The 72,089-nt window shown below is 41.2% G+C and overlaps 1 long non-coding RNA gene across 1 annotated transcript; it reads right to left on the reverse strand.

The window, feature by feature from the left end:
- Nucleotides 1-9,467: 9,467 nt before the first annotated feature.
- LOC132346047 (uncharacterized) lies at nucleotides 9,468-38,446 on the reverse strand. The gene is made up of 4 exons (XR_009495766.1): nucleotides 37,428-38,446; nucleotides 30,778-30,875; nucleotides 30,436-30,631; nucleotides 9,468-9,784 (listed from the first exon to the last, which is right to left on the reverse strand). It is a non-coding gene; the product is annotated as an uncharacterized lncRNA (long non-coding RNA).
- Between the last annotated feature and the right edge of the window lie 33,643 nt (nucleotides 38,447-72,089).

Raw genomic sequence — 72,089 nt, forward strand, 5'->3', positions numbered from 1 at the left:
GAGTCCCTTGGACTGCAAGGAGATCCAACCAGTCCATTCTGACGGAGATCAGTCCTGGGTGTTCATTGGAAGGACTGATGCTAAAGCTGAAACTCCAATATTTTGGCCACCTCATGAGAAGAGTTGACTCATTGGAAAAGACTCTGATGCTGGGAGGGATTGGGGGCAAGAGGAGAAGGGGACGACAGAGGATGAGATGGCTGGATGGCATCACTGACTCGATGGACGTGAGTCTGAGTGAACTCCGGGAGTTGGTGATGGACAGGGAGGCCTGGCATGCTGCGATTCATGGGGTCGCAAAGAGTCGGACACGACTGAGTGACTGATCTGATCTGAAGCTAAATAAGGGGCTTCTCAGGTGGCTCAGTGGGTAAAGCATACTCCTATGACACAAGAAAGAGGCGTTCCATCTCTGGGTTGGGAAGATCCTCTGGAGGAGGGCATGGCAACCCACTCCAGTATTCTTGCCTGGAGAATCCCATGGGCCTAGAAGTCTGGCTGGCTGCAGTCCATGGGGTCACAGAGAGTCTGACATGGCTGAAGCAACTTAGCATGCATGCATGCAAGCTAAATAAAAGTATTATGAAGAGGGAATTGCCTGGTGGCTTAGTGGCAAAGAATCAGCCCGCCAATGCAGGAGACAATGCAGTTCAATCCCTGGTCCAGGAAGATCCCACATACTGTGGAGCAATGAAGCCCTGTGGGCCACAACTACTGAGCCTGTGCTCCGGAGCCCATGAGGCACAACTACTGAAGCCTGTGTCCCCTAGAGCCTGTGCTCTGCAACTAAGAGAAGCCACCACAATGGGAAGACCGTGCACCAACTAGAGAAAAGCCCGCACAACCCACACTCATATATATATATATATATATATATATATATATATATATGACTGGAAGATAAGAGTGGGGCCAGGAATACATGGAGCCTTGTTTCCAGGAAGTATGGTAAACAAAGAGATCTGTGTGAACAATTAAGTGGTGGGTGGGTATTAAGGTTGAAGAAACATTCTTTGAAGGATGGGGGACTTGAGCTTGTCCAGAAGGGAAAGTGAGGGAGAGGGAGAAACTTTGGAATAAGAGGGACAGGAGAATAATCATCCCTTCCATTTGTAGAGAATTTTATAATTTTATTCAGTGCTTTGCATTTTAGAAACTCATATGGTACAGATAGAAACGGCATCGCAATCTACTTGACTCTCAGAAAGATCAAGGGACTTTAGTCAAGAGGAGAGAACAAGGGTTTGAGCTCAGGACACCTGAAAGTACTTTGACTTCTGTTTTTTTCTGCTTTTATTCTTGACTAGAAAGCAAATAATGAGGGGGAAATTATTTTAGAAGTACTAGTGAGTAACCAGGAAATTTTTTGTGGAGAAACACATTCATTACCTAATTTAACCACTGAGGTATGAGGTGGATCATTATCAGCGTTCTTCTCATTACATTGATGAGCATACTGAGGGTCAGACCAAGTGGCTTCCATAAGGCTACATAGCTAAAAAGTAGTCCAGAAGACCCTCAAACCCTTCTCTCCCGACTCCTTTTCCAGTGCTCTCTGTGCTGAGCCTTCTCATTGACAATACAATTTCCTCTTGCACTTGTGGATAAGAAAGCCTGCGTGAGATCAGCAGTGCTTCTCCCCATATTTCTGATTCTTCTGTCCTTGGGACACTGGAATAGTGTTCATCTTCATCCCCTTGAATAGCCATGACCATGTGACTTGTTTTAAACAGCGTGATGTGAATGAGTGTGTAGTTCTCTCTACATTGGCAACCTTGCAAAAGAGAGAATGGTAAGATGGAAGCTGCCTGAATGTGGCTAGACCTGTCTAGAGAATGTTCTAAAATTCTAGAATTGTCTAGAGAATTGCTTGAACCCAGAGCCAACACAGAGTGACTGAGAAATAAACTTAAGTGCCTGATATTTGGGGATTGTTTACAGCTGCATAGGGCTTCCCAGATGGTCCTAGTGATAAAGAACCTGCCTGCCAATGCAGGAGATGTAAAAAATGCGGGTTCAGTCCCTAGGTTGGGAAGATCCCCTGGAGGTGGGCATGGCGACCTACTCCAGTATTCTTGCCTAGAGAATCCCATGGACAGAGGAGCCTGGTGGGCTGCAGTCCATGGGGTCACCAATAGGCAAACTGAAGCGACTCGCTACTACTATCACCACCACAGCAGCATGATCTCGTCTACACAGATGAAGACCAACAAAATCTTCCCCATAGAGAAAGAATGCCCTGGTGTCTCATAGATAACCGTATCCCAAAGAGGCAAGCATCTTCCCAGGATAACTAGGAAATTAAATATCTCCCTCGTAGTTAAAATGCCATCAGAACTTTTATAAAAGAGGCTATATTGGATGGTGAGTTTTTATTAGGAGGTTCAGTTGTGGGCTTGAGGAGAAAATGTTTTTACAGATGTTCAGGGTGTGTTATGAGGAAATGGCCTTTTACAGGCGGTTTGGATTGATGGGTTCTCTAGGGATGTTCTCTGACTACATGCACAGAGGAAGTAGGGAGGGGTCTGCAGAGGCCTAGAAGGACACAATGGAGTTTGAAGAAGACCATGAAAGGGCGGCAGCTGAGTCCATGAGATAGAGCAAGATTTGGAGTCACATAGATTTGGGTTTGATTCTCGGCTCTGCTGCTCATTACTCAGATTTCTTACTCTGTCAGAATGGTGTTCTACAAGATGAGACGAATGATACCTCCGTCTTAGAGTTATAATGAAACTTGATATTGTCATAATTGTTATCATTACTTTTGTTGTTATTCTTGTTGTTACCTTACAATGGGGACCCAATGGTTCAGAAGTTTACTTTTTCTTCCTAAGCTTCACAGGCTCTGGGCAAAGGGTGGAGTTGGGAGAGAGGATTATACTTCCCATCAATTTTTTAAAATTCTTATTTTATGTTTTTTTAAGCTGTGCTGCGTCTTTGTTGCTACACTGGCTTTCCTCTGGTTGCTGCGATGGAGGGCTACTCTTCCCTTGCAGAGCTTGGGCTTCTCATTGCAGTGGCTTCTCTTGTTGGAGAGCACAGGCTCTAGGGAGGCAGACTTCATTAGTTGTGGCCCATGGGCTCTGGAGCACAGGCTCAGTGGTTGCTCCACATGGACTTTGCTGCTCTGCAGCATGTGGGATCTTCCTGGACCAGGGGTCAAATCCATGTAACTTGCATTGGCAGGTGGATTCCTCACCACTGGGCCAGCAGGGAAGTCCTCCTATTTTTATTTCTTCCTTTGTGACAACACTTTGGGGTGGTGCGATCCTGGGAACCAGAGGAACCAGAGATTAAATTGTCAACATACATTTGATCATCAAAAAAGCACATGCTAGTGAAGTGATGCCTAAAATTCTACAAGCCAGGCTTCAGCAATACCTGAACAGAAGTGAACTGTGAACTTCCAGATGTGAAAGTTGGTTTTAGAAAAGGCAGAGGAACCAGAGATCAAATTGCCAACATCCGCTGGATCATCAAAAAGGCAAGAGAGTTCCAGAAAAACATCTATTTCTGCTTTATTGACTATGCCAAAGCCTTTGACTGTGTGGATCACAGTCAAAGGAAACTGGAAAATTCTGAAAGAGATGGGAATACCAGACCACCTGACCTGCCTCTTGAGAAACCTGTATGCAGGCCAGGAAGCAGCAGTTAGAACTGGACATGGAACAACAGACTGGTTCCAAATAGGAAAAGGAGTATGTCAAGGCTATATATTGTCACCCTGCTCATTTAACTTATATGCAGAGTACATCATGAGAAACGCTGGGCTGGAGGAAGCACAAGCTGGAATCAAGACTGCTGGGAGAAATATCAATAACCTCAGATATGCAGATGACACCACCCGTATGGCAAAAAGTGAAGAAGAATTAAAGGGCCTCTTGATGAAAGTGAAAGAGGAGAGTGAAAAAGTGGGCTTAAACCTCAACATTCATAAAACTAAGATCATGGCATCTGGTCCCATCACTTCATGGGAAATAGATGGGGAAACAGTGTCAGACTTTATTTTTGGGGGCTCCAAAATCACTGCAGATGGTGATTGCAGCCATGAAATTAAAAGATGCTTACTCCTTGGAAGAAAAGTTATGACCAACCTAGATAGCATATTAAAAAGTAATATGACAAAGTAATACTTCGTCAACAAAGGTCCATCTAGTCAAGGCTATGGTTCTTCCAATAGTCATGTATGGATGTGAGAATTGGACTATAAAGAAAGCTGAGCGCCAAAGAATTGATGCTTTTGAACTGTGGTGTTGGAGAAGACTCTCGAGAGTCCCTTGGACTGCAAAGAGATCCAACCAGTCCATCCTAAAGGAGATCAGTCCTGGGTGTTCATTGAAAGGACTGATGTTGAAGCTGAAACTCCAGTACTTTGGCCACCTGATGCAAAGAACTGACTCATTTGAAAAGACCCTGATGCTGGGAAAGATTGAGGGCAGGAGGAGAAGGGGATGACAGAGGATAAGATAGTTGGATGGCATCACCAACTCAATGGACATGGGTTTGGGTGGATTCCAGGAGTTGGCGATGGACAGGGAGGCCTGGCATGCTGCAGTCCATGGGGTCACAGAGTCGGACACAACTGAGCGACTGAACTGAACTGAACTGACCTTGGGAGGTGCTTTTGGGGGCTGGAGATGCCTTCTATTTAGAAGTTGCATTTAAGTTTTAAAAGCTAGAGGAGCCGGGTGAGGCTGAGGGGAAAGAAGCAGAGTCCTGGTTGCTTAGAACTGGCTCCAGGCTAATGGTTCTAAGTGGGATGACAAAGAGGCCTTTCTACAGACTGACCTTCTGCATTGTCCAGCCTAGTTGGCCAGAGAACCCATCCAGGGTAGAATCCTTGTTAATACTAAATAGGACTGAATGGACTGAAAGTCTTAACTGTCTCTTATCTGTCTCATCTCTAGGGAACCTCAACCAACTGCTAGGTGGAGACATTAGATACAATCAAAGAGATAGGAAGGAAACCCCCAGTGCATTGGTAGGCCAAAATGAAGAGTAGTCAGGTGAGTCCACATCTGATCCCATGGTCATGTCAGTAATTTTTTTTTTCCTGTTTGAAAAGTTACTCAGTTTTGAGAGAGGACATTGGAATCTTTCCTTTCACTCAGATTTCCCAAACTTTATTTACCGACACAAATTTTCATGGTTGTGTGTATGTGTGTGTGATAACTATGCAATAGCTACCCAATTATTTACTTAATTCCTTACAGTTGACTTATTTTTTTTAAACACCCACTTTCATTTGATGCTGAATATCCATGGAATCACAGCTTTTGCAGGTTTTCTTTTCTAGCAGGTTTTCTTTTGTAGCATGTATGACAATAAATATGTGACTCAAATTTTTTCAAGAGTATTGGCTCAGGGTCTACCTGCAGTCATCTGGCAGACCCCTAGGAGTGCACAGGCCACGTTTTGGGGTTCCCACTCTGGAAGCCAAGGAAAGCCAGGTGGGGGGTCTTGCCTGTGGGGTTGGTGGGGAGCACCACCCAGAAGGGGGGCTCCATCTTGGTTCCTCTGCTGCCATCTGCTCCAAGCAAGCATCCTTTTGTGAAAAGCCCTGGATGGATCAGCCTGGCTGATTGGCTGGACCTGTGCCCAGAGTGCCCAGATGTACACGCGCCTGGAAGATGGGACACAGCTGGGGTTCACTGCCTCCCCTGAGGCCTAGCTTTGCTGGGGAGGCTCGACTGTGCCTCCCCCTCAACTGTGGGGCTTCCTGCAGGGTGGGCAGGCAGCGTGGCACAGACCCCCCTTGTGCTGAGGCTCCCGGGCCGCCTCTGCCTGCCGTGTGCTGCCCCTGGGGACCCTCGGGTGCTTCCATGGCAACAGAACCATGGATTGTGCTTCCAAAAAACGTCTCAATCTCCTGTGTGTGGAGCTGGGCTGGGTGTGTGGAGCACATGCCAGTCACCGAGGAGGGGCAAGAAGAGGAAAGGAAGGGTTTGCAGGGCTCCCCCTCCCCCCCGCCCCACTCCATTTTCCTGAATTCCAGGGACTTCATTGTTCTGGATGCATGTCAGAAGTCGTGGGGACTGGGCTCATCAAGAAGCGGTGTTTGGAAGGCGATCTCATTTGGAAGTTCTCAGGGGCTATGTGCCCTGCCCCCTTCCTATCTTGAGAGTGGAGTTGCCTTATGCTGCCCTTCAGAAGCGTAGCTGGTCAGAGAGAGAGATGAGAAAGAAACATCCAATGGGGAGAAAAATAGAAAGGTAGAGTTGCCACAATAGCTTGGGGATTCTTACCACTCTGAATTTTTACCACTCTGGCTTAGAGGAAGAAAGTGAGCAAAGAAGAAAAGGTATCAAGATATCAAAATCTTGAACCTGGGACTCCTCACATAAGTGTTGCACTGGGATCAAGATACAACATTTTTGTGTGCCCTGTGAACTTATGTTCCATCAGATGCTCCACCCAGTAAAATGGTCGTCCAAAAGAATGTTCTGGAATTGAAGCAATCTAGTCTATGACAGTCCATTCTCCTTCTTGGGAATGGACCGTCTTGCCTCCAGAGAGAAGAGAGTGTTCTTAACCAGCCTCCTCCTTTTCCCTGTAAGGAAGGGAAATGGAGAACTTCTCCCATAGAGTGGTCAGACTTCTTTCTAGTATGTCTCACTTTTTCCCTTTGAGGACAATGACTTTGGGTTTGCCTTGTGTATGTAAAAGTTAGTCATGGTGCATCTGGGTCTCTATGGGTACTAATAAAAGTAACTTCAGTTGACTAGTATGAGATTCCTGGAGTCTTGCTCATGGCTCTCACTCTGCATTTAGAAGAACAGACACACATCTGTGCTCTGTAGTTGGGTAGGTGTCTCAGACTACAGTCCTATGTCACCTCTTGTTGCTTCAGTCATGTCTGACTCTTTGCAACTCTATGGACCATAGCCCATCAGGCTCCTCTGTCCATGGGATTCTCCAGGCAAAAATACTGGAGTGAGTATGCCCTCCTCCAGGGGATCTTCCTGACCCAAGGATTGAACCCCCATCTCTTACATCTCCTGCCTTGGCAGCCAGGTTCTTTACCACTAGCGCTACCTTGGAAACCCTTGTCACCTCTTAAGAGACTGGAATCTGTTACCCTGTGGCAGGAGGCTGAGCTTTTAGCAGTGTGCCAGGCCTTGGGGTGTGCCTTGGGGTGCTTGGCCCAAAGCAAGCAAGCAAATAGTTGTTGAATGGCCAAATATTATTTTCCTTATTATTATATTCTAGGATTAGAATTCCTTTAGGAGTAAAAAGGATTCGGACAACAAGTTTACAGTGCTTAACTTTAGAATTTGGGATTATCACAATATCTTCAAAGAAAAGTCATGAGTGGCCTTTGTACCACCTGTCAGCTCTGGGCCACCCTTTCCCCTCATGACGCAATGATCCCCAGTGCTAAAAGTAAATAAGTAATAAACATAAAAACTAATTTCCTGAGGAAGTTTCCTCTCTGGTAAAGTGAGGATCATCCCAAAATCTGTTCCCACATGATGCTATGAGGACTAGATGGGATGCTATCATGGAGCTCCTAGACCCTGGCGCATAGTACTGCCTCCATCAGTGTTGGTCTTCCCCCTTCCTTTGGGGCAAGGAGCCCAGCTTTGACTTACTGAATCATAAGCAAGTCATTTTTAACCCTTGCTGCTGTGCTGTGCTTAGTTGCTCAGTTGTGTCCAACCCTTTGCGACCCCATGGACTATAGCCTGCCAGGCTCCTCTGTCCATGGGGATTCTCTAGGCAGGAATACTGGAGAGGGTAACTGTTCCCTTCTCCAGGGGATCTTCCCAACCCAGGGATCGAACCCAGGTCTCCCGCATTGCAGGCAGATTCTTTACTGTCTGAGCCACCAGAGAAGCCCTTATTAACCCTTATAAAAGAAAAATATGGTATTCCCTTACTCATTTTACTGCAGTTTTAAGGAAACTCAAAAGACCTGTGTTTGGTTCTACAACCTCTACGCCTTGAATTTCCTGTCTTTTTCAGAGCTGTGGTTCTTTCTACTGTTTTTGCTTCCTCCACGCCCCCCACCTCCCCAATACTGCACGGCATGCATTTACTTCCCAAGTGAACCACATTTCAATTCTGTTTCAAGAGTTTCAGTATCTCTCCGCACGTCTCTGGAGACCCATGGGATGGCTCCCAGCCCTAGACTTCAATGACTGCTGTGAAACATCAACCATCATTCAAGCCTGGATCCGCAGAGCTGCCCGCTTCCAGCACGTCTGTGCTCCCCATTGGCACTGCCTGCCTGGCACTCACCCAATCCGGTCTGACACTTGCTGCTGAGGATGGGGAGGGGACCCAGGCAGACTTCCAGTTCTTTCGTGAGCTGGGTGCTGCCTGTAGCCAGCAACCCTGCAGCACTGTTCTGCAGGCATCAGAGGTCCCCAGCATAGTGGACTGGGGCTCTGAGCCACGGAAGTGTATAAGCAGAGAGCACTGAGGAAAGTAAATTAGCTCCTGGCATTGAGTCCTGCTGATGGAAGTGCTTAATTTTTTTTTTTCACTCCTCAAGTACCACTTACCCCCCTGAGCCTGCTTCCTCACAAACAATGGAGCCGAATGTTCATTTGTTTGCTTGGAGCAGCTTGGGTTTTTCCCCCGTCTCAGTTCCAAAGGCTTGCTCAGCTGTCCTCTTTTCTGAAACCTGCCCCCCTTGGCTTTAGTGTCTTCTGTGTTTAATTGCAAATTATTGATTTGAAGGGAATTAATTTTTAGCTCTTGCCAGATTCAGTCGCTCCTGGGTTGGACTCTCCGGCAGGATACTCTAGGGATCCTGGCTGGGGCAGGGGGAGGACCGCTCAGGGCTCGGCTGGACTGTGCTGGGCTGGAGGCCACATGCCTCTTACAGGCTGATCAGATAGATGCTGGGGCTGATGTTGTCTAGCCCAGTGTTTGCTCTATTTTGCTAGAGAGGAAACTGAGGGCCAGTGAATGCCGCTGATAAGCAGAAGCACCTGGGAGTTTAAAAAATTACTAACGTTTGCATCCTGTCCCCAGAAATTCTGATTTATTTGTGGGGTGCCCTGGACAATGGGACTTTGAGAACCTTCCCAGATGTTTCGCCTGTTTAGCCTATCAATTTCATTAGGGAGCAACGAACTCCCTGAGCCTTCCTAAATTGTGTACAAATATGCATTCATTTGCATAGCTCTACCCTCATACATGGGGCTTCCCTGGTGGCTCAGTTGGAAAGAATCTGCCTGCCAAGCCAGGAAACTTGGGTTTGATCCCTGGGTCTGGAAGATCCCCTGGAGAAGGAAATGGCAACCTATTCTAGTATTCTTGCCTGGAGAATCCCACGGGCAGAGGAACCCAGTGGGCTATAGTCTATAGGTCATAAAGAGTCGGACACATCTGAGCAACTAAGCATATATACCCTGATACACACACACACACGTGTGTGCCTGATTTTCATATTGGTGATCTTAGAACCAAAGGAATCAAATAATTATTACAATAATATAATAATATTTTCCCTGAGCATCTACTCTGCACCTAGCATTTTACATGCATTATCTCACTTAATGTATCACAAAAACCCTGTAAGAAGATGATGCTTTAATGGCTAGGAAAGATCAGCTGATTCTAGTTACCATTCTTCTGTCGGGTTTGGCATAACCATGCCTACTCTATTAATGAAGTGTCTGAGACTTAAAGGTCATTATTCCTGTGTGTCATGTGAGGCCACCACCCACCCAGGTGAGGAGGTGCTGAGTTCCTTTTGTGATTCTCAAGGTGGGGCCTCCTTCTGGGGAGTGGTAGCAGCAGGAGCCGAAACATCAAGGACCAGAAGCAGCAGCTGTGGAAACAGAGAGCAGGAAAGTGTTAGGCAAGTTGTGCGCCGATTTCATTGAGCTGATTCATGGGTATGGATGTCACAGTTGTGCAAAAATGAACCTTTTTTTCTGTCATCATTTGGGCATCGTGTGTGCACATGTGTGTGTGGATACTGGTGTGCCTTGCTTCTGTGATGTGTCACATCCCCCCCACCCCCGACACACACACACACATACACACACAGGTCCCTGCAGAGGTCTCTGCATCATCTTTCTCTCACCTGTGAGGTTCTACAAGTCCCCCCAGCCTCTCAGAAGCAATTTGAGGAAGCATTTCCTGTGTATTGGATTCCATTATGAGCACTTTACTAATATGAACTTACTTAGTTCTCATAAAATCCTAAAAGGCAGGTATTATTATCATCCCCATTTTACTGATGAAGACTCTGAGACAAAGAGGGGTTAAGGTACTTGCTCAAACTCACACGGTAGGAGCCATGATTCAAAGTGTCACTTTGGCTCTGAAACTCACACTCTTATTGATATCATTAATTTGAGATCCTGAGTGTCCAGGAGTACAACTGTGCTGGTGAAGGGATTTGATTAATTGATTTCTTAATACTTTTCTTTTTAAAAAAATTTTGTTGGAGTATAGTTGCTTTCCAATATTGTGTTAGTTTCTGCTGTATAGCAAAGTGAATTAGTTATACATCAGATCAGATCAGATCAGTTGCTCAGTCGTGTCCAACTCTTTGCGACCCCATGAATCGCAGCACGCCAGGCCTCCCTGTCCATCACCAACTCCCGGAGTTTACTCAGACTCATGTCCGTCGAGTCAGTGATGCCATCCAGCCATCTCATCCTCTTTCGTCCCGTTCTCCTCCTGCCCCCAATCCCTCCCAGCATCAGAGTCTTTTCCAATGAGTCAACTCTTCGCATGAGGTGGCCAAAGTACTGGAGTTTCAGCTTTAGCATCATTCCTTCCAAAGAAATCCCAGGGCTGATCTCCTTCAGAATGGACTGGTTGGATCTCCTTGCAGTCCAAGGGACTCCATCTTTTTTGGATTTCCTTCCCATTTAGATCACCACAGAGCACTGAGTAGAGTTCCTTGTGCTATACAGTAGTTCTCACTAGTTACCTATTTTATACAGGTATCAATAGTTATCTATTAGTTCTCATCAGTTACCTGTTTTATACGTAGTGTCAATAGTGTTTCTGTGTCAGTCCCAATCTCCCAAATCATCTCATCCCTCCCTTTCCCCCATGGTGTCCACAGTTGTTCTCTAGATGATTCCTTAACACTTTTCAACCCCAACTATATCTCCTCCCATCATACTGACCAATAGCATTGTAAAGAAATCTTCCACTATCCGTGGTCTGTACTTCCTCCTTTCTTGGCCACCACTGGGGCCATGGATCTGTTCAGATCTGAGACACGTGGCTGATTTCTCCTTATTACATCTTTTATGAGCATACTGTATTCCCCTTTGTAGATATTAAATGCTTGACATATCATAGCTGCTCAGCTGGTTGTAAGAGACCTGAGTAACACTGAGGAATAGTAGCCCAAAGACTTGGAGAAGGCAATGGCAACCCACTCCAGTACTCTTGCCTGGGAAATCCCATGGATGGAGGAGCCTGGTAGGCTGCAGTCCATGGGGTCTCGAAGAGTCGGAGACGACTGAGCGACTTCACTTTCATTTTCACTTTCCTGCATTGAAGAAGGCAATGGCAACCCACTCCAGTGTTCCTGCCTGGAGAATCCCAGGGACCAGGGAGCCTGGTGGGCTGCCATCTATGGGGTCGCACAGAGTCGGACACAACTGAAGCGACGCAGCAGCAGCCCAAAGACTTCCCAGGTGGCCCTAGTTGTAAAGAACCTACCTGCCCAATCCAGGAGCTGCAGGAGACCATGGTTTGATCCCTGGGTTAAGAAGATCCCCTGGAGGAGTACATGGCAACCCAGTCCAGTATTCTTGCCTGGAGAATCCCATAGACAGAGAAGCCTGGTGGGCTACAGTCCATAGGGTTGAAAAGAGTTGGGCATGACTGAACGACTTGGCATGCACACACAGCCCAAAGACTAAGTTTTCTTGATGAAAGCAATGGGAGAAGGAGGACAAGTAGAAGGGAGGTGACAGGCTGCATGGAGGACAATTCCAGGGTCAAGTTCAGCGTTTTCCTTGCACTTGATTCATATTAACCTTCTGATCTGTAGTGCTTTGGAAGAAGTTTACTAGAAGAGTGTATTTAGAATTCTTCCATCATCACAACGGCTAGAGCTCTCTAAGCCAAGCTGCCACCGTGCACTCTGCCCCTTCTCTTTCAGTTTCCCAAAGCTGTAGAAGGAGCTCTGGACCCACCGCGTCCTGAGCCACAGAATGATTCATTTTACACGGGCTCTGTCTCCACAGCCCCTCCCTGCCACAATTAACACCTCAGGGAGGGAATCTAAAATCAAGTGCTCCTTTTTCAATTACCACTTAGAAAACTGTGTAATAAAACACCACGGCAAGACTGCTTGCTCTTTTGGAAAGTCTAATTAATTCATTTGCGGAGGTTGCGTCTTGCCTGGCACTGTGTCACTGGCTCATTTAGAAAGGTGCTAAGGCTTGGAATCTGTGGGTTACCACTTGAACAAATCCATTTTCATGTCCCGATTTTGGAGGCTGACAGAAGAGCAGTGGAGGCTGAGATAGCCTGGGGGTCAACACAAGTATCCTGTGATCCAACGAGAGAGGCTGCTTTTGGCTTGTCAAAGAATCCACCATCGGCCTCACTCTCTATCCTGGGAGGCAGGAGGCCTGGGTCTCAGCCTAGCTTGGCCACTGAATGGTCCTGTGACCTTTAGCAGTTACCACTCTTCCTTTTTCTTTAAAAAAATTAATTCATAATTGACGTATTATATTAGTTTCAGAAATATGACATAAAGTCTCAATAGTTGTATATATTGTGAAATGAACACCAACAGTAAGTCTAGGGGTCTTCACTGGCAGTCCAGTAGTTGGGACTCTGCCTTCCAATGCCGGGGACATGGGTTCAATCCTTGACTGGGGAGCTAAGATCCCACATGCCTTGCAGCCAAAAAAACCAAAAACATAAAACAAAAGCAATAGTGTAACAAATTCAATAGAGTCTTTAAAAATGGTCCACATTAAAAAAAAAAAAAAAAAACAACTTAAAAAACCCCAGTAAATCTAGTTGACATCCATCACTACACATAGTTAAAACTTTTTTTCTTGTAATGAGAAATTTTTGTTTTTGAGAACTTTTAAGATCTACTCACTTAGCAACTTTTTAAAAAAGTTTTTGTTGGAGTATAATTGATTTACAATGGTTCTTTGTTGTTGTTGTTTAGTTGATAAGTTCTGTCCAACACTTTGCGACCCTGTGGACTCTAGCCTGCCAGGCTCCTCTGTCCATGGGATTCTCCAGACAAGAATACTGGAGTAGGTTGCCATGACCTCCTCTAGGGGATCTTCCCGACCCAGGGATTGAACCTGGGTCTCTTATGTCTCCTGCATTGCCGGGCGTGTTCTTTACCACTAGCATCACCTGGGAAGCCTTTTCAAGGATTAAATGTGTATTATCAGCCACCACGCTTATCCTTTGGTTTTTTGAGCCTTCAACTTCTTGAATCATTCCCTCTAAACTCTAATATTATAAGTTAGACCTACCTCCAGCTATCACTTTGCTCACTGAATGTGCCTTTAGCTGATTAACCTAAAACCAACAGGAATCATTGCATTTCATTTATAATGTGCCTCCTTCACAGATTTTTGGTGAAATAATTTGTAGGGGGGACAAAAATGAAAAGAAGTCAGTTGGTTCATGAAATTTGGCATCTCCTTGCTTCCCCAAATAGTTTGTGTATATTCAGAGAATTCTAGCCTACAAGGTGTTATCTAGATGGGTTTTCTCTGGGGCTTTGATTTCTCTAACCTGGTCCTCATATTGCAATAAGAAACTAACCTGTGTATTGTTTAATTCCCTGTAATATCTTCTCATTAAAAAATTTCCCACATTGCCAATCAAGCTCTTCTAAGTATTTTTTATTCCTGATAAAGGGCACAGGATATTATAGCCATGTTCTGAGACTCACTGATCCTCCAGGAGATCTTTCCAACTCAGGGATCAAACCCACATCTCTTGCGTCTCCTGTGTTGGCAGGTGATTCTTTACCACTAGCACCACCTGGGAAGCCCTGTGTTTTCTAAGGGAAAAAACCCCATATCCTTAGTCTGAGTTGAGCTGCACTGGGGTGGATAAAAAGTTCACATTGTTTGATGGATGCAGAGTTTCAGTTTGAAGTGATGAGAAAGTTCTGGAGATGGATGAAAGTGATGGTTGTACAGCAGTGTGAATGTACTTAATGCCACTGAACTGTACACTTAAAAACAGTTAAAGTGGTAAATCTTATGTGGTGTGTATTTTACTGCAATAAAAAGTGCACATAAGTTTGGGAGTGTTACTCAAGGAAACTGTCAACCTTATTCAGCCTTATCCTGAATTCAATAGTTAGAGAACAATGAACCATCAATTGCTGAGAAAGTCAGATGGGCCAGATATGGATGCAGGACAAGAAGAGACCTCTCGGTTTCCCTGAGATTTGTCACTGTCCAGACATGGACTGTATCCGCCATATGTCTTGCTGGGAGTAGTGACCTCAGCTGGATGCAGTGAGTCTAGAGACTACCCAAGAAAGACCAGGTGGGATGAAGTTCATGCCCATGGATACTTGAGAAGAACAGAGGGAAGCTGTACAGATGAGCTCCTTCCTCTGAATGTCATGTGCACTTAGCCCATCTAGAGCTGGTCCCTAGAGAAGGGAAAGAGCAGACTCTTGAATGGGCTGACAAAATCCTGGCTTCACCAGGGCAATGCCATCCAATAGAAATACAAGGTGAGGCACATAAGGATTTTTACATTTTCTAATAGTCACATTAAATAGAGTAAAAAGAAACAGGTAAATTTTTTTTAGTAATATATTTCTCCAATATATCTAAAATATTTTCATTTCAACATGTCATCAATATTAAAAATGATTCAGATATTTTACATTCTTATTTGTACTGAGTCTAAAATCCAGTGTGTAATTTGTACTTCTGGCACATCTCAATTTGGACCAGCACATTTCAAGAGCTCCTTAGCCACATGTGATTAATGATGGATATATTGGATTGTGAAGGAGTAGAGGTTAAGCCAGAAACAGCCAAACAAACAAAAAAAAAGAAGTCATGAATATGACAAGATTTGCTTGGATGTGGTTACATTATGGTTTTTTTTTTTTTTTTGGCTACGCTGTATGGCATGTGGGATCTTAGTTCCCCAACCAGGGATCAAACCCAGGCCCACGGCAGTGAAAGCTCTGAGTCTTAATCACTGGACTGCCAGGGAATTCCTTCCATTATGTTCTTAATCAATGAAATAGAAATGGAAGTGATGTGTGTTTTGGCTAAGGGGAGAGGCATTTAGTTGCCAGTGGGTACACAGCTGTTCTCTACAGTCATTCATGTGGTGAGTGTGAAAGCATTGACCTCCGTCAGACTGAGTCCCTGACAGTGATTAAATGGCAGAGCCGAGCCACCTAACTACTCACACTGGACAGGTGATAAGAGAAAGCAGTTAAATTGTCCGAGATTCAGGAGATGTTTGTTACTGTAGCATACTTTAGTTTGTCCTGACCAATACCCGTGCTTTTGTACTGTTTTGACTAATTAAAATTCTAAATATAATAAGTATAACCTTGTAGTAAAAGGGCATGTCTTCTGTTTTAAATCTTTACAGCCTTTCTAGTTAAAAGATATAGGAAATATGCCACTTAAGAATACTGTGAACTCATTTACCTAGGTATATTAATGAAGAATTGTATGAAGGGAGATATTACACAAACAGGTAGAATATGTGTAATTGTTAAAGATGGCTCCCAAAGAGAATTTTATCTATCAGAGTTTGTTGGGGGATAAAAAGTTGGCTTAAAGCTCAACGTTCAGAAAATGAAGATCATGGCATCTGGTCCCATCACTTCATGGGAAATAGATGGCGAAACAGTGGAAACAGTGTCAGACTTTATTTTGGGGGGCTCCAAAATCACTGCAGATGGTGACTGCAGACATGAAATTAAAAGACGCTTCCTCCTTGGAAGGAAAGTTATGACCAATCTAGATAGCATATTGAAAAGCAGAGACATTACTTTGCCAACAAAAGTTCATCTAGTCAAGGCTATGGTTTTTCCTGTGGTCATGTATGGATGTGAGAGTTGGACTGTGAAGAAGGCTGAGCACCAAAGAATTGATGCTTTTGAACTGTGGTGTTGGAGAAGACTCTTGAGAGTCCCTTGGAGTGCAAGGAGATCCAACCAGTCCATTCTGAAGGAGATCAGCCCTGGGATTTCTTTGGAAGGAATGATACTAAAGCTGAAACTCCAGTACTTTGGCCACCTCACGCAAAGAGTTGACTCATTGGAAAAGACTCTGATGCTGGGAGGGATTGGAGGCAGGAGGAGAAGGGGATGACAGAGGATGAGATGGCTGGATGGCATCACTGACTCAATGGACGTGAGTCTGGGTGAACTCCAGGAGTTTGTGATGGACAGGGAGGCCTGGCGTGCTGCGATTCATGGGGTCGCAAAGAGTCGGACATGACTGAGCGACTGAACTGAACTGAACTGACAAGCAAACTAAAATTTTAATCCTGGAAGTACAAAAAATTACTTCTATTTCAAACGTTGTGATGTAGAAAAGAAAAAATACCTGGCATTGGTGAATGCTTTTCTCTAAAGAATTTGAAACATTTTCCATTTATTTAGAAACTGATGCTTTCAACACAAGAGATTGTAGCATCATGGACAATCTGAATGTTCCATCCATTCTTAAATAAATGGAAATAATAAAGTCCAGTTTTTACCACCTTTCTCAGCATTTGTACTTGTCAGCACTAGTCATTTATGGAACATATATGAGCTCATGTAAATTTATTTAAACTGCTTTGAAACTATATATAGAATTGTAACATTGTAAAGACAATTGGAATTTTTCATAATGAGTACTAAAAAAATGTAAAAACTCATTCCTAAGCCTTCCTTCCACAGGTCAGAATTTTAAATTGTCTATCTCATTTTCTCTGAAATTCCCTCTGCGTGAGTATGCTTCTTTTAGAACAGAGAATTACCTTTAATTATTTCTTTGTATTCAGATAGATACAAAGAAATTAGTGCATTTCTGAAAACTTTACTTTCTCTATACTGAGTGCCTTTTTGCTTTATTTTTTAAAATTAATTTTTATTGGCATATAGTTGCTTTACAATGTTGTGTTAGTTTCCATTGTACAGCAAAGTGAATCAGCTATACATATACATATATCCCCTCTTCTTTGGGATTTCCTTCCCATTTAGGTTAAACACATGGGAAGATGCTCAACATCACTAATTATTAGAGAAATGCAAATCAAAACTACAATGAGGTACTACCTCACACTCGTCAGAATGGCCATCATTAAAAAAATCTACAAACAATGAATGCTGGAGAGGGTCTGGAGAAAAAGAAACACTCTTGCACTGTTGGTGGGAGGATAAATTGTACAACTACTATGGAAAACAGTATGGAGTTTCCTTAAAAAACTAAAATTTTAACTATCATAATACCCAGAAATCCCACTTCTGGGCATATACCCAGAGAAAACTGTAATTCAAAAAGACACATGCACCCCAATGTTCACTGAGTACCTTTTTTTTCAGTTGACTTTGGAAATAAATTCCATTTTGTTGAGTCTTTTTCAAATACTTTGTTGTTGTTCAGTCACCCAGTTGTGTCCAACTGTTTGCAACCCCGTGGACTACAGCATGCCAGGCCTCCCTGTCCCTCACTGTCTCCAAGAACTTGCCCAAGTTCATGTTCATTGCATCCGGTGATACCAATCAGCCATCTCTTCCTCTGACGCCCTCTTGTGCTTGGGTGCTGTGAGGAAAAAATGGATGTAGAAGGTCTATTCTACCCCTGGTGTATTATCCTGATGCTGGAAAGATTTGAGGGCAGGAGGAGATGGGGGTGACAGAGGATGAGATGGTTAGATAGCATCACCGACTCACTGGACATGAGTTTGAGCAAACTCAGGGAGATAGTGAAGGACAGCAAAGCCTAGCATGCTGCAGTCCATGGGGTCGCAAAGAGTCAGACATGACTGAGCGTGCACACACATACACACACAAACACCACTGTGGGAGTGCCTTTGTAAATAGTAGCTCCTTAGAGAGGTGTGAGGAGAAGGAAATGGCAACCCACTCCGGTGTTCTTGCCTGCAGAATCCCAGGGATGGGGGAGCCTGGTGGGCTGCCGTCTATGGGCTCGCACAGAGTTGGACACGACTGAAGCGACTTAGCAGCAGCAGCAGCAGCAGAGAGGTGTGAAAACATTAGGGAGTTAATGCATTAGGGCCAGGACCACATCTCCTCATTGACTTCGATGAGACAGTGAAGAAAGAGGTAGTTCTAATAGAGGAAATTAACAACATTGAGCTTCAAAGAAACGTTAAGTCGGTGAATGTGATGTTTCAACAAGAGAGTTTTCTTAGGGAAATGAGCTAAACTGACAGAATGCCAGGTATAGCAACTTGATGAGTTGGTCCAGCAGGTTATTAATATGTAGCCAAACCAAGAAAGAAAGCTGAGCACCAAGAAATTGATGCTTTTGAACTGTGGTGTTGGAGAAGACTCTTGAGAATCCCTTGAACTGCAGGAAGATCAAACCTAAAGGAAATCAGTCCTGAATATTCATTAGAAGGACTGATGCTGAAGCTGAAACTCCAGTACTTTGGCCACCTAATGTGAAGAACTGACTCATTGGAAAAGACCCTGATGCTGGGAAAGACTGAAGGCAGGAGGAGAAGGAGATGACAGAGGATCAGATGGTTGGATGGCATCACCAACTGGATGGACATGAGTTTGAGCAAGCTCCAGGGGTTGGTGATGGACAGGGAGGCCTGGCGTGCTGCAGTCCATGGGGTCAAACATGACTGAGTGACTGAACTGAACTGAAACCAAGTCTCACGGTCAAGATCAAGTAATCTATAACACTAACCATAGAGGACAGACATGGATAGAACTACTCAGCTGCTACTATGCTCTCGTTTTCTCCAACACAGAGAAAGTAGAGTGGGGAATATCACAAGAGAAAAATAAAGACAGAGATGAAAACTAGCCAACTTCTTTTACATTTTAGATCTTTTATGTAGAAATAATTTTCAGTGGCTCTCAGAGGAAAAACCAAACCTGGAATCTTGTTCTCTGGATAGAAGGAAGAAAGAAAGGGAAAAAAAGAAGAGTGAATTGATATAGCATATACCAGGAACTGAGCAACTAGCACACACACATACCAGGACTAATACTAGATAGCTTCACATAGATTAGCTAACATTTGCATTTAAATTAGCTTTTGTCTTTTCCATGTTTAAGAAGAAAAAGGACATATATTGTTATGCTTAAAGTAAACCAGCTATAAAGTGACAAAAATGGAATTTGACATGTCTCTGTGACTTCAAGTCAGTATCAGTTCAGTTGCTTAGTCTTGTTGGACTCTTTGCGACCCCATGGACTGCAGCACGCCAGGCCTCCCTGTCCATTGCCAGCTCCCAGAGTTTACTCAAACTTTTGTCCATTGAATCGGTGATGCCATCCAACCATCTCATCCTCTGTTGTCCCCTTCTCCTCCTGCCTTCAATCTTGCCCAGCATCAGGGTCTTTTCCAATAAGTCAGCTCTTCGCATCAGATGGCCAAAGTATTGCAGTTTCAGCTTCAGCATCAGCCCTTCCAATGAATATTCGGGACTGATTTCCTTTAGGATGGACTGGTTGGATCACCTTGCAGTCCAAGGGACTCTCAAGAGTCTTCTCCAACACCACAGTTCAAAAGCATCAATTATTCAGCACTCAGCTTTCTTTATAGTTCAAGTCTCATATCCATACATGACTACTGGAAAAACCATAGCCTTGACTAGACGGGCCTTTGTTGGCAAAGTAATGTCTCTGGTTTTTAATATGCTATCTAGGTTGGTCATAACTTTTCTTCCAAGGAGCAAGCGTCTTTTAATTTGATGGCTGCAGTCACCATCTGCAGTGATTTTGGAGCCCCAAAACAGTCTGCCACTGTTTCCACTGTTTCCCCATCTATTTGCCATGAAGTGATGGGACCAGATGCCATGATCTTTATTTTCTGAATGTTGAGCTTTAAGCCAACTTTTTCACTCTTCTCTTTGACTTTCATCAAGAGGCTCTTTAGTTCTTCGTCACTTTCTGCCATAAGGGTGATATCATCTGCATATCTGAGGTTATTGATATTTCTCCCAGCAATCTTGATTCCAGCTTGTGCTTCATCCAGCCCAGCATTTCTCATGATGTACTCTGCATAGAAGTTAAATAAGCAGGGCTTTGACTGTGACTTCAAAACCTATGTTTATTCTGTCATTGTTGTTTAGTTGCTAAGTTGCGTCTGACTCTGTACAGACCCCATGGACTGTAGCCCACCAGGCTCCTCTGTCCATGGGATTTCCCAGGCAAGAATACTGGAGTGGGTTGCCATTTCCTCCTCCAGGAGATCTTCCAGGACTGGGGAATCAAACCCATGTCTCTTGCATTGGCAAGTGGATTCTTTACTGGAGAGACATCAGGGAAGCCCATGTTTATTCTACTTAATCGTAACATAGAGTTGTGAAACTGAATGTATGGCTGTGGACTAGCATGGGAAGGTTCATAAATGAATGGAATAAAGCTTCATGAATGAGGGAAGTTTTGACCTGAGTCTTCAAATTTTTTGGAATGATTAAGCTAAGCAAAAAAGAAATTCATCACAACTGGTGCTTCAGGAGAACTGTATAGCCTGACATAATTTCATTAGAAATAAAGATAGCTTTAAATTGATGACCTAAGTGTCTATCATCAGAAGTTGTATAAATGAACAATAGAGTGAACTCAAAGAAAGTAGAAAGTAATAATTAAGAGTAGAAATTAATGCAGTAAACATCAATAACAAAGGGTCAAAGATAATCAACAAAGCCAAAAGTTGACCCTTTGATACAAAAACACTAGACAAATCTTTGGAAAAGCTTTTCAAAAGAGTAAGAATACAAATAAATAATGTTACCAATTGCAAAAGAGTACATAACCAAATATATAGTAAAAATACTGTAAACAACTATGTAGTAACATTTTGAAACTTACCAAGACCATATGAAAAGCTTCTATACATCAATAAGACAAGCACAAACAATCTAGCATAAAAATGGGCAAAAGACACGGACAGGCATTTGAGAATAGGAAGCCCATGTAACCAATAAAAACTTGAAGATACGTTTAACACCATTAGTAATCTAGGGAATGTGAATTGAGGTCACAACACCTATTGAATTGGCTAAAAATGACAACACCATGTGCTATAGAGGATATGATTCCATAGGATTTCCTTTGCCTGGCTTGTTGGAGTAAAATGGCAAAACCCCTTTGGAAAACAATTTGTTTATTTCCTGAAGTCGAACATTCACGTATCTTATGACCAATAATTCTACTCTTTGGTACACACCAAAGAGAAACTCCTGCATGTTTACAATAGGAAATATGTATAAGGATGTTCACAGGTGCTTTCCTGGTGGTCTAGTGAATGAGAAGCTGCCTTCCATTGCAGGGGATGCAGGTTCAATCCCTGGTCAGGGAACGAAGATCCAACATGCTGTCGGTCAACTTAACTCACGTGCTGCAACTAGAGAAGCCCGCACCCAGCAAAGGACACCCAGTATAGCCAAAAACCGGGGAGGAAAAGAATGATCACAGGTGAACTAACCGTTCACAATAGCAAAAGCCTAGAGTGATCCAGAACACCCACCAACAGGAGAGTAAGTGAAAAACCTGCAGTATAGTCACCCCATGAACAGCATATTATATATCAGAAAAGCAAACTATTGCACCATCAACAGTATTATGCTTGATTTTAAAAGTCTTCCAAAATTATATTTAACATATTTTCTTAAAGTTAAAAACCAACAGAATTATGCACACGCACAAGAATGTGAATATATGAAAAGGAAATACATGAAGTTAATGAAAAGGAAAGTGAGGGTGTGAATCAACATAGGAACCACAACGGTAGTAATTTCAGGTGTGAGGAGACAGCAGAATGGTAGGTGGAGGAGGACACATGATCATATGTAAGTTATTTTCAAGGTCCTGACTCTAATTCTGAATTGTGGTTTCATGGATATTTATTACAGAATTAACAGAAACAAATAAATGTTGGACCATGCATAGATCAATGATGAAAACTGTTATGAAATAAGATTACAATTGATCCATTTAATCATAATTAGAGCAGAACAAGGAACACTGGAGGTCTCTGGAGCAGCTCAGTCCATAGAACTCTCTGAGAAGTTGGAAATGTTCTGTGTCTATATTGTTTAGTGGCTTCCCAGGTGGCTCAGTGGCAAAGAATTTGCCTGCCAATGCAGTAGACATGGGTTCGATTCCTGGGTTGGGAAGATCCCTGGGAGAAGGAAATGGGGATTTCCACTCCAGTATTCTTACTTGGAAAATTTCATGGACAGAGGAGCCTGGTGGGCTATATAGTCCATGGAGTCACCACGGTAGCCACTAGCCTATGTTGGGTACTTGAAACGTGACTGCATGTTTCAAAATAATGCAGCTGAGAAACTACATTTTCAGTATTAATTTGAATTAATTTATATTTAAATGTGTAAGTAGCCACACAGTATGATTTTCAGTGGTGGGAGAAAATAAGTAAAGTTTGAATGCCAATGAGGAAGTTGGTGTGACTTAACTAAAATGGTTCTTAATAGAAAGTGGCCCAGAATAAGGCTGGCCAAAGACTTAAGTTCCTTTCCTTGTGGAAAACCCAGTTCAACATCTCCAAAGTGTAGATAATGTACTTTTCCTTCCTCTTCTTGTCTTTCTGCTTTGAGGAGTATGAGAAGCCTTCTTTAATACCATAAAACTCAACTGCCTGTTACTGTATTCATTTTTCATGCATTCATTCATTCATCATTTAATTTTTATTTCTCGCTTCCCAAGCCTCTTATTTTGGTAAACAAACAAGTCTCCCGAAGACATAAGTTGGTTATTATTTGAGGAAAGTCTAAGGCTGTGTGTTTAAATGTATTTACCTCCTCCTTGTTAATGGCATCATTCAATCACAGTTTAGTAGCTTCCAAGTGAGAGGATTAGACGTGCCATGGGAATTGCTCACTCAAACCAGGAAACGTGGGGTTTTTAGTTCAAACAGTATCTGAAGGAAGCTGGTAAGCAACAGCTGAGAAGATGAAAGATCAAATCAACGCCTCCCTTTGAAGTAAAGACTACTCAGGCTGTGAGTATAACAATGTTCATTACTGCCAGAACTCCAAGTGGCTGTTCCTGATGCAAGCTTTAGAATGTATCATAAAATCTATAAAAATATCAACAAGATGCTTTCAAGTGACACAAAACAGCTAGAGTGCCCTATTTGCAGGGACACTGCTGTTTAAAGGCAATTTGCTGGATTGCTTTCCATCTGGGACCCACGCAAATGCCTTCCAATCTTTTTCTCCCCCACTCCCCCCATCCTTCTTCACTCCCTCCTCCTATCCCCAGTTAGAAACTAAGATTTTTTTTTTAATGTTTCATTTCTGCTTCCTTTGAGGGCCAGGAGGAGAAAATGAAGCTTTTCTTGGCTTGCGTCTCAACTCCTAAGAGATTTAGAGACAAAAAGATTGCTTTGGGAAAATAATAATGCCAAATGAGCATTAAAATAATAAATGGGTTTTCTGGAAATTAGGTTCTCAGAGGTCATGCAATTAAAAGTTAGGAGGAAAACACACCTCAGGCTTGATTGGAGGAGACAGCCAAGAGCCAGGGCAGGTACTTCCACCACACTTAAAGTTCCATTCAAAGTTTTAAGCATGGAGCTGGTTGATTAATCTATTTGCATACATCCAGGACTTGATAACAAGTCAGAGTGTAGTATAATTTCATAGGCACTGATTATTAATAATAATGAGGAGTGTGATTAGAGCCCTGAATATCGAGAGGTCACAGCAGGGCACATGGCAAACATGAGTCAGCAGCACAACATTATTTGAAAAACAACAAACAAAAGCTCTCAACTGCCTGAGGAGATGCACACGTGCCTGTCCTTTATGAATGTTGATATATTAGACTTTGTCATGGCATAATTAAAATCAAGGAGCTTATTTCTCATGTACTGTCCTCAGAAATGGAGAAAGGAAATGGCCACCCACTCCAGTATTCTTACCTGGGAAATCCCATGGGTGGATAAGCCTGGTCGGCTACAGTCCGTGGGGTCACAAAGAATCGGACACAACTGAGTGACTGAGCATGCATGCATCTCCTTCAGGGAATGAGTCCGGTCAGTTCTCCAAAATGTCTCTCACCTGTTCACTGAATGCCCTAGTCCTCACTGCTGTTAAACTATCTGTGGATGATTATACTTTTCCTGGAATTGGTAGTCTTGCTTCTCTTCCAATCCATTTTGAGCATTTCTTCACAAACACTGGATGTGTCTTTTCAGTATGTTGCCTTTTTTCCATCACAGCTGTCTCAAAATTCTTCAGTGGCCCCAGGATCAGGTTTCATGGATTAGTTTTGTGAATCTGTTGGGATGCTTTCAACTACAGGTAAAAATGCATTTATTTTTTTTTAGCTGCCTTGGGTCTTAGTTGTGGCACATGGAACCACCAGTATGGTGCATGGACTCTCTAGCTGTGGTGCTCAGGTTCAGTAGTTGCCATGCAGAGGCTTAGTTGCCTCGTGGCATGTGGGATCTTAGGCCCACCCCCCTCCTCCTGCCAGGGATCAAACTTGTGCCCTTTGCATTGCAAGGCGGATTATTAATCACTGGACCACCAGGGAAGTCCCTGCACTGGTTTAAATAAGGAAATCTGGAGTTCCGAAGTAGGATCCAGGGGGCTCAGGATATTAAGGATCTAGTTTGTTTCCATCTCTCCAGCGTTGGTTTCATGCTGAGCCTGGTCTCTCTCATGATTTAGGTTGGCTGGTGTGGCATCAGGGGTCACATGTACCCTCAGTAACTCTTAATAGGAGATTTACTCCTTGTGCCTTTTTTTGAGGATTCAGGAAAACTTTTCCAAGAGCATCCAGCAGATCTTTCTTTCATTTCCTTATCACATTAAATTTGCCATGGCTTACAACAGGGGTTTATTTCTTGCTCATTACACATGTCTGATATGGCTTGAGTGCAGTTCTGCGTCTTGTCATCCTCACTCTGGGATCCAGATTGAGGAACAGCCCTCATCTGGGATGTTGCCAGAACCACACCTGGGCTCATTTTTATTCATCAGAATGACCCTCAGGACCAAGCATGACATAGGTGGGGCCAGGGAATCAGTGGCGTCCACAAAGAAGGCAGCGAGTATTGTGAGTGATCATAGATCTACCACACGGGTTCAATCCCTGGGTCGGGAAGATCCCCTGGAGAAGTAAATGGCAACCCACTCCAGTATTCTTGCTTGGGAAATCTCATGTACAAAGGAGCTTGACAGGCTATAGTCCATGGCATCACAAAAGAGTTGGACACAACTTGCCAGGTAAACAACAACTGGAGAAAGGAAGTTTGGGACTTGCCATTATATATACATTTTTTTTTCAAGGCTTTAATCCATTTTGTCTTGATTTTTGTGTATAGTCTAAGACAGTGACTTCATTCTTTTGCATGTAGCTATCCAGTTTTCCCAACACCACTTATTGAAGAGATTATCCTTTCCCCATTGTATATTCTTGGCTCCTTTGTCTTAATTAATTTACATATATAACTCATTTTTTCTTGAGTTTATTCCTAAATGTTTTACATTTCTCTTACTAGTCTGGATAGAATCTCTTCTTTAAAGTAAAAAAAAAATTCTTTTTCTATTAATTAAAAAAGTCATACATATTCATCACAAAAAATACAAAACAGTGCTAAATTTAAAAAAAATAAAACATTCATAATCTCATCACTCAGAGATAATTCCTGAGAGTTACTGTATGTGTTTCTTTCCAGATAATTTCCTCTATGTGCATATTTATACATACTTTTATTCCCTATACAGTGGTTTTACGCTCTGTATAAATTTTTATAATTCTGTTGGTTTTACTTGCAATGTATAACCAGTATTTCTCCATGGGAAAACAATATTCACCTACAACATTCTTAAAAGACTGCATTTTGTTTAATCAACTTACAATTGCTCACATTTCTTCCTTTTACTATTAGAAACAATATTGTTATTAATATTCTTGTAACAAAAATCTTTGTACACATTTTAAAATAATTTCCTTAGGAAAGATTTCCAGAAATTGAATTGCTGATTATGGGGTATGTTTTGCATTTAAGATTTAATATATTCAGATTCAGATTCAGATTAGTTGCTCAGTCGTGTCCGACTCTTTGCGACCCCATGAATCGCAGCACGCCAGGCCTCCCTGTCCATCACCAACTCCCGGAGTTCACTCAGACTCACGTCCATCGAGTCAGTGATGCCATCCAGCCATCTCATCCTCTGTCATCCCCTTCTCCTCCTGCCTCCAATCCCTCCCAGCATCAGAGTCTTTTCCAATGAGTCAACTCTTCGCATCAGGTAGCCAAAGTATTGAGTTTCAGCTTTGGCATCAGTCCTTCCAAAGAAATCCCAGGGCTGATCTCCTTCAGAATGGACTGGTTGATCTCCTTGCACTCCAAGGGACTCTCAAGAGTCTTCTCCAACACCACAGTTCAAAAGCATCAATTCTTCAGTGCTCAGCCTTCTTCACAGTCCAACTCTCACATCCATACATGACCACAGGAAAAACCATAGCCTTGACTAGATGGACCTTTGTTGGCAAAGTAATGTCTCTGCTTTTGAATATGCTATCTAGGTTGGTCATAACTTTCCTTCCAAGGAGGAAGCGTCTTTTAATTTCATGGCTGCAGTCACCAGATTGCTAAATTACCCCAAAGAAAGTTGAACCAAATTTATATTTCCATGAGAATAGTCAGTTGCCTTCACCATTGTTAGTCATTAGGTATTGTTCTTAACGAAAATAAAATTAGCCACTTACAGAACAAAAGTATATAGGTTTAAAATTTTTTATTTATTTTTTGGACCTGCTCGGCATTTGGGATCTTAGTTTCCCAGCCAGGGATTGAACCTGCACCCCCTGCAGTGAAAGCACCAAGTCTTAATCACTGGACCATCAGGGAAGTCCCAAAAGTATATAGGTTTAATTAGAATTTATTAGTTACAAAAAAGCTCAACGATTTACAGTTATTTTGTTTACCATTTATATTCCTTTCTGTGAGCCACTTTTTCATGTCTTTTATTTTAAAATTAGGTTATCTTTTTTTCCCTCTTATTCATAGAAGTATTTTGTGCCTTAAGGACATTAATCTGCATCGACCAGGTATATTAGAAATATTTCTAGTATTTTTTATTTTGTTTGCCTTAATTTTGTCATTCAGAAATTTCACACTTTCTAGCTTTATCAAGATATCACTGACAAATAACATTGTGTATATCTAAGGTGTATAACATGATGATTTGACATATGTACATATTATGAAATGATTACCACCTTAAGCTTAGTTAACACATCCATCACCTTACATAGTTAGCTTTTGTTGTGTGTGTGTGTTGACACACACGTTTAAGATCCACCCTATACCTAACTGAGTACTCTAGCCTTTCTCACTGATTTGAAATACCACCACTGAACTTTTGATTAAACATGGCAAAATGAACACACAGTTCAATTTGTGTGTTCACACAAAGAAGTGAATACAGAGTTATCTCCCCATTCTCCTAAAAGCCCAATTAAAATGGAAATAAAAGACTATAGTCTTTTAAGCCTCTATAGAGGCTTAATGCCCCCAAAAATTGGAAGGGGAAATTTATAGGAGTTGAAAGATGTCAACCAGAAAAGCTCATAATTTACACATGCACATGGAGCTTCCAGTTAGCATTTCTGAAAAATCAGCTTCATTGAAGTATAATGTAAAGTGAAGTGTAATGTAACATACAATAAAATATACCCTTTTATTTTTTAAATATTTATTTATTTGGCTGTTTCAGGTCTTACTTGCAGCATGCCAACTCTTAGTTGTGGCATATGGGATTTAGTTCCCTGACCAGGGATTAAACCCAGGCCGTCTGGATTAGAAGCTCAGAGTCCTAGCCACTGGACCACTAGGGAAGTCCCAGTGATAGTTGTTACTTAATCTGATGGCTCTGCTTTCTTCTTGGGTGAAGATAAAAATAATACCTACCTCACAGCATTGTTACGTATGAGAAAAAATTAGTTAATGTATGTAATGCACTTACATACCTCGAAGCTTCGAAGAACTGACTCGTTGGAAAAGACCCTGATGCTTGGAAAGATTGAAGGCAGGAGAAGAAGGGGATGACAGAGGATGAGATGGTTGGATGGCATCACTGACTGGATGGACATGAGTTTAAGTAAACTCCAGGAGTTGGTGATGGACAGGGAGGCCTGGTGTGCTGCAGTCCAAGGGATCACAAAGAGTCGGACATGACTGAGCAACTGAACTGAACTGAATGCACTTAACAGTGTATGTAACAAAAGGAAGCAACTAATAAATGCTGGCTACTATTATCTTATTCCATAGGAGTGCCTTGGGTTTCACATAGTACAGCTTGTATTTACTTAATACAAGATGGACAAATTAGCTGTCATTATTCTTCTATTTTTTGTGCGAAATTTCATGAGTTTTTTTCTTCAAAATAAATTGAAGAATGATTTTATATTTCCCACAAGAAATATATTTGGTTTCTGAACTTATTTAAGCCTTTTGTCCAAGAGCAAAGACAAAGACTGTCTTTATCAAGGTTTGCACATTTCTTGTCCAGTTTAAGATCATGCCACTAAGATCAAGGCTTCCGGTCCCATCACTTCATGGCAAATAGATGGGGAAACAATGGAAACAGTGACAGACTTTATTTTCTTGGGCTCCAAAATCACTGCAGATGGTGACTGCAGCCATCAAATTAAAAGACACTTGCTCTTTGGAAGAAAAGCTATGACAAACCTAGACAGCATATAAAAAGCAGAAACATTACTTTGCCAACAAAGGTCTGTCTGGTCAAAGCTATGGTTTTTCCAGTAGTCATGAATGGATGTGAGAGTTGGACCATAAAGAAAACTGAGCACTGAAGAACTGACGTTTTTAAACTGTGGTGTTGGAGAAGACTCTTGAGAGTCCCTTGGACTGCAAGATGATCCAACCAGTCTATCCTAAAGGAAATCAGTCTTGAATATTCATTGGAAGGACTGATGCTGAAGCTGAAACTGCAATACTTTGGCCACCTGATGTGAAGAACTGACTCATTTGAAAAGACTCTGATGCTGGGCAAAATTGAAGGCAGGAGGAGAAGGGGATGACAGAGGATGAGATGGTTGGATGGCATCGTTGACTGGATGGATAGACATGAGTTTGAGCAAGCTCCGGGGATTGGTGATGGACAGGGAGGCCCAGTGTGCTGCAGTCCATGGGGTCACAAAGAGTCAAACATGACTGAACGACTGAACTGACTGAACAGTTTATTCCAAGACAGCATGAGTGAATCAGTAAATGTACATTTTTATTTCTAACTTTTATCCTTGCTCTAAATCTAGTTCTATTTTTTACACTGTGATATATGAGATCTTCTGTCTTTACATATTCTTTATATATCTTTGTATATAAAAACAATCTTTATTTTTGCCATCTTATTTTTTAACTTTTCTGAAATTTCTAGTCAGTTTTAATAATATCTTAGTTGATACTCTTGTGTGTTCCTATTGTACAATCATACTATTTGCAAATTATATTTTCTCCTCATTTCTAACATGAGATTAATTTATTTTTTATTTTTTCTTGTTTCACTTTCTGGTTTTAATTTATGGTATATAGTTATTTTGTATGGAAGTTGAACTTTTGTCTTATTGTTACTTTGATCTTGTTTTTGCATTATCTTCTTATTTTCTGTCTTTTCATTTATGATATCTTTTCTTTGTTTTTATTCTTTAACATTTTAAATGTGTTTGTGTCCCATTTTTATTTAAATAGCAATAACAATGGTAGCAATAACTCTATTATTGTCACGTGTGTACTCTCAGTTGCTAAATCATGTTCAACTCTTTGTGATACCATGGACCGTAGCCAGCCAGGCTCCTCTGTCCATGGGATTCTCCGGGCGAGAATACTGGAGTGGGTTGCCATTTCCTCCACTTTTATTGTCATAGTAGTGATTTATTAAAAACTTACATGCACCTAGCAATATTTGGTACTTTACAGACATTTCAATCATCCTAGTATTGCTGCTAACAACATAAACAACGGTTACAGTTGCTAACAATATTGAACTTTCTATGTGCTAAATATGTTTTTAGTACTATATTTATTCATTAACTCACTTAGTTCTGACAACGCTTTATGAAAAAAAATGGTAAAAATCCCATGAAGATTGTGTACAATCAGCTCCATTTTATAATGAGAAAACGTGGACGTGGTGCTCGGGTATGACACCAACACCTAACAATAATCCATGGTCTCTCATACTTATCTTTAAGAGTAGTATAAGATTAGTATCTTTAAGGTAAGTATCTCTCATAATTATCTTTAAGCATCAGAAATGCTTTTCTTTTTTTACCATTTTTTTTCTGAATCTTGTTGCTGCTTCTTCTTCTCCCTCTTCTTCCTCTCCCTCTTCTTCCTCTTTTTGTCCTCCTCCTCCTCTGTATTTTCTATCTGTAGTCACTTTCTCATCTTCTTTCCCCTCTATCACAGGCAGTTCCACTCAACATTTCCTTCTCCTTTTCCTTCTTCAAGGACCAGCAGTTCAACATCTATTTTAAAAAGAAAAGAAGGAAGAAGAGACAAGGGAAAAGAAAGGAAAGGAAAGGAAATGTTAGAGAAGAGAACCTTTTCAAGGCTGTGACTTCAGGTTATTCCCGGGAACAATCTTCCTTATTCCAAGATCAAGAATCCTCACCCTTGTAAAGGTTCTGCCCAGGCAGTGGAGATAGCACACACTCAGTACACAGTGTGTGATGGTTCCTACAGAGGGTGGATCCTTCTGGGTTCAGGTGCCTGAAAACAACCACAGATGGTGCAAGTCATTACTCACTACCCTAAGGCAGTGCAGCCCAACCCTCGCTGTTCACGGCTGTAACAAAGTACTGAGATCAAGCCGGTGACAAAGGCATTCTCTCTGAGCACTAATTAGCCTCTGAGTAATTTCTCTCTGACTCCAATTTCAACCATATGTACATACAGATGCACTGTACTTTGCACTTCTTGTCTACTTTTCCCCATCATTCTTAGATCCTCTTGCTATCCTCCTCCCCTTTCTGCATCTTTTTGATTCTGTTCATCACTTTTCCTCCATGAGATATTTAAACATTTAGTTTGGGACTTGAAGGCTGATGACTTTGGGGAACCTACATATTCTTCCATCAATTGTGAGGGGCTCTTAGGAACCAATTGCTAGAGAATTCCTTTTTTTCCAAAGTGGCAGTCTACAGGCATAGATGCAACTGAGGCAGGTGTTGTGTCTGCTGACTGTGACATTATTATTTATTTTCTTATATTTCATGTTCTTTATATTTTTTAATGTTTCCCTAAAGTTACCTATAAAAAGACCATTTTGTTATCTTTAGTTCTTTTATTTCATCACTGAAAACATGCCCAAGGTTCTTAGAGAGACCTTCCTCATTTGTTCCTTTTCTTTTAATATCAGAGACTTTCTTGGGTTATGAATTTCTTTAGATGGTTGCATGTATATTTATATCTGACGTTAGCTATGACTGTATTGTCACAACTTAACTTTGGGAACTTGCAGTTCTTTTTCTCTGTCCCATGGGTTGACTCCTTTATTTTTTCCTTTTTTATTTTCTGTTTTCAAAAATCTGCTTCTCCAAAGGCATGGCACATACTAACAATGCCTTTCACTGGCTTCCTGATTGGCATGGATTCCAAGAAGACAGTGGCATTCTGCTGCAGGTTCTCCTTGCTTCCATGTCCACTCCAAATTTGTCTTAACTAAGCTCAGTGTGGTTATTAACTCTGCCAGGAAGTTGCATGGACCTATGAAAAGGGATGGCTTTAGAAAGAGGTCAGCCTGTTAAAATCTTGGCTCTACACTTTCCTAGCCATGTGATGTTGAGAAAGTTTCTTAGCCTACCTAAACCTCAGTCTCCTGATGTTTAAAAATGAAGAGAACAACACCTACATTGTAATGTTGTTGTGAGCATTGAAGGTCATGTAAATTGCCTTGTGTGTAATAAGGATGCAATTAATGAAAATTACTTTCATTTTGAGTTAAATATGGGATTCAAATCCAAATTCTTCTACCTCTAGGACTTTTTAAAAGGAAATTTTTATGTATGCTGAGTCATTTCAGTCATGTCTGACTCTTTGCGACCCTATGGACGATAGCCCACCAAAGTCCTCTGTTTATGGGATTCTCCAAGCAAGAATATTGGAATAGATTGCCATGCCCTCCTCTAGGAGGTCTTTCCAACCCAGGGACTGAGCCGGCATCTCTTATGTCTCTTGCATTGGGAGACAGGTTCTTTACCATTAGCACCACTTGGGAAGCCCCAAAGGAAGTTTACTTAACTGGTTTTGAGCTCATCTGTAGGCTCAAATGAGAATAAAGGTCCCTAATTTTTAAGAGTCCTGGGAAGACTGCAGCATCAGACAAGGTATAAGACAGTTGCAGATGCTCTCAATGAACATTCATTCTCTTCCGTCTTCTGGACAAAGACATACTCTGATGGACTTGTCTGAACTTTACCTGGCGCATTGCTTTTTCACAGAACAAAACTTCTAATAGGTATTACCCTAGTGTGAAGGACTCATGTTTAGCTCAAAAGAATGCTTGTTTTGATCTCTTGGAAAAGTGGATCCATTTTCTCCTTCTGATCAATGGGAATGTTTTCATAAAAATAGTACTTTTGATTTTCTCTTTTTATAAGTAGGTACATCTTTTAACCCCAGAGCATCATGCAAATGAAACAGAAGGAACAAGAGAGAGAAGAACCACAATTTAGTGAAGGTGGTATGTTCAGATGGTATGTAAAGCAAAAGATTTGGGACTTCCCAGGTGGCTCAGTGGTTAAGAATCTGCCTGCTAAGCAGGAGACTCAAGTCCAATCCCTGGGTCGTGAAGATCCTCTGGAGATAGAAATGGCAACCCTCTCCAGTATTCCTGCCTGAAAAATCCCTTGGAGAGAGGAGCCTGGTGGGCCACAGTCACAGAGTCACAAAGAGTCGAACGCAACTTAGTGACTAAACAACAACGACAAGACAGGAGATTTAGAAAAAATCTCGTTGCAGTCAAGAGATATCCATGCATTGTGATGAATTCATTTTTCACTGGAAGATACATTTTTATTCATTTTTTCAAGGATTTGGAAAATGCTAAATAAAAGAGAACCAATAAATTGGAGGAAACATTGCTCTCTTTAGACTACACATAGAGATTCTTTGTTTCTCACAGGACTCTGAAAAAGAAATGCTCTTCAAATGCAAACTGCCTCCCATCTTTTGTAATCCCGAAGGAACACCTCTGTCTCCGATGAAATGGAGTGTGTGGGCTTTGAAATCTGACATTACCCTGATTTTAACCCAAGCTCTGCCACATACCATTGGCAATGCCTTTAACTTCCGCAAACCTCAGTTTCCTATGTTATTGTTGTTTAGTTGCTAAGTCATGTCTCTTTTGTGATCCTATGGACTGTAGCCTGCCAGGTTCCTCTGTCCCTGGGATTTCCCAGGCAAGAATACTGGAACGGGTTGCCATTCCCTTCTCCAGGCGATCTTCCCGACCCAGGGATCAAACCAGTGTCTTGGGATTGGCAGGTGGATTCTTTACCAATGAGCCATCAGAACCCTCTCAGTTTCCTTTAGGTGTAAATAATAAAATGGTCAGCTTAGTTCTTCCTTTGTATAGTTTTTAGTAGGAACATGTAACACAATTGACGTGTGCTGAAGCATGTAGCCCAATGCCTTGTACAGAGTAGAAAATAAATGTCAAAGCCCCTTCTGTTTTTCCTTTAGAGCTATCCAATAGTGTGAACTTGATGATCATAGATGATCAATACAAGTAAATAATGGAACCTGTTAGAAGAATATATCAGTGGAATTAATCTTATTTTTAATCACTGAGGAAGCATCTAGTCAAGAGAAGCAAAATTGACTGAATTGTTCTAGTACTTGGTGTAACTTGGTTTTAATTTTGATGAACAAAATAAGGATCCCACCTGTGTTATGATGATTAATTATATCATTATTTATAAAAATAAATGCTATCATTTGTCAACTTAGTGTGAATCAGGTGCTTATGCCTTAAGGAAGGTAAGATTCATCTTACAACTGAGAAGACAAAGGCTCAGAATTAAGAAACTGTTTCCTCAAGATTGGGGCTTCCCTGCTGGCTCAGATAGTAAAGTATCCACCTGCCATGCGGCAGACCTGGGTTCAATACCTGGGTCAGGAAGATCCCCTGGAGAAGTAAATGGCAACCTACTCTGATATACTTGCCTGGAGAATCCCATGGACATAGGAGCCTGGAGGGCTGCAGTCCATGGGGTCGCAAAGAATCGGACATGGCTGAGCGACTAACGCTTTCACTTTCCTCAAGGTTACAAAGCTAATAAGTAGAACCAGAACATATGAACCTCCACAAATGTTTAATGTTTTTGTATTGTATAATAACAGAAATAGACTATTTTCTGCAAATAGGCACTTTATTTGGTTCACACTATAATTGAATCCATGATCAGATCTTAAAATTTTTTATTTTCATTTATTCTCTGGAAGAAGCATCAAAAACCTAGGGGCATAATTTCATTTTTTCCACTTTTGGCATCTAATTCTATTTTATTAAGTTTATCTAAGTAAGCGATTACAATTTTCTACCATTAGATATAAGGTGTCATCTTACTGGCAAATGAGGCCAGCCCGTGGCTGAGGCATCAATACTACATATTTACTGACAAGTCAGGGAAGTAAGGTATGGTACTAGTGATAAAGAGCTTTCCTGCAAATGCAGGAGACACAAGACATACAGGTTTGAACAGGTTTGATCCCTGGGTTGGGAAGAACCCCTGGAGGAGGGCTTGGCATCCACTCCAGTATTCTTGCCTGGAGAATCCCATTGACAGAGGAGCCTGGCAGGCTACAGTCCATGGGTTACAAAGAGTCAGACATGACAGAAGCGACTTAGCAACCACGCACACAGGGAAGTGAGAGATTTATATGTATTTTTTCCCTTGGAGTTTTGATACTTTCAGAGTTTAGGGAAGTGAATTAACATTCAAAGTGTATTGTGGCTGGAAGTGTAGGTATAGACATTGTCTGTGTTTTTTCATTTAATACTCATAACAGTGGGTGAAAGAGACGTCATCAACGCCATCTTAGAGCTGGGGAGTGGAGGCTTTGTGAGCTTAAGTAACTTATGTAAAGTAGGAAGTATAACTAGGTTTTGAGCCCTGGAAAGCCCTCTTATATTGTGGATCTCATTTCATGATGACACTAGTAAATGAAGTGTTAGAATTCTCTGTTCTAATTTCCTGTTTACCTTGACAAGAAAGTATCCATTACTTTCCCCGATCGTGCCCTGCCTCATCCCAGGGTCAGGCTTTCTTTCAACTGAATAATGTACAATTGGAGAAGCACACATGACTGGACATATTCTGAAAACTCAGGGAGGTGGGGGGATATGGAGGAGAGATGATGGATGGGAATAAAGGAAACGATATAATGTTGTGGAAATTTAGATTTGGAAATGATTTTTAATCAAGTTCAGCCAGAAGAGCCTCTCTCTAGGTGTGACCTAGATGTAATCAATAACTGACATTCCCAGTCCTCTTGTCTCCCATGTGATTTTATTGAACACAGGTTTAATTGACCTCAGAAAGAACTTACTTGTTTGAAAAGCCATGTGCACTGCCAGCAAAATAAACTTTCCTCAGTTCTTGCCATGTGGGGAGCTTTGCTGGACTATTTCACATGGTCATTTCTGGGTAGAAAGCTGTCAGGTCATCAAGCTATAAATGCTTGGGAAACAAGTCTATGAGGCCACTTTGATAATGAAAGAAGCTATAAAATGTGGTAAGGATTTCCTTTCACTGGGTTTTCTCGTAGCAGCAATAGAATTGGATAGGTTATCATGGAAGGATTCCATTACATCCACTCTCAAGACAGGCAAGGTGGCACAGGACCAGATTCGTGCAGGAAAAAATCTTACCTCCCTTTTATTGTATAATCTATGAAGACCCTACCCTGAAGGAGTGAACTAGAAGTGACTGCTCAAGGGAAAATTTCATTTCTTTGTTGAATCAGACTATGCATTTTGTCTTGATGAACCCTAATTTCTGTGGCTCAGATGGTAAAAAAAATCTGCCTGAAATGCAGGAGACCCAGGTTTGATCCCTGGTCTGGAGAGATCCCCTGGAGGAGGGCTTAGAACCCATTCCAGTATTCTTGCCTGGAGAACTCCATAAACAGAGGAGCCTGGTAGACTACAGTCCATGGGGTTGCAAAAAGTCAGACATGACTGAGTGACTAACACTTTCACTTTTCAAGATAAAATAGATCCTTCCTTGTCAGAATGATACAAAGACTTCTGAACGTCAGCAGCCGAAGAAAGTTTAAGCTAAGCTTTCTATTGATGAAATTCTTCTCCTGTCCACTTAATATTTTGGTGGCCTGAAAAGTCTTTTCTGAGTTTCACATTACTTAGATGTACAATGAGAGGGTTGAGCTAGATTATCTGCAAAGTCCTTCCCTTCTGTAAAGCCAAATACCTCCATTTCCACTAATACCCTAAGAATAAGGGAGCCTTGTATTTACAAAATACCCTAGGCTCAAGAGAACTGCTTTAGAAGGCAGCCATGGTACAAAGGAAGGACCTGAGTCAGAAGACCTGTGGTCCCATCGCACTGTGGCCACATCCTTGTATGTGAACTTGATTGTTTTTTTTTTTTAATTTATTTATTTGGCTGTGCCAGGTCATAGTTGCCCCTGTGGGATCTTCAGTCTCCATTCTGACGTGCAGAGCATGCCGGACCTTTAGTTGCGGCCTGTGGGATCTTCAGCTGTGGCACATCAACTCTTAGCTGTGGCCCGTGGGATCTGACCGGGGATGGAACCCGGACCCTCTGCATTGGGAGTGCGGAGTCTTAGTCTCTGGACCCCTAGGGAAGTCCCGAGTGTGAACTTTGACAAAGCATTTCACATCCCTAAACTTGAATTTCTTAATCTATAAAATGAGGGTGATGATAACCTATCACAGGGAAAAGTTGGTAGAATTTTGTCAGATTGTGTATGTGAAAGTAAACTTTTTACACTAAGAATCCATGTATGCACTTAAATATTTTGACTGTCATCAGGCGAAGCCCTCTCACTTATTTTTTCCTCCAACCAAGAGTTTTTAAAATCCAGATTTTTTAAAAGATGTAGTTTTAATCAAAGTTATGTATATTCATAGTTTAAAGTATCAACCATCTCTACAGAATGTATTATGTAACACATAGGTTCATGCCCCTTCTCTATACCGTCGCTGATACCCTGTTTCCCAGAGGTGACCACTTTCAACTCTAAGTTTTGCGTTTGTTTTTTTTTTAGAGTATTTACCTCCCTGGGAATCTTGTGATGAACTTCACCTTCCAGTGCAGGGGCTGTGGGTCAGTGCCTGGTCATGGAGCTAAGATGCCATGTGCCTTGCAGCCAAAAAAAGTGAAAATTAGAACAGAAACTATATTGTAACAAATTCAATAAAGACTACAAATGATCCACATTAAAAATAGTCTTAAAAAATATTTACCACCATGTATCTAAGTAATCTGTGCATAGTACCATTTTTGATTTTTCCGTTTTACACATAAAGTGTGCTTAGTCACTCAGTCATGTCCAACTCTTTGTGACCCCATGGATTGCAGCCCATTGGGCTCCTTTGTCCATGGGGATTCTTCAGGCAAGAATACTGGAGTGGGTTGCCATGCCCTCCTCCAGAGAATCTTCCCAACCCAGGGATTGAACCCAGGTCTCCTGCATTGCAGGCGGATTCTTTACTGACTGAGCCACCAGGGAAAGCCTACACGTTATAATAATCTGCCGCTTATGGAAGATGTAGATTTTCAGCCCTGTCACTCTTCTACCAGCATATACATGCACAATATTAATATTTCCATTCTCCCAAAACAAACATATAATTTTGGTTAGGTCTATCATCAGTCTTTAAATTAATGTGAGTCTGTAAATCCTATTCATGGCAGAGTCACATAGAGTACTGTAATTTTCTTCTTTCCTCACACAAGTATGTATTTTTCTGAGATTTAACCATTGTTTTGTTTATCTGCTACGTTTTTCTTTGTTTAAATTAATTTACTTACTTTAATTGGAGGCCAATTACTTTACGATATTGCAGTGTTTTCTTCTGAGAAGCTTTTTAAGCCTCGCTTTCCCCTGGTGTTCTGAAACCCATGGTGACGTGCCTGGGTCTATATTCACTCATTGTGCTGGTCCCCAGGTTGTCCAGTCCTGACGTGTAGTGAGCCTCTTCTTCTTGGCTCTTTTTAACTGAGTACTTTAATGGCCCTATTGTACAGCTTCACAGGCACATTTCTATGACAGTTTTTATTACATTATCTTGTAGTTAGTTATAAGTTCCAAAGAATAACAAGGAGAGATAAGAAAGCCTTCCTCAATGATCAGTGCAAAGAAATAGAGGAAAAGAATAGAATGGGAAAGACTAGCAATCTCTTCAAGAAAATTAGAGCTACCAAGGGAATATTTCATGCAAAGATGGGCTCAATAAAGGACAGAAATGGTATGGACCTAACAGAAGCAGAAGATAGTAAGAAGAGGTGGAAAGAATACACAGAAAATCTGTACAAAAAAAGATCTTCATAACCCAGATAATCACGATGGTGTGATCACTCACACTTAACTAGAGCCAGACATCCTAGAATGTGAAGTCAAGTGGGCCTTAGGAAGCATCACTATGAACAAAGCTAGTGAGGTGAGGGAATTCCACTTGAGCTATTTTAAATCCTAAAAGATAATGCTGTGAAAGTGCTGCACTCAATATGCCAGCAAATTTGGAAAACTCAGCAGTGGCCACAGGGCTGGAAAAGGTCAGTGTTTATTCCAATCCCAAAGAAAGACAGTGCCAAAGAATGCTCAAACTCCTGCACAATTGCACTCATCTCACATGCTAGTAAAGTAATACTCAAAATTCTCCAAGGAAGGCTTCAGCAATACATGAACTATGAATTTCCAGATGTTCAAGCTGGATTTAGAAAAGGCAGAGGAACCAGAGATCAAATTGCCAACATCCACTGGATCATTGAAAGAGCAAGAGAGTTCCAGAAAAGCATCTATTTCTGCCTTATTGACTATGCCAAAGCCTTTGACTGTGTGGATCACAATAAACTGTGGAAAATTCTTCAAGAGATAGGAATACCAGACCACCTGACCTGCCTTTTGAGAAATTGGTATGCAGGTCAGGAAGCAATAGTTAGAACTGGACATGGAACAACAGACTGGTTCCAAATAGGGAAAGGAGTACATCAAGGCTGCTTATTGTCACCCTGCTTATTTAACTTATATACAGAGTACATCATGAGAAACACTGGGCTGGATGAAACACAGTCTGGAATCAAGATTGCTGGGAGAAATATCAATAACCTCAGATATGCAGATGAAACCACCCTTATGGCAGAAAGTGAAGAAGAACTAAAGAGACTCTTGATGAAAGTGAAAGAGGATAGTGAACAAGTTGGCTTAAAGCTCAACATTCAGAAAACGAAGATCATGGCATCCAGTCCCATCACTTCATGGCAAATAGATGGGGAAACAGTGGAAACAGCGGCTGACTTTATTTTTGGGGTCTCCAAAATCACTGCAGATGGTGACTGCAGCCATGAAATTAAAAGACACTTACTCCTTGGAAGGAAAGTTATGACCAACCTAGACAGCATATTAAAAAGCAGAGACATTACTTTGTCAAAGGTCCATATAGTCAAAGCTATGGTTTTTCCAGTAGTCATGTATGGATGTGAGAGTTGGACTGTAAAGAAAACTGAGCACCGAAGAATTGGTGCTTTTGAACTGTGGTGTTGGAGAAGACCCTTGAGAGTCCCTTGGACTGCAAGGAGATCCAACCAGTCCATATAAAGAAGATCAGTCCTAAATATTCATTGGAAGGACTGATGTAAAACTGAAACTCCAATATTTTGGCCACCTGGTGTGATAGAGCTGACTCGTTGGAAAGGACCCTGATACTGGGAAAGATTGAGGGCAGGAGGAGAAGGGGACAAAAGAGGATGAGATGGTTGGATGGCATCACCGAATCAATTGACATGAGTTTTAGTAGACTCCAGGAGTTGATCATGGACAGGGAAGACTGGCATGCTGCAGTGCATGGGGTTGCAAAGAGTCGGACACGACTGACGACTGAACTGATAGTTAGTTATGAACATCCATAGCATAAACATACCATGCCCCATTATGGAAGATCAACTGATTTTTATTTTATAAATTAAAAAAATTACTCATGATTGGGACTTCCCTGGTGATCCAATGGCTAAGACTGTGCACACCCAATGCAGGGGCCCTGAGAATGGTCTCTGTTCAGGGAACTAGATCCCATTCGCTTCAAACTGAGTTCACATGCCGCAACTAAAGTTCTTGCATGCTGCAATGAAGATCGAAGATCCCATGCTGCAGCTAAGACCTGGTACAGCCAAATAGATACATAAAATATTTTTAAAAATACTTGTGATCATCTGGCAGTATGGACATAGAAGCATAGTATGTTATATGGATTTGAAAAATTAATAGCGACTAGAATTGTACTAGTTTTCTGAAAATATACCTGTACTTTGGAGATTTTACAGTTTGCCATACATTTTGTAACTCTTTGTAATGAATGACTTTGCTATTAACCTGAACAAATTCTAGACTGCTCTCCACAATGACTTGAAACTTGAACGGAGAGAAATAAAAATAGTTTGATATTCTTGAGGTTTCTAAGGACCTTTAAACACCCATTGTTAGTTATAGCCAGTATGTTTATGACCCAGGAAAAGGAAAAGTTGTGGAAATAAGCTCTCCTTTAGTATTTGTGGGGCCCAAGACAAGAATATAAATGGTGGCCCACATACATATGTCTAAATATTTAAAATTTATAACTCAGCCTTTAAAAATGTTGAATAAAATATGCTCTAGCTTCCTACTTTAACAAGTACATTTTTATCAGGGCCTGGACGGCTAGACTGTATTTAAAGTCTGGGATTCCTTAGCAGCCAGAAGGAGCCAGTCTTCAGCTTGTCTCTCATCTTCTTGCGTGCGTGTATGCTCAGTCATTCAGTCACGTCCAACTCTTTGTGACCCCATGAACTGTAGTCTACCAGTCTCCTCTGTCCTTGGGATTTTCCAGGCAAGAATACTGGATTGGGTTGCCATGCCCTCCTCCAGCGGATCTTCCCGACCCAGGGATTGAACACAGGTCTCCTGAATTGCAGGCAAATTCTTTACCACTGAGTCACCTGGGAAGCCCCCTGTCATCTTCTTATCTTTAACCAGATCTATCTCATCTTTGAAACATTCAACTGGCACACATATTATTACATAGACACAACCCATGACCAAGCTCCAGTCACATATTCTGATTACAGGCATCCTTTGCTCAGTGGTTGGGAAATTGGTAACCATATTTGTGGTTCAGTCAACATTTGGGAGGAGAGTCTTGGAAGAAGACTGTGTAAGACCTGAAAGTGGTCTCAGGGGCATTTGTGCCAGGAATTCCAGGGTTCCATGGAGAAATGTCTAGAGGGCAGGCATGGGTTCCAGGTGGGCATATTCCCCTTGACCCTATGTCCTCCCCCTTAGCGGTAGGGTCAGAACATGGCCCTCTGAGTGCAGGGTCCAAGGCAGAGTCTCCTCCTGACTGGGGCTGGAGGTAGGGACTCTAAGAGAGTAAGAGGAATCTGATTGTGGTCATTTTATGTGTATGTGTGAGTGTCCTGAGTTGTGTCCTACTCTTTGTGACCCTATGGACTGCAGCCCGCCAGGCTCTTCTGTCCATGGGATTTCCCAGGCAAGAATACTGGAGTGGGTAGCCATTTCTTCCTCCAGAAGATCTTCCTGACTCAGGGATCAGACCTGCATCTCCTGCATTGGCAGACGAATTCTTTACCACTGTGCCGCCTGGGAAGTGTGATCATTTTCCAGTCGTGGGCAAATCTGAGAAGGAAACATAAGTTGTGCTGGTCTGTTCCTTTGACCTCCAACTACTTCTGCCAGCTCCACAATCTGTTCCATTAACCAGGCAGGTTCAGTCCTTTGACTTTAACTTTACATTTATAAAAACAGGGATGGAACATGAGACTTCTTGATAGCTTGTGCTGATCCAGCCTACATCATAAATCAGAATTTAAATGTCTCGTGGTTTGAGGTAAGTCCTAAGCTGACGTTATCCTCTCACTTTATGAAGCCTTGGAGGCCTACAAACACAGATTCAGACTTGGTGGTTTGGGTATTAAAAACTGGTTCCTTTCCCTGGGTTTTATGTTACCACTTCGAATTCCACCAAGCAAGGAGTGACGGATACAGCAGGAAAGCTCAGTAGACAAAGAATGCCCACCAAGGGCTCTGGGAAGGGCTCTCAAGGAGGATTTGGAAACTCAAAATCTCTTTGCTCCTAATTAGGCTGACTGATGAACCTGGAAAAGGCCAAATCTTAAATTTCAAAAACTGTATAAATAACTGATGTCTTGAAAACATGTCTTTACCCACTCCCACCTCCCACCAGCTGCCTTTGTTATGCTCCAGTATTTATAAAGCACCTGTAATTGCCTTCATTTCTTCTACTCTTTTTGCCAGGCTACAGGAGTGCAAAAGAAAGATAAACCAAAATAACTAAGCCATGGGGGTAATTTTCAAATAGGAATTGCCCTTTCAGTGCGTAATAGGGTTTGGTTGTTCAATAAATATTATTCTCTCTCTCAATCTCTGTTCCAGCTCCATCCCCATTAACTGTTCATCAAGATGGTGGATAAATTAAGTGCTAACTGTTTAGTTCACAGGGTGAGATACTGAGTCTAGGAAGTTCTAGGTGTACGGCCAGCTAAAGCAGAGGGAGAGCTGGACAACAGCCTAGTGTAAGTGTTGGCTTCTTTGTCCTTTTCTAGTGGTTCAGATCTCGAATTGGATCCTAAAATCTGCTTCTCCTTGTTGCTCCAGTTTGAACTTGGCTTCATATGCTGATTAACTCTTTCTGATCTCAGCCCTCACTCCTTTTACCTACACAGCTCTGCTTTCCCATCTGTATTCATCCTGTTAATTTATTTTGGTAATCATTGCGGTAAGACAGCCTGCAGGAACACTCTCAGGTTTCTGCCTGAGACAGGACACTGCTGCTGCTAAGTCACTTCAGTCGTGTCCGACTCTGTGCGAGCCCATAGACTGCGGCCCACCAGGCTTCCCTGTCCCTGGGATTCTCCAGGCAAGAACGCTGGACACTACCCACCTTTAAATTAGAATAGGGAAATACTCTCACCTCTCAATTCATTACCTCCAGGGTCATTTCACACCTATCAGTTCTTTTTAAAGAATCATTTATTTCTTTGGCTGCGTTGCGTCTTAGTTGCCTCATGGGAGATCTTTCTTTGCAGCATACACACTCGCTAGTTGTGGTGCACGGGCTTAGTTGCTCTGAACTACGTGGGAACTTAGTTCCCCAGCCAGGCATAGAACCTGTTTCCCCTTTTTTGGAAGGCAGATTCTTAACCATTGGACCACCAGGGAAGTCCCTCATGCCCATCAATTCTCACTGCTTCCTTCAGAGTTGCGTTCTTTTTGTAAAAGTTGACTGTGCCCTAAAGCTTTTTGAAAAGCAAATACAAGAGTACTTACGCATACCTATTGACTTGGTTCCTTGGTGTACTTTTCCCTGAGAAGCCCAGGGCTCCCTTCCCTGGTGCTGCTTTGCTCAGCACTTTTTAGGAGTTACTTCTTTTGGGGCACTGCCTCAAGAACTGGTTTTATATTGTTATTTCTAAGCAACTGAAATTCCTTGGGAAAAAAAAAATTTTTTTTTCACTGTGCTTCAGGAAGGAATATTGAAAAAAAAATGTATATCAGGCATGATATTATCTAGACTGACATTTTATTCTTCTCACAGAATTTGTTTCTGCAGGACTTTACCAATTTGAAAAAAAAAAAAAAACCCAGCCATAAAAGCATAAACTGCACAGCTACAAATAACAATATTAAAAATAATATGCAGAGTTCTGCTTCTGGTTAGCATGTTGATACACACTGAAAGACCTGCTAAAACAACAGGAAATCACAAGATAATACAAAAAGTATAGTCTTATTTAATGTCATTAAAAAGCTATGGACACAAGGAAATCTAAAAGAACTAAATTCTTGAGGTGTGAGCTCCTCCAAGATGATCACGGAGGAAAGATGCTCTGTATTTGGGTTCATTTGCTGGGGATGGAGGTAGAGTGGGTGGGGAGGCAAGCTGCCAGAAAAGGACTGGTGTAAAATTCTTGTATTACAAGGGAAGTAGAATGTCATTAATTTAAAATGGACTGTGACAAATTAAGGATGAGTAATGTAATCTCTAAAACAACAGCTATAAAAAATACAAAGGAGGATAGCTGAAAAGCCAGTAGAAGTGATGGAACAGAATACCAAAATACAGTTGGTTAGCCCAGAAGAAGATAGGAAAGGATGAGAAAAGGCACAAAGAAGAGAAATGACAAATAAAACCAATTAGAATAATTATAGAATTAAGCCTAGCCATATTGATAAATGCATTAAATAAAATATTTTCAGATTTGTTAACGAAATAAGGCCCAACTGTATTGTTTACATAAGAGACACTTTAAATATAAAGACACAGAAGCTAAAAGTAAAGGTTGATAAAAGATACACCATGCAAATACTAAGGATAAGAAAGTTGGTTTGGCTATATGAATATCAAATAAAAGACTTAAAGACAAGGAGTATTACCAGAGACAAGAGAGGGTAATTTTATAAAGAAAAAAAAGACACAATCCTAGCACAACTTTGTGAATATACTGCTGCTGCTAAGTCACTTCAGTCGTGTCCGACTCTGTGCGACCCCATACACGGCAGCCCACCAGGCTCCGCCGTCCCTGGGATTCTCCAGGCAAGAACACTGGAGTGGGTTGCCATTTCCTTCTCCAATGCATGCAAGTGAAAAGTGAAAGTGAAGTCACTCAGTCGTGTCCGACTCTTAGCAACCCATGGACTGCAGCCCACCAGGCTCCTCCCTCCATGGGATTTTCCAGGCAAGAGTACTGGAGTGGAGTTCCGTTGCCTTTTCTGTGTGAATATACTAAAACCCATTAAACTTTATACTTTAAATGTGAGAACTATATGGTAGCTAAATTATATCTTAGTAAAGCTATTACAAAGTTTATTGAAATGATTAATACACTATATCATTGTGGAATTCCAGCTGAGCTGGAATTATAGTATATAATTAATACACTATATCATTGTGGAATTCCATCAGTCCTGAAAGATGATGCTGTTAAAGTGCTGCACTCGATATGCCCACAAATTTGGAAAACTCAGCAATGGCCATAGGACTGGAAAAGGTCAGTTTTCACTCCAACCCAAAGAAGGGCAATGCCAAAGAATGTTCAAACTACTACACAATTGCATCATTTCACATGCTGCTAAAATCATGCTCAAAATCCTCCGAGCTGGACTTCAACAGTATGTGAACAGAGAACTTCCAAATGTACAAGCTAGACTTAGAAAAGGCAGAGGAACCAGAGATCAAATTGCCAACATCTGCTGGATCATATAAAAAGCAAGAGGATTCCAGAAGAACATCTACTTCTACTTCTGCTTCATTGGCTATGCTGAAGTGACTGTGTGAATCACAACAAATTGTGGAAAATTCTCAAAGAGATGGAAACACCAGACCACCTTTCCTGCCTCCTGAGATATCTGTATGCAGGTCAGGAAGCAACAGAACTGAACATGGAACAACAGACTAGTTCAAAATTGGGACAGGAGTGTGTCAAGACTGTATATTGTCACCCTGCTTATTTTACTTATATGCAGAATACATCAGGCAGAATGCTCGGCTGAATAAATCACAAGCTAGAATCAATATTTCCGGGAGAAACATCAATAACCATAGATACGCAGATGATACCACCCTTATAGCAGAAAGTGAAGAGGAACTAAAGAGCCTCTTGATGAAGGTAAAAGACGAGAATGAAAAAGCTGGCTTAAAACTCAACATTCAGAAAACTAAGATCATGGCATTCTGTCCCATCACTTCATGACATATAGATGGGGAAACAATGGAAACAGTGAAAGATTTTATTTTCTTCGGCTCCGAAATCACTGCAGACAGTGACTGCAGCCATGAAATTAAAAGACACTTGATCCTTGGAAGAAAAGCTATGACAAACTTAGCATATTAAAAGACAGAGACATTACTTTAATGACCAAAGTCTGTATAGTCAAAGCTATGGTTTTTCCAGTAGTCATGTATGAATATGAGAGTTGGACCATAAAGAAGGTTGAACACCGAAGAACTGGTGCTTTCGAACTGTGATGTTGGAGAAGACTCTTGAGAGTCCCTTGGACTGCAAAGAGATCAAAACTGTCAATCCTAAAGGAAATCAACACTGAATATTCATTGGAAGGACTGATGCAGAAGCTGAAGCTCCAGCGATTTGGCCACCTGATGTGAAGAGCTGACTCTTTGCTAAAGACCCTGATGCTGGGAAAGATAGAAGGCAGGAGGAGAAAGGTACGACAGAGGATGAGATAGTTGGATGGCATCACCAAAAACTCAATGGATATGAGTTTGAGCAAGCTCCTGGAAATGGTGAAGGACAGGGAAGCCTGGCCTGCTGCAGTCCATGGGGTCACAAAGAGTCAGACATGACTGAGCAACTGAACAATGAACAACAACAAAATGATACACTGTATCATTGATTAATACACTATATCACAGTCTTATTAGTTTAGCCATTTTTTTTTCTGTTAGTCATGGAATGTGTTGAAGTAAATTAATTAAGAGCTCATCTATTTAATGTTATTCATGTTAAATGTTTGTTTCTAAAGGCATCAGTCTTTAAGAGATGACCAGGCTAGTGGTGGTGTGGCTGAGAGGTCTAAGGTGTTGGATTAAGGCTCCAGTGGGTTTAAGGCTCCTTGCCCCTTTGGGGCATGGGTTTGAATCCCATCGCTGCCAGTCCTTTTAGGACTTCCCTGTAGCTCAAACGGTAAAGAACCTGCCTGTGATGCAGGAGACCAGCGTTTGACCCCTGGGTTGGAAAGTTCCTCTGGAGAAGGGAATGGCAATCCACTCTAGTATTCTTGCCTGGAGAATCCCATAGACAGAGACTGGGGGCCAGTCTGTGGGGTTGCAAAGAGTGGAACACAACTGAGTGACTAACACACACACATATACTAATGTTATGTGTCTATTCATCTGTTCATTTTTTCATTCATCTCTTTATCTGCATTATACTATATATGGTATTTTAAAGTTTTGTTTATATAATATCAAGTTAACTTTTATAGTATGTTTGAAAGGTAACAAAACCAGTCCATTCTAAAGGAGATCAGCCCTGGGATTTCTTTGTAAGGAATGATGCTAAAGCTGAAACTCCAGTACTTTGGCCATCTCATGCGAAGAATTGACTCATTGGAAAAGACTCTGATGCTGGGAGGGATTGGGGGCAAGAGGAGAAGGGGACGACAGAGGATGAGATGGCTGGATGGCATCATTGACTCGATGGACATGAGTCTGAGTGAACTCCGGGAGTTGGTGATGGACAGGGAGGCCTGGCATGCTGCGATTCATGGGGTCATAAAGAGTCGGACACGACTGAGTAACTGATCTGATCTGATCTGATCTTTATATTTTGTCATATTATAATCTTCATAAAAATTAAAAACTTCTCACCATAGGAGGAAAAATGACATAACAATCCTAGTATGTACACACTTTATAACAAAGTTTTAAAACAGAAATGAAAATTGACAGGACTAAGAGAAAAAATTGAAAATGTTACAATTATAAAATTAATATTTTAATATCTATCAGTAATTGCTAGAACAAGTAGGAAAAATATCAGTGAGGGTATGGGAAATTTGAACAATATCAGCCATCTTGGTCTAATTGAAATTTATAGATTATTATATCCAGTAACCACATAATATACATTCTTTTTCAAGTGTATATGGAATTCTCAATAATAGAACATATACAGGGCCATAATGTCTATTACACTTTTATGAATTAATTATGCAGAGTGTTTCTAGAACATGACATAATTAAACTAGAAATCCATGACAAAAAGCTATCTAGAAAATTCATCAAAATTTGAACAATGAAACAGTTCATTTCATGAATTCTTAAAATCTGTTTTTAAAAGAAAAAATTAAAACAAATCAGAAAATATTGTGAATGAAATAATAATGAAAATATATCAAAATATGTGGAATGCTACTAAAATAATTCTGAAGGGAAATATACAGCTTGAATGCTGATGGATTAGTCACTAAGTTGTATCTGACTCTTTCAACCCCATGACATGGGCTGTAGCCCACTAGGTTCCTCTGTTCATGGGATTTTCCAAGCAAAGATACTGGAGTGGCTTGCCATTTCTTTCTCCAGGGGCTCTTCCCAATCCAAGGATGGAGCCTGTGTTCCCTGTGTTGCAGGCGGATTCTTCACCACTGAGCCACCAGGGAAGCCCTATAGCCTAAATACATACTCATATTAGAGATGAATGAGATAAAAATCAATTGCCTGATCCTCTGCCATTAGTAATTGGATAAAATAGAACAAATCAAATTCAAAATAAGTAGAAAAGAGCAATTGAGATGAAAACATATAAATAAAGTGGGAAAAATAATAAAGTAAATACATAATACAAAGTTGCCTTTTAGAAATAAATTGATAAAATTGATAGGCTTTTATCTAGACTGATGAAAAAAAGAGAACAGTACCAGGAATTTTAAAAGAAAAATTGAATGTGGACTGTGCTGGGTCTTCATTGCTCTGTGGGCTCTTCTCTAGTTGCGGCAAGTGGGGGTTACTTTCTAGCTGCAGTGAGTGGGCTTCTCACTGCAGTGGCTTCTCTTGTTGCATGGAGCACGTGGTCTAAGGCTCGTGGGCTTCAGTGGTCATGGTTCCCAGACTCTAGAACATAGGCTCAATAATTGTGGCACATGGTCTTAATTGTCCCGTGACATGTGGGATCGAGGGATCAAGCCCGTGTCTCCTGCATTGGCATGTTTATTCATTGCTACTGAGCCATCATGGAAACCTTAGAAAAATACCAGGAATTTTAAAAATGGGATAGATTTACAGACCCTCAAATTTCAAAATAAAAGGATACTGTATGTAAGTATGTGTCAAAAATTGTGATCACTTAAATTTATAAATTGTTAATGATAATCCTGTATGTGAGACAGCAAAAGAGACACAGATGTATAGAACAGTCTTTTGGACTCTGTGGGAGAGGGCGAGGGTGGGATGATTTGGGAGAATGGCATTGAAACATGTATAAAATCATATGTGAAACGAATTGCCAGTCCAGGTTTGATGCATAATACAGGACGCTTGGGGCTGGTGCACTGGGATGACCCAGAGGGATGGTACAGGGAGGGAGGTGAGAAGGGGGTTCAGGATGGGGAACATGTGTACACCCGTGGTGGATTCATGTTGATGTATGGCAAAACCAATATAATATTATAAAGTAATTAGCCTCTAATTAAAATAAATAAATTTATATTTTAAAAAAAGGATTTAGATAAAATAGTATATCCATAGTGGTTTATAAAAGACGCCAAGGATGTTTATAACAAATATCCTCTTTTAAGATTGTAAATAAAAGTGATTTGAAAATATATGTATATAAATTGTTTAGAATCAGAATGTTCTACAAAGATGCTTCAGGGACAGATGGTTTCTCTGGAAAATTCTATAAACACTTGAGAAATGTAATATCAAGCTCTTTCCAAAAATAGAGGACAGAACTTATTTATTGAGTCCAGGATTGTCTTAATATCAAATCCAAACAAGGCACAAGAAAGAAAATTGCAGACCAATGTGCGGCATGACTGTGGATGGACAAATCCCTTAAAAAATGTTAGCAAATCTAATCCATTAATATATAAAAGTGATATGCATTATAAAACAGTGGGAATTACCTCACAAATATTAGTTGGGTTCAACCATTTAAAAATTCTATTGATAATACAATATACCACATTAGCAGAATATAGGAGAGAATTATGTAATACTTTAAATTCATGGAGAAATGCACCCATCCATGATAAACGCTCTCAGAAATCTAGAGAGGGAAATAAATGTTCTCAATCGGATCAAGGGCACCTATGAAATCTATGAAAACCCTGTTATTGTTGTTGTTCAGTCACTAAGTTGTGTCCAACTTTGCGACCCCATGGACTGCAGCATGCCAGTCTCCTGTCCTTCACTTTCTCCTGGAGTTTGCTCAGATTCATATCCATTGAGTTGGTGATGCTATCTAACCATCTCATCCTCTGCTATCCACTTCTCCTTTTGCCTTCAATCTTTCACAGCATCAGAGTCTTTTCCAATGAGTCAGCTTTTCGCATCAGGTGGCCAAAGTATTGGAGTTTCAGCTTCAGCATCAGTCCTTCCAATGAGTATTCAGGGTTGATTTCCTTTAGGATTGATTGGTATAGTTAACACATACTTGATGTTGTACTGAAGGTTTTTATCTCCTCAGATTGGGAACAAAGCCAGGATGTATGACCTCAGTCAGTCAGTCAGTTCAGTCACTCAGTCATGTCCGACTCTTTGTGACCCCATGAACTGCAGCATGCCAGGCCTCCCTGTCCATCACCAACTCCCGGAGTTCACCCAAACTCATGTCCATCGAGTCAATGATGCCATCCAGCCATCTCATCCTCTGTCGTCCCCTTCTCCTCCTGCCCCCAATCCCTCCCAGCATCAGAGTCTTTTCCAATGAGTCAACTCTTTGCATCAGGTAGCCAAAGTATTGAGTTTCAGCTTTGGCATCAGTCCTTCCAAAGAACACCCAGGACTAATCTCCTTTAGAATGGACTGGTTGGATCACCTTGCAGTCCAAAGGACTCTCAAGAGTCTTTTCCATCCCCACAGTTCAAAAGCATGAATTCTTTGATGCTCAGCCTTCTTCACAGTCCAACTCTCACATCCATACATGACCACTGGAAAAACCATAGCCTTGACTAGATGGACCTTTGTTGGCAAAGTAGTGTCTCTGCTTTTGAATATGCTGTCTAGGTTGGTCATAACTTTTCTTCCAAGGAGTAAGGATTTTTTAATTTCATGGCTGCAGTCACCATCTGCAGTGAGTTTGGAACCCAAAAAAAAAAAAGTCTGACACTGTTTCCACTGTTTCCCCATCTATTTCCCATGAAGTGATGGGACCAGATGCTATGAACTTAGTTTTCTGAATGTTGAGCTTTAAGCCAACTTTTTCACTCTCCTATTTCACTTTCATCAAGAGGCTCTTTAGTTCTTCTTCACTTTCTACCATAACGGTGGTGTCATTTGCATATCTGAGGTTATTGATATTTCTCCTGGCAATCTTGATTCCAGCTTGTGCTTCTTCCAGCCCAGCGTTTCTCATGATGTACTGCATATAAGTTAAATAAGCAGGGTGACAATATACAGCCTTGACGTACTCCTTTTCCTATTTGGAACCAGTCTGTTGTTCCATGTCCAGTTCTAACTGTTGACCTGCATATAGGTTTCTCAAGAGGCAGGTCAGGTGTTCTGTTATTCCCATCTCTTTCAGAATTTCCTACAGTTTATTGTGATCCACACACTCAAAGGCTTTGGCATAGTCAATAAAGTGGAAGTAGATGTTTTTCTGGAACTCTCTTGCTTTTTCAATGATCCAGTGGATGTTGGCAATTTGATCTCTTGTTCCTCTGCCTTTTCTAAAACCAGCTTGAACATCTGGAAGTTCATGGTTCATGTATTGCTGAAGCCTTGCTTGGAGAATGTTGACCATTACTTTACTATCGTGTGAGATGAGTGCAATTGTGCAGTAGTTTGAGCATTCTTTGGCATTGCCTTTCTTTGGGATTGGAATGAAAATGGACCTTTTCTAGTCCTGTGGTCACTACTGAGTTTTCCAAATTCGCTGGCATATGAGTGTAGCACTTTCACAGCATCATCTTTCAGGAATTGAAATAGCTCAAAAGTACTTCTTTTCAAAATTGTTCTGGAGGTCATAGCCAATGCATGAAGAATGAAATAGAAATGAACAGCATGTGCATTAGAACAGGAGAGATAAAACTGTATTTATTTGTTAATGAAGAAAATGGAGAAGGCAAAGGCACCCCACTCCAGTACCCCTGCCTGGAAATTCCCATGAATGGAGGAGCCTGGTAGGCTGTGGTCCATGGGGTCGAGAAGAGTCAGACACCACTGAGCGACTTCACTTTCACTTTTCACTTTCATGCATTGGAGAAGGAAATGGCAACCCACTCCAGTGTTCTTGCCTGGAGAATCCCAGGGACAGGGGAGCTTGGTGAGCTACCGTCTATGGCATTGCACAGAGTCGGACACGACTGAAGCAACTTAGCAGCAGTAGCAGCATGAAGAAAATAAACTGTGTAGAAAATTCTTAAAAAGCTATGTAAAATGAATATAGTTAAAAAGAGCTTATCACATTCTCAGGATACAAATGCAATATACCAAAATTGTCTTTTTCATATATAAGCAACAAAAAATTGGAAGATAAAATATTTTAAAAATCACTTTCAATAGCATGGAAGAAAAGTAGGAATAAAGTTAATGAAGAGGGTGCAAGACCTCCTTTTTGAAAACAAAAACAACAACAACAAAAAGTAATTTGCAGAGAGAAATAAAAGCCTAACTGAATGGGTAGATTCATTTGTAAATTGGGAGGTTCAGTTTTGTTACAATTTCAAACCTTTCCAAATTGCTTGTACAGATTTAGCGTACTTCTAGTGAAGTCTTAACAATATTTTTATGTAGAAGTAGACAATCTGAACCTGAAATTTATATGAAGATGTAAAGATCTAAACATGTCAAAACATCTTTGAGGAAAAAAGTTCTGAGATTTACTCTACCTGATTCTAAAACCTACTAGTTTTTTTTGTTTGTTTGTTTTAAGTCACTCAGTTGTGTCTAACTTTTTGTGGCCCTGTGGACTGTAGCCCACCAGGCTCTTCTGTCCATGGAGTTCTGCAGGCAAGAATACTGGAGTGGGTAGACAATCCCTTCTCCTGGGGATCTTCCCGACCCAGGGATTGAAGCCAGGTCTCCCTCATTGCAAGCAGATTCTTTATTGTCTGAACCACCAGGGAAGCCCCATGCCAAAACAAATTTGAAAAAACAGTTCCAAGATTTACTGTACCTGATTTTAAGACCTACTATAGAACTACAATAATCAAGACAGTGTGGTATTGGCAGGAGGACAGATAAATAGATCAGTGGAAATGAATAGGGAGTCAGGAAGTAGGTCTACACACATACAGGCAATTTGATTTCTGACAAAGTTGACAGGTTAATTGAATGAGGGAAGGACAGTCTTTTCAACAAACTGTGTTGGATCAATTGGATACCATATGAAAAAAATCTAACTTTGACCACTTCTTCACACAGTACACAAAAATTAATTCAAGGTAGTTCATAGAACCTAAACATAAAAATGAAACTTATAAAACTTCTAGAAAAAAAACTTTGATCTTGAGACAGGCGAAATATTTTTGAGTTAACACAAAAAGCATTTACCAGGGATAAAAATAAATAGGACTTCAGCAAAATTCAAAATTGTTTTTCAAAATGTGGTTGGCTGTTTTCCTCTCATGCTAATATGTCTACCCCTTTGCAGTGTGACTTTGCCATTCCTCACTTTCAGAGAAAGAGCCTTTTTCTCAGCCCCTTGAATAAACCCTGGTCTTGTGACTTGTTTGGGCCAAGAGAATGTGGCAGAAGTGATGTTTGCAAGTAGCAGAGCCAACTTCCACACATGTGATTGAGGACATCTTGAACCTTCCAGCCCAGTCAACCCTCCAGCTGAATCAAGCCTCATGAATAATCCCAGACCAAAGAGGAGATGCTTAGACAAACCATGCAATTGTGAGAAAGAATAACTGATCTTTTTAAGCCATGAACTGTTTGGTGTGTTTTGTAATACAGCAAAGGCTAAATGAAAGAAAAATTGCCACATGGGGGTGGTTAACAAAAACCTTAACCATGCACCAGTAGCTTAGGGATCAGATGGAAGATGCAAGCAGAAGGGATATAGGAAGGAACAGATAATGAAGACTGAGCCATCACAGGAAAGTTCTGTTGGAGGCTGGAGAAAGATTCACATTAGGTAATGTTGGAAAGACTGGCAAACTTCATGAAAGTATTAGGTTCTCAGTCATGTCCAACTCTTTGTGGCCCCATGGACTGTAGCCCACCAGACTCCTCTGTCCATGGAATTCTCCGGGCAAGAATAGTTGAGTGGGTTGCCATGCTCTCCTCTAGGAGATCTTCCCGGCCCAGGGATCAAACCCAGCTATCCTGCACTGCAGGCAGATTCTTTACCATCTGGGCCACCAAGGAAGCCCAAACTTCATACCCGTAGCAATTTAAAAGTTAGAAATATATTTAATTAACTTATGGCTATGAACAAGGAGATTTCCAGGCAGAATGTGGAAAGTATTGTTGCCAATTTTTAGCTGTATATAAGATACCTGGAGTGATAAATGAACTGAGGAAAGAACTGCTTGGCTTTCAAGGAGAAATTAGGATATCTAATGGAAAATTAGGCTCAGTAGTGGAAAGTAAAGTTAACTTGGAAATGAAACTTAGAAAATGAAAGTATTTCTTATCCTAAGTCTTTCCCAGGAAAAAAATCTTAAAGTAGGAAATTGGGTGAAGATCGAACTATGGGTGTGGCTATAAGATAGTTTTTTAAGAGTACAGTTTAAAATGATGCCTTGAAGACCCTCTGGCCTTGGCAAAGGACTTTGACGAACCATAAGAGCTTTGTCCCCAAGGAGCCCAACAGTGGCCCTAAATACAGAGAGGACTCTCAAAAATTACAGATGTAATTTGGGAGCACTTAATGAATTCCAATCAAATTCATAGGAAGCCACAATTTTTTTAACAAGTTATATTAGAAAGAACACCACCAACTTTACATACAATGTGGCTCTTCTTCTTATTTTATTATTGGAGCATAATTGCTTTGCAGTGTTGTGTTCATTTCTGCTGTACAACAGAGTGAATCGGCTATATGTATTCATTTATCCTCTCTCTCTTGAGCCTTCTTACCATCCACACCCCACCCCTCTAGGTCATCGCAGAGGACCAAGCTGGGCTCCCTGTGCTATACAGCAGCTTCCCACTAGCTGTCTATTTTATAACATGTGGCTCTTCTGCTTCCTTATATTCATCATTTTGTCTCCTTAAACAAGACTTCTGCAACTGTCACTATAGAGAAACTGCTCTCTTAGCGCATGACAATCAATGCCCGCCTAGTTGCACATCAAATAAACTTTTACTATTTCCTTGTTCACCTTGAACTTTGGGGAGTATCTCACATTGTGTCTGCTTTTCCTTTTCCTGAAGTTCTTCTCTCAGTTTGACTGTAGGCAAACCTATTTCTTGTTTTATTTTTCCGGTTACTTCTCTAGACACGATTTTGCTTCCTCTTGCTCACTACATAAATGTAGTTCTTGGCCATCTTTTCTTCTTTCTGTATATTCACTTCCAGGCTAATCTCATATATAATCCCCTGACCTAAACTATCATTTCTACATGGAAATTTTAATCTACATCTTCACATCTTGCCCTCATTCTAACAGAACTCTAGCCTTGTCATTTCAATCACTTTTAGATCACTAAGTCTACACTTGAAGCCCACCATTTAAAGATAATTTTATTTGCAAAACAGAAGTATAGACACAGACTTAGAGGACAAATGTATGGATGCCAAGGGGGGAAGGGGGTGGGTGGGAGGAACTGGGAGATTGGGACTGATACATATGCACTATTGATACTGTGTATAAAAAAAGACAACTAAGGAGAGAATACAGTGTAGCATGGAAACTGTACTTAATGCGCTGTGGTGACCTGAATGGGAAGGAAATCCAGAAATGAGGGGATTTATGTATATGTATTGGAGAAGGCAATGGCACCCCACTCCAGTACTCTTGCCTGGAAAATCCCATGGACGGAGGAGCCTGGTAGGCTGCAGTCCATGGGGTCGCTAAGAGTCGGACACGACTGAGTGACTTCACTTTCACTTTTCACTTTCATGCATTGGAGAAGGAAATGGCAACCCACTCCAGTGTTCTTGCCTGGAGAATCCCAGGGATGGGGGATCCTGGTGGGCTGCCGTCTATGGGGTCGCACAGAGTCGGACACGACTGAGGCTATGCAGCAGCAGCAGGAGCATAGCTGATTTACTTTCCTGTATGGTGGAAATAAACACACCATTGTGAAGCAGCTATACCCTATTAAAAAAAAAATGATTGCTGATTGCTATATAATACACATATCCCCCAAAGGGAGGGGATATATGTATTAATATATGTATGGCTGATTCATTTTGCTATACAGAAGAAACTAATACAACATTGTAAAGCAACTAAACTCCAATAAAAATTAATGTTACAAGAAGGCAATAAACTTTACCATTGTATTGCCAAGAGCTTAGCACAGTGCCAGACATAGTGTCTCATATATGCTGGGTGTGAAATTTGGTGATTTATTGGATGTTATTTGTGGGTAAGTACAAGGGTTACCCCTAACTTGAAATTTTAGCTACTACAGAGATGGTGGTTGTTAGACAGGGAATGGAGAAGGAAGAGAATGTGGAAAAGGAGGAAGAAAGAAAAGAAAAATAAGAATTACTAATGCAATTTTAAGCACGTTGAGTTTGAAATCCCAGTTGCTGATGCCAGAGTAAACTTCCTGAAACAGTTTGATCATGACATGACTTCCTTGTTGAAAAACCTTCAAGAGTTTGTCACTGTAGACCAAATCTGTATCAAATACTCTATCCTGGAATTTAAGGTCCTCCACAATCTGGCCATGGCTTAGCTTTCCAAAGTGATCTCACACCCTCCCGTTTTCCCAAACATCTGCTATTCATCTCCTGGGCATGCACCAGACAGCCCCACCTACTGAGCCGTTCCTTCCATCTGGAATGCGATGTCCTTCACCATTCTACTGGTCAGAAACCCATCCATGCTTTAAGACTCAACTCAAATAGCATTTTATACAATTAGAATTGTTTCTACAGTTACACAGGCAGAAAGACTTGTACCTCTGAGTATGTATCAATCTTGTTATACATACTGATTATATACCTTGCCTTCTTACTTGTGGTGTAGCTAGTCACTCATATGTTTTATGACACCTAGGAGAGTTAAAGCTTTAAGAGGGTAGAAATTGTGTTTCACTTATTTTCAATGCTTCCATGTTCCAAGCCCATCATATGACATATAATAAATGCTGAATAAATTATTATAAAATGAAACAATAAAACAGGGATGAATGAATAACTGAAGACTAGAAGGAATGAATTGGAGAAGGCAATGGCACCCCACTCCAGTACTCTTGCCTGGCAAATCCCATGGACGGAGGAGCCTGGTAGGCTGCAGTCCATGGGGTCGCTATGAGTCAGACATGACTGAGCGACTTCACTTTCACTTTTCACTTTCATGCATTGGAGAAGGAAATGGCAACCCACTCCAGTGTTCTTGCCTGGAAAATCCCAGGGATGGGGGAGCCTGATGGGCTACCATCTCTGGGGTCCCACAGAGTCGGACATGACTGAAGTGACTTAGCAGCAGCAGCAGAAGAAATGAATAGATGAAGTAGTTGAGAATGACTTTTCCTCCATTACTTTTATATATATATCAGTCAGTTCAGCCACTCAGTCGTGACCAACCCTTTGCAACTCCATGGTCCACAGCACACAAGGCCTCCCTGTCCATCACCAACTTCCAGAGTTTACTCAAGCTCATGTCCATTGAGTTGGTGATGCCATCCAACCATCTCATCCATTGTCATCCCTGTTTCCTCCCACTTTCAATCTTTCCCATCATCGGGGTCTTTTCAAATGAGTCAGTTCTTTGCATCAGGTGGCCAAAGTACTGGAGTTTCAGCTTCAGCATCAGTCCTTCCAATGAACATTCAGGACTGATTTCCTTTAGGATGGATTGGTTGGATCTCCTTGCAGTCCAAGGGACTCTCAAGAGTCTTCTCCAACACCACAGTTCAAAAACATCAATTCTTCAGTGCTCAGCTTTCTTTATAGTCCAACTCTCACATCTATACATGAGCACTGGTAAAACCATAGCCTTGACTAGATGGACCTTTGTTGGTAAAGTAATGTCTCTGCTTTTTAATATGCTGTGTAGGTTGGTCATAGCTTTTCTTCCAAGGAGCAAGCATCTTTTAATTTCATGGCTGCAATCACCATCTGCAGTGATTTTGGAGCCCAGAAAAATAAAGTCTCTCACTGTTTCTACTGTTTCCCTATCTATTTGCCATGAAGTGATGGGACTGGATGCCATGAACTTAGTTTTCTGAATGTTGAGTTTTAAGCCAACTTTTTCACTCTCCTATTTCACTTTCATCAAGAGGCTCTTTAGTTCCTCTTCACTTTCTGCCATAAGGGTGGTGTCATCTGCATATCTGAGGTTATTGATATTTCTCCCAGCAATCTTGATTCCAGCTTGTGCTTCTTCCAGCCCAGCGTTTCTCATGATGTACTCTGCATAGAAGTTAAATAAACAGGGTGACAATATACAGCCTTGATGTACTCCTTTTCCTGTTTGGAACCAGTCTGTTGTTCCATGTCCAGTTCTAACTGTTGCTTCCTGACCTGCATACAGATTTCTCAAGAGGCAGGTCAGATGGTCTAGTATTCCCATCTCTTTAAGAATTTTCCACAGTTTGTATACATTTCAGCAAGTCCTAATAACTATCTGAGTGTGCCAACACTGAATGAAGCATGTGTTCAAGAGAAATCAGGCCAAGAAATCAGCTAGTCTAAAGGACCATGAATGTTTGGGCTAATTGAGCCATATCTTGGAGTTTGTGGCTGTTGGTCCCATGTAGAACTTCTGTGCCAATTAGTAGAGTAGACAGTAAAAACAGAAGCCAAGTGAAATGCTTATATTACTTCTCCAGGCTCACTACATATAAATTATTCATGCCTCCTGATACTACATTTCCCTGAATATATTTAAATGTGAATACATGGATGGAAGCGTATGTAAAAGAAAAATACATTTGTATTTCCACTGCTCCAGTGTAATCTATAGAACTAACATCTATTACATATTTCTGATTACAAAATAAATACGTGTTCATTCTAGAAAATTTGTAAAGTGCAGAAAGCATGAAGGAAAAACTAAAATCACCTATAACTTCATTTCATGGTATAAATCTGTTAATATATTGGTATATATTCTTAGGGGCTCTTTTTCCTAACTGTGGGACAATGGGCTTCCCTGGTGGTTCAGTGGTAAAGAACCTGCCTGCCCATACAGGAGACGCAGGTTTGATCCCTGGGTCAAAAGATCTCCTGGAGGAGGAAATGGCAACCTACTCCAGTATTCTTGCCTGGAAAATTCCATGGACAGAGGAGCCTGGTGGGCCACAATCCATGGGGTCACAAAAGAGTCAGACATGACTAAGGGACTGAGCATACAGCACGTGGGACAATACCATCTTTAATTTGCTTTCTTTCTCTTAATATACTTTGAATATTTTCTGTGTAATTAAGTATTCTTAATAGAACATAAGTTTTTCTTTTTTGTAATAGAATATAAGTTTTGATGGTTGTTCATTTTCTTTCATATCCATGTATTAGGAAACAATATGTTATTGTTGGACATTTATCTTGTTTTGAATATTTCATAGTTACAGATGACTCTGTGATAAACAGCCCTATAAGCCAAAGCTTTAGCATCTTTCTTGTTTTAGTTTGATAAATTCTAGCCTTGGAATTCGGGCTTCCCTGGTGGCTTAGATGGTAAAGAATCTGCCTGCAATGCAGGAGACCCAGGTTCGATCCCTAGGTTGGAAAAATCTCCTGGAGCAAAGAATGGCTGCCGACTCCAATATTCTTGCCTGGAGAATCCTGTGGACAGAGGATCCTGGCAGTCCATGGGGTTTCAAAGAGTCAGACATAACTGAGTGACTAACATTTTCACTTTACTTTTTTATACTCTTCAAAACTGTACACACTCTTCAAAATTGCGCATGGGGATACCATTGATACATACTCTTGCCAAAAACTCAGTGTAATCAGATTTCTTTAGTTTTTCCAAATCAGCTTAGTAAAAAACAGCATCTCAGTTTGTCTTAGTGTGCATTTCCCTGGTTACAGCAAGGGTTGAACATCTCTTCCCTTCTTTATTAGCCATATGATTTCCTCTTTGATGAAATTCAGAAAACCATTTTCCCCTTATTGAGTTGTTTATTTGTTTCCTATTGATGTGCAGAAATTTAAAAATATATTCTTGTTTGGAATGTTTTGTTGGTTGTATAAGTATTTTTTTGAAGTGTCTTTTTCTGAGCAGAAGTTTTAACAGTCTTAATGTAGTTGAATCTATCAACATTTTCTTTTTAAAGCTGGTGCTTTCAGTGTATTATTTAAGAAATCCTACCCTGCCACAAGGCCAGAAAGACATTCATCCACACATTTTTTTTCTGGAGTTGTGAAGGTTCACTTTTGACATTTATATTCTTAGAAATTTTATTTTTGGATGCTCCAGTTTCACTGGTTTTATTTTCTTTGTTTTACTCAGTATTGAAGTGAAAGTCACTCATGTGTGTCCAACTCTTTGCGACCCCATGGACTATAGAGTCCATGGAATTCTCCAGGCCAAAATACTGGAGTAGGTATCCTTTTCCCTTCTCCAGGGGATGTTCCCAACCCAGAGATCGAACCCAGGTTTCCCGCATTGCAGGCAGGTTCTTTGCCAGCTGAGCTACCAGGGAAACCCTTTGCTCAATATTGGTACATACTTATAATCCAGGGACTTGTGTCTCTCTTCATTGCTGGAAAACTATCAACATTTGTTTTTGTTTTTTGAATGTTGCTTCTCCATCTGTATCTCTGATTCTCCTTACACCACTGTTTGATAGAAGTTGAGAATTCTCAACATATTATCTTTTAACAGTTCATTCTAAAATTTCTCTATTTCTCTATGTGTATTTAGAGAAAATATTGCTGTGCTTTATTTCAATTTATTAATTCTTCATTTAATTATGCCCTATAGAGATTATCCTGTTACTTAATTTATTGACAACTATATTTTTCAACTTAATGATTTTACTTTTAAAAATCCACTTGTTCTTTTTCCATTTCATAATTTTGTTCTTATTTGTAGATATTATAGCTTCATTTCTCTCTCTGAAGACACTAAACATACTCATTTTGAAATCTGTTTCAGATTTTCCTGTTATTTATTTCTACCCATAGTGAATTCATATTCTGATTATTGATTTTGTTGACTTTTTCATATCTTTTGTGGACTTTTTTTGGAAATTTATATTTTTAGGGTCATTTTGAATGGGTGGATATTTCTCTCACTCTTTTTCTTTGGACTTATTCTCCATTTAGTGGCCTTGAAATAATTGTCCCTAGGCCAGCCAGGAAAGCTTGAAAAAAACTTGGATGCTTGGAAAGATTGATGGCAGTAGGAGAGAGGGGCAACAGAGGATGAGATGGTTGGATGGCATCATCAACTTAATTGAGCAAGCTCCAGGAGATAGTGAAGGAAACCTGGTGTGCTGCAGTCGATGGGGTCGCAAAGAGTCTTAGCGACTGAGGTAACAAGGCCAGCCAAAACCATGTCTTATATGGTCTAGGACTCCAGCTCTGCAGTGAAATTGGAGATGTCATAACTTCAGCCTGGCTTGTTTTTTCCCCTTGGTCTCAAAGCTCTACTTTCTCTTACCTTCCTTAGCTCAAGAAACATTTGGCAACAATAGTTAGGAGGCCTGAAAGTCAACCCCAAAGTATATTTTATTTTATATTTTCTTAAATGTGAAAGTCAAAAGTGAAATATGATCACTTGTCTCCTCCCACTTTAGATGAGGAATTTAGCATATAAATTCCTCCTTCATTTTTACTTCTTGGTTTTGCTGATATGATTTGGGATTTTAATTCAAGATTATTGCTCTTAATTTATTGTTTTAAATAGCCCATTTCCTTCTTAAACTGGAGTGCTCCAGTGTAATAGAATAGAAACACCCATGGTTTTCTAGGTTGCCTTAAATGGAGCACTGATGATTATGAAGAAGATGAAGAAAATAGGGGACTGCCAATTTTTTCCTACCTGGATGACAATTACAAAAAAAAAAAAGAAAAGTAGCATAACTAAAATAGGTGCTTTTTATAGGTCATTCTAATAGTCCTAATTTCTTTTCAGAGATGCTTTCAACTTATATCCTTATTGTAAATAGCTTACCCAATAAGGGCTGGAAACACTTGTGAGGATGTGGAGATACTTAAATGTAAAGTATTTGCAGGCACTGAAAAGAAACACCAAAACCTAATGGTTTACACCATCATGGAATTTATGGTCTAAACTTAGTCATCTGTAGTTCATCTTCAAGTTCACTTTCAGCACATTTTGTTCTGTCTTTCATCCCATTGAAAAAGTGAAAGTGACTCAGTCGTGTCTGACTCTGCAACCCCATGGACTGTACCCCTCTAGGCTCCTCTTTCCATGGAATTCTCCAGGCCAGAATATTGGAGTCGGTAGCCATTCCCTTTTCCAGAGAAAGGATCTTCCCTGGTGGCTCAGACGGTAAAGCGTCTGCCTACAATGCCTACCATGTGGGAGACCCAGGTTCAATCCCTGAGTTGGGAAGATCTCCTGAAGAAGGAAATGGCAACCCACTCCAGTATTCTTGCCTGGAAAATCCCATGGATGGTGGAACCTGGTAGGCTACACAGTCCATGGGGTCGCAAAGAGTCGGACACGACTGAGCTACTTCACTTCACTTTTCCAGGGAAGTTTCCCAACACAGGGATCAAACCCAGGTCTGCCACATTTCAGGTGGATTCTTTACCATCTGAGCCACCCGGGAAGCCCTTCATTTTCATAGATCTTGTCAAAGACCCTCATGACCTTCATGTTGCCAGACCCTATAGACTAGCACCCCTTGAGGAGGAGGGGGCATAGCTCCTCAATCCTCAGATGTGAGCTGCATGTAGTGACATCCTTCCAAAAAGTAAAGTATGGAAAACTTTACAACAGAGAAATCTGATAAAGACACCTGTAGCCAGGTGATCAGGGTTGTAGCCAGGTTGTAGCCAAGGTTGATCAGGTGATCAACCTTGAGAGTGAAGAGTCAGGGACTTCCCTGGTGGTTTACTGGTTAAGAATCTGCTTTTCAATGCAAGGGACCCAAGTTCAATCCTTGGTCTGGAGACTACGATCCCACATGCTGGGGGCTGGGTGGGGGAGGGGAGAAAGGTGGAAAGGGAGGCAGGCAGCTAAGCCCGTGAACCACAGCTGGAGAGCCTGCATGCTGCAACTAGAGAAAAGCCCGTGCACTATAATGAAGAGCTCCCCCACACAACAAAGACCAGCAGAGCAAAAAAAAAAAAAAAAGAATTTTAAGTCATATTGATAGCATGTACCCTTGAGAAGATGTGATCAGAATTCCTCCCCCAATTCCATAACGCAGTCTAGCCATGGTTCAAACATCAGGCACACTCAGGTTAAAGAATAGTTTATGAAATATCTAACCAGTTTTCTCCTCAAAACTATCAAGGTCCTGAACAATGAGGAAGTTCTGAAAAAATGTCAGAGTCCAGAAGAACTTAAGGAAACATGATGACCAAATGTAATACGGTTTCACAGATGGGATCCTAGGATAGAAAGGGGGTATTAGGTAAAAATTAAGAAAACATGAATAAAATACAATATATGCAGATTACTTTAGGAATAGAATAAGTGGTATTTGATTTAGTCTGGTGAGTTGGGGCGGAAAGATTTCTTTGACAAACCAGTATATAAACTAAAGCCTGAAAGATGACTAAAAACCACAAGAGTGGGATGATCCACATGCTACCAGAAAAAAAGGCATATTCTATTGAAGAAAAGTAAACCAGCCCAATATCATATGACCATCATCCCACTGCTTCTCCAGGGCAGCCTCTTAAGAGGCTGTGATTAATCCCAGTTTATGGACGAGGAAATGAAGACTATGTTCCCAGTGCCACACAAATGAGGAAATAGCAGTCATGTTCCCAGTGGCACACAGCTGATTGGTGGTTAAAACAGAATTGGGATCCCATCAGACTCTAAAACCTAAATCCTTTCCTCTTGTGCTCCTTTCCACTTGCCTATAAAAGTAGGCTGTGGTCAGGCAATTTCTCACTTTGGGAAACGAGAATGCATGGAGTTAACATGCAGATCAGCAGGAATTCTGGGAACGGCTGGCCAGAGCACCGTGAATTCTAAGTTGCTCTCACGAGAAGCCTTCTCGTACTTGCCAGGAACCAGAGCCCTCTGAATCCAGAGGTCACATTCCAACCTATGAACCCGAGGGGAATTATGTATCATGAAAATATGGCCTGGAAGCTGGAACCAAGGGGGAAAAAAAAAAAGCCTGTTTTTTGGAAACAGGAATTAGAGCAGTGGAAAGAAGGATGAGGCTGGAGACAGGCTGTCCTTGGGTGGAGGAGAGGTGGACAAGGTGAAGAATTCAGTCTTAGCTTGGAAGGTGCCACCCAGTAGAGTCATGAGTCAGCCCACGGTCATTAACTTAAAGGGCTCACTTCCACTTCCACCTCCAGCTTTATTCCTCATTATCACTTTAACAAGCCATTCAACAACCAGGAGGAACTGTCCAAACCTAGCACCTACCTGACAGGTTTTCCTGTGTTCTCATCAGCTAGGCCTGGGAATAGAGCAACGTTTCTGGAGCAGGATGGGGAAAGGGAGATACCTAACACAGAAAAACTCAAATGCTGGACTGAGGCATTACAGTACTGGTCACAAAGGGAGTGATATAAAAGTCCTTAAAATGCCGAAAAAAAAAAAAAACAAACTCTGAAACACCCATACCAATGCAAAAAGCACTCAGAGTGGGTAGACTATTAAGCAGGATGATTATAATGGATTATTAGATCAACTGCTTTTGAGTTAAAGGTCTGGGGATATGTTTAGTAATGAACAGGGCTGGAAATGTAACACTGTTCAGTATTATTGGTCAAGTGAATGTGGAGCTGGGAAGGGAACAGCGAAAAGCTGGCATTCTTTGTATTTTTGTCACAGTTCCCAGGTGAAGCCCTTAATGTGAGTAACCCCTAAGTTTAGGAGAGTGGCATCTTTCAGGTGCCCTGGAGCCCACCTAGTCAGACCCTGCGACTTGGATGGTTCTCTCCTGGGTCCCATCCACCTATAGGATGGCCTTTCAGAGGCTGATCTGTGGTCCGTGTGCTCATCTGATAGATGGCCAGAATTTTCTCTAGGGCTCTCCTGATGACTTGGATGGTAAAGAATCTGCCTGCAGTGCAGGAGATCTGGGGTTTGATCCCTGGGTTGGGAAGATCCCCTGGAGAAGGGAATAGCTACCCACTCCAGTATTCTTGCCTGGAGAATTCTATGACCCATGGTCTGTGTGGTCGTTTGATAGATGGCCAGAATTTTCTCCAGGGTGAATTATATTGCAGGGATCCAGATTTGGGGCACGCCTAGTACCTCCTAACGACTTCGCTAGAGAGACTCAGTTTTGCCACACAGATGGATTCAGGCATGTTGTTCACTTTCCAAGCAGGCTCGAATCAAAGGGAGGTGTGGTAGAAATTCAGAACTTTGAAGCTGGAAGCAATTGACATTTGGATCCTGGAGGAGGAAGGGGAAGTATTTGTGGTTAGGTGTTTATATTGGCTCGGATAACAGGGCTTGAACAGTTGTGGTCTTACTTTCTCATCATCACGCCCTCGGCATCAGTGCCCTGAGCTGGCTACGTGGGGTCCTAGGGACATTCCTCACTAGGTGACCTTTGTCCTGGCTGTTTCTAACACAAGCACCATTAGCTGTCCTGAGCTCGGGATATTAAATGTCGAGGAGCTGTGGGTAGGGTGGGAGTTCACCGGGTCAGCCTGCTGCTCTGACTCTGAGCATAGCTTACTGTTGATCATTTGGCAAGAAGTTTGGTACCAGAAGGTAGCATGACTCTGAATTATTAACAGGCCTACATGGAGACAACTATATGAGGTATGTATATTAAGTACTATGAAGTCTTTTTACAAAAAAAATAACCAGAAGATTTTGATTGAATACCACTGACTTCGATGTTCTTACTCCCTGAGGCCGGCTGTACGCTGATGCCATCTTGCTCTTAACACTGACCATTCTTGGTGTTGGAACTCATCTTGAAAATGGTCTTGGAGGACTTGTCACATTCCTTTGCACATCATCAGTGGTGAGTCTTGATTCTTGGAGGATGTCTTGGGTTTGAGGAAAGAGCCAAAAGTCATGATGACCTCAGTTGTGAATGATAGGTGATTTGGCAGAGAATTCTAATTTTTGGAGAAAATAATTATTAAACACTCCCCCCTCCCACTGTAGCTCCCATCATCTCTCTGACTTATATCACAGAGTCCAAGAATTTTAGTTTTGCGAAGGGTAAGGAGAAATAATGGAAGGCATTCCAAAAGAACTTTACACTGAATGATATTTGGACAATCTAAACTCAGTTCTGAATTTGGAGTATCAATATCATTTTATTTGGGGACTATTAAAAAGGACTGGTATTTCAAGCCAATAAAATTAGTAATACTAACATTTGTGCAATGCTTTTAACTTTTTCAGGGGGCCTTTGGAACCCACATGCGGTGGTTACCAAGTTCCAATGAGACAATATTTGATTGCAGTGATTTTTAACCCCTTCAGGTATCGTTAAAAAAGAGAGGGGGCTTAAACTAACATTAGAGATATTTTCTTGGTGCCTTGATTGGCTGAGAACTGGTCAAGAAACTCTTGATCTTTTAAAAATATACTATCATATTTTATGGTTAACAGTTAAGAACCTGGGCTTGGCAGCCAGCCTGCCTGCATTCAAATGTCTCCATTGCTTACTTAGCTCAAGTTAGCTACTTGGAACCTGTTTTCTTATTTGTAAAATGGGGATAATAATAGTACCCACGTCATAGGGATATTTTTTTGAGTATCAGATGAATTTAAGATATATACATTGCACATAGCCAGCACTCAACAAATGTTAACTGTAACTATTATTAGTATTATTATTTCCCAAACCACACTATAAAATAGGTTGGGCAGGTATTCTGAATTTCAATTTTATTTAATTGGTACAATAATCTTGATTGTTAGATGTGAAAAGACCTAGAGAATAAAGTATAAGAGGGTGAAATTTTTAAAACTCCCTGTATACAAGCTGGATTATAACAATAATACTTGTTTTTTCTTTTCAGTGATTCTAGTAAATGATACTCACTCAATTTTAGAACACCATGCTTAAACTGAAATTTGTGAACTCTTGTAGTCTGTTACTTTTTTCTGCTCAGAGCATTTCTGAAAAAGTAAAAGGTTTGATATATATGAATGCTTTACAAATTATCGTAGAGGTATTGCAGAAAATGCATTTCAGTTTCATTTGAAACTGAAGCAAATGATTGCAAAATTCCTTTTCCAGAGAACATTCTAGAAAAGTTTGTGGATTTTTGGTTTTGCAATATGTGAAAAGGTCTTCTTCAAGCAGTGTTGTTAATTTGGGGTTTACATGGTAGAGTTTGAGTATTTGGTGATATATGCCTTCCTCCATTCACCCAAAATACTATGATATATCCATGTCCTGTGATCACTGGATAATGTTTGGTCAAGTTATTCAATCACTCTAAATTTAAATTTTTTCATCAATAAAAATAGGTTAATAAAATGCTTAGCATTAGACTGAGAAAGGGTATTCATGTGTGATGTATAAACAATCTATAGTCATTTGCCTAGCTGTCTCTGTTAGGTAGCTACTTGTTCTGAGAAAGAAGAGATGACATATTGAAAATACTTACACACCATGCCTGGTGCTAAGCTTTATTTAAGCTCTCAATAAAGATGAGCTACTAAGATTAATATTATTATTATTTCTACCACCATGATGACAACACTTGCATTGACTACTGTCCTTCAAGATCTCATATGAGCTCACTGTCCCTCTCTAGTCCCAAGAGATTGGTTCACGTATTACATGATGCTATATTAAAAAAAATTTTTTTTAATTTTTAACTGGAAGATAATTGCTTTACGATATTGTGTTGGTATCTTCCATACAGTGTGAATCAGCCATAGGTATACATACGTTCCCTCCTTCTTGAACCTTGCTCCCACTCCCCCCACCCTCATCCCACACCTCTAGGTTGTCACAGACCACCGGGTTGACCTCTCTGCATCATACAGCAGTATTTTTTTAAAATATATTTATTTAGTTGCGTTGGTCTTAGTCGCAGTACACTGGATCTTCTCTGGGTCAGGCAGTATCTTTTGGTGTGATGTACAGATTTTCTAGTTGTGGCGTGTAGGTTCAGTAGTTGTCTTTTGTGGGCTTAGTTATTCTAGGGCATGTGGGATCTTAATTCCCCGACCAGAGATTCTTAAGCACTGGACCACCAGGGAAGTCCCACATGATGCTGTATTTTATTGTACATGTGCAAAACCCAGGAGCTTGATAGGATGTACACCTTTAAGAGGACTCCTTCTACTGCTCCAAGCATTAGGAGTTATGTACACTTGTGAATGTAACTAAGAAAGGCTGCTTGAACTGGAAAAGGGAGAGGTTATCACGTCTACGTGACATGGGACATGGCAGGGAGCCGTAGGAAAAATTCGAGAGAGAGGCTAATACTGCTGGCAGAGTGCTTAAGATTATGGTGCTGTGAGCAGTGTGGCTAGTGTGGGCAGTCTTACCTCTTTGCTCTGGGGTTAGTAAAGACTTTTGCAGAGAGAATGAGGGTTGCACCCCTCTTGTTGAGGGCACCCAAAGCACAAAGCCTTGGGAGTTGGGAAAGAAGAGGGTCTGACAGATCCATGCAGACTGCCCCGAGCCAAACACTTTGGGGTCTGAGCACTGTCTGCAATCCTGTGTAACCTCCCCAAGCATCCTATGTACCTTCCTCTGCATCCTCCAGTGCCTTGTGCATTGCTGTTAGTACAACGGTTCAACTGCGTTACAGGCAGTTTCTTTACCATCTGAGCCACCAGGGAAGCCCCAGTATAAATGTTGAACAAAATAAGCTCTTCCACCTGAGAAGAGATGTAACACGATGTTACCTCTTCCCCACTCGCTGCTCTCAAATGTTCTGTATTGAAGGTCCATGCCCCTGCTCATGGGGAAATGAGTCCTTAAACGACATTTTGTTCATTTTAAACACATGTACGCCCGTGGTGGATTCATGTTGATGTGTGGCAGAACCAATACAATATTGTAAAGTAATTAGCCTCGAGTTAAAATAAATAAATTTAAATTTTAAAAAATCTTCTGAAAAAAAAATCTAATAATTTAATGATTTTTAGTTATAAAAACTTGGTCTGGTTCCATGTAAAACTTTAGCCTCAGGGACTTCCCTGATGGTGCAGTGGTTAAGACTTCACCTTCCAGTGCAGGGGATGTGCAGGTTCGATCCCTGGTTGGGGAACTAAGGTCCCACATGCCTCGAGGCCAAAACACCAAAAACACCAGAAGCAATATTGCAACAAATCCAATAAAGTAAAGAGTCTACAACAAAAAATCTTAAAAAAAAAAATTAGCCTCATATATGATCCAAATCTTCTCCTGTATCCTTCTCCCTCCTTCCCCCATGCAGAGGCTTGTGGCCTGGGGACTGAGGGTGGGAACAAGACTGATCTTCACTGTCCCTCTGCACTTACCAAGGTGTGTTTTCTCTGACATTGGGGCCAACGGAAGAAGAAAGAGGGAGCAGGCTGCTCTTGGCTGTGGTTGCAATTGTGCCCCTTCCTCGCCCTGATTTCATCTGCTTCTGTCACTTACACTTCTCTGCTGCAGTTGTGCTCTTGGAATAGGTGGATAGCAACATTTCTTTTCTGCGGGATGCTCACCCAAGTCCCCCTCCATTGCTGAGGACATCCCTGGTGGGGCACCCTTGTTGCTGTCAGCCCTCCAAGCATAGCGCACCCTACCTGTCCTCTGGACTGCCCATCACTTCTGCCTCTGTGCTAAGCTCTCAGCTTCACCCAGCGCTGTTCCTGTGTGCCCTCTTCCTCATCCTCCAGGTCTCTATGAGAACTGGGAGGAGGAGGAATTTTCTCCATGTTCTTTCTGGGCACATGGCATCACACTGCCTTTAAACCCTGACAGCTCAGGTGAAGGGACCGCCTATCTTCAGAATTTCAGGACGATAAGCAGGCTGCACTTCATACATTTCCATATGCTCTAAACTGTAGAGAAGCCAGGTGCAGTTCTCTCCATGTTCTGTTCACATGGAAGCTGCATAGAGGACCTGCCAGTCCCTCATTTCAGTGGGTACCCAGGTGGGTTGAAAGAGGCAGGACTCCTTTGCTTTGGCAAGTTCTCTCAGTGTGTATCTGACGCTCTTCAGGACCAGGAAGGTGATAGCCTACAGGAGGGCAAGCCCCTCTTTCTTCTCCAAATGGGAGAGAAGAGCTTCTATGCACAGATACCACCCTCCTCCCTGTCCACTGCTCCTCCCCTCTCCCCAACAGGAGTGGGGTGGGAGGTGATGCAGGTGAGTTGTTCTGACACCTCTTGGTGAGCTCCATGGCGTAGTGTCTGCTCCCAGCCACTGACCTCTTCCCTTGGATTTCATTAAAGTCTGAGAGTCCTGGTGCCTTTAATTTTGGCTAGGGGTCCCAGCCCACAATCCTAGGACATTAGAAAAGTCCTCTCCTACCAACTTGTTGGTCCATCTTATTGGAATTTCCTGTTTTTTTCTTCTGTCTCCTCTATCATAAGCTTCTCAAGGACATAGCTTGTATCTTACCATATGTTTATGATATAGACTTCTTCAATTTTTACAACTGTGGTAAAGTGCACATCACATAAAACTTACCATCTCAACCACTTCAAGTGTACCGTTCACTGGCATTAAGTATGTTCACCTTGTTGTGCAACTGTCACCGTCATCCATCTCCAGAACGGTTTTCACCTTCTCAAATGAAACTGTACTATTAAATTTCTCCTCTCCAGGTGGCTTGCTGGGAAAGAATCCATCTACAATGCAGGAGACACAGGTTCTATCCCTGGGTTGGGAAGATACCCTGGAAGAGGAAATGGCAACCCACTGCAGTATTCTTGCCTGGGAAATTTCATGGACAGGGGAACCTGGTGGGCTACAGTCCATGGAGTCACAAAGTCAGACACTGGTAAGTGACTGAGTACACACACATTTCTTCTTCCTATAGTCCCTGGCAAACACCATTCTATTTTCCGTCTCTATGAATTTGACTGCTCTACCTCATGTTAGTGGAATCATGCACTGTCTGTCTTTTTGCGATGGGCTTATTCATTCATTTAGTATAACAACCTCAAGGTTCATCTATGTTGCGGCATGTGTAAGAATTTCCTTATTCTTAAAGGTGGAACAATACTCCATTGTTTGTATATAACTCATATTGTTGAACTGTTCATCCAGTGATGGATACCTGGGTTGCTTCTACCTTTTGGCTTTTGTTAATAATGCTACTATGAATACAGGTGTACAAATATTTCTTCAAGACCCTACTTTCAATTCTTCTCAATTCTAGTATATACTAGAAGTTGAATTGCTAGATCATATGGTAATTCTGTGTTTAATGAATTGAGGAGTCGCTGTAGTATTTTCAGTAGCAGCTGTACCATTTTACATTTCTACCATCAGTGCACAAAGATTTCGAGTTTTCCAAATTCTTTCCAGCACTTATTTTGCTGATTTTTTTGCAGTAGCCATTTTAATGTGTGAGAAGTGGTATCTCACTGTTGTTTGGGTTTTCCTTTCACTGTTAATTAGTGATATTGAACATCTTTTCATTTTGTTATTGGCTATTTGTGTATCTTCTTTGGAGAAATTTCTATTCAAGTCCTTTGTCCATTTTTAATCAAACTATTTGATTTTTCATTGCTGAGTTACATGCATATTCTAAATATTAACCCTTTATTAGATATATGGTTTGCAAACATTTCCTCCCATCCTGAAGATTCCCTTTACTTTTTGATTGATTGTGTCCACTGTTGCACAAAAGTTTTTGAAG

The sequence above is a fragment of the Bos taurus genome, chromosome 8 (assembly GCF_002263795.3).
Source record: "Bos taurus isolate L1 Dominette 01449 registration number 42190680 breed Hereford chromosome 8, ARS-UCD2.0, whole genome shotgun sequence".
NCBI lineage: Eukaryota > Metazoa > Chordata > Mammalia > Artiodactyla > Bovidae > Bos > Bos taurus.